This window comes from Maylandia zebra, unplaced genomic scaffold, assembly GCF_041146795.1.
Source record: "Maylandia zebra isolate NMK-2024a unplaced genomic scaffold, Mzebra_GT3a scaffold01, whole genome shotgun sequence".
Classification (NCBI taxonomy): domain Eukaryota; kingdom Metazoa; phylum Chordata; class Actinopteri; order Cichliformes; family Cichlidae; genus Maylandia; species Maylandia zebra.
In genome coordinates, this window is record NW_027490031.1 from 1209964 (window position 1) to 1281388 (window position 71425).

General features: G+C 43.2%; 4 protein-coding genes across 4 annotated transcripts in view; 2 read left to right on the forward strand and 2 right to left on the reverse strand.

Annotated features, from left to right (window-relative positions):
• Positions 1-17106: 17106 nt before the first annotated feature.
• Positions 17107-23645, reverse strand: LOC101475546 (7SK snRNA methylphosphate capping enzyme). Its single transcript, XM_004574052.6, has 8 exons — positions 23197-23645; positions 20890-21294; positions 20521-20789; positions 19730-20027; positions 19080-19647; positions 18796-19008; positions 18207-18315; positions 17107-17552 (listed from the first exon to the last, which is right to left on the reverse strand). Exons 2-8 carry the CDS (start codon positions 21264-21266, stop codon positions 17500-17502), a joined length of 1887 nt encoding a protein of 628 aa, XP_004574109.3. The 5' UTR covers positions 21267-21294; positions 23197-23645; the 3' UTR covers positions 17107-17499.
• A 6022-nt stretch (positions 23646-29667) lies between these two features.
• LOC101478765 (HLA class II histocompatibility antigen, DP alpha 1 chain) lies at positions 29668-33375 on the forward strand. The gene is made up of 4 exons (XM_024798980.2): positions 29668-29764; positions 30407-30652; positions 31769-32053; positions 33030-33375. Exons 1-4 carry the CDS (start codon positions 29701-29703, stop codon positions 33143-33145), a joined length of 711 nt encoding a protein of 236 aa, XP_024654748.1. The 5' UTR covers positions 29668-29700; the 3' UTR covers positions 33146-33375.
• Positions 33376-46206: 12831 nt separating this feature from the next.
• Positions 46207-53773, forward strand: LOC101475247 (H-2 class II histocompatibility antigen, E-S beta chain). Its single transcript, XM_004574051.3, has 8 exons — positions 46207-46286; positions 49491-49763; positions 50041-50254; positions 51858-51925; positions 52008-52115; positions 52434-52580; positions 52946-53051; positions 53248-53773. Exons 1-8 carry the CDS (start codon positions 46232-46234, stop codon positions 53267-53269), a joined length of 993 nt encoding a protein of 330 aa, XP_004574108.2. The 5' UTR covers positions 46207-46231; the 3' UTR covers positions 53270-53773.
• A 7089-nt stretch (positions 53774-60862) lies between these two features.
• LOC143415602 (ribonuclease inhibitor-like) overlaps positions 60863-71425 on the reverse strand; it is a 16645-nt gene continuing 6082 nt past the window's right edge. Inside the window, exons 3-6 of the mRNA XM_076880893.1 lie at positions 67157-67330; positions 65128-65301; positions 63180-63348; positions 60863-62615 (exon numbers count right to left, since the gene is read on the reverse strand). Coding sequence (XP_076737008.1) covers positions 62445-62615; positions 63180-63348; positions 65128-65301; positions 67157-67330 — 688 coding nt within the window. The 3' untranslated portion in view covers positions 60863-62444. The remainder of the gene's footprint in view (positions 62616-63179; positions 63349-65127; positions 65302-67156; positions 67331-71425) is intronic.

Sequence of the window (71425 nt, forward strand, 5' to 3'; positions counted from 1 at the left end):
TCGCGAACCAGCAATCTTCTGATCACAAGGCAAACTGCCAACTCTTGAGCCACGAACGGCCTAACCAGCAATGATAATAATACTTATGTGATGTAACACAAGCTTATAGGAATCATGTTATACACTTTCCCATAGCATTACATTTGAATTCAACAGTTCAATCTTTCAAATAACGGACAGATATTTGTGAGATCATGATACATTTGTGAATGTATTTTAACAATCTAAATATGCATATGTACAGACAGATACATTTAATACTCATGACAATTATGTTGTATTACATTACAGTGATTTAACGTTAATTTACATTCAAAATGTGAAGTCAAAGTCTATTTACGTAACTTTAATGATATTCTACAAGAACAGAACATTACTGTAAAATGCACAGTAAAGTACCTTCATATTAGGGTTTTTTCCTATGGTCGCAGCCATACCCGCGACCTTGTTGTTAGTTCACATTCATTGGCCGGTGCTTAGCATCATGTTATTTATATTTATTGCAATTCCTACCTCTACATTTCTTTTTCAAAATATGTAATTAGCACAGCGCGTCCGTGCAATGTTTTACATTGTGGCATGCAGAGAAAACTTAACAAGGAAGCTCACAGAGAGAGATTGAGCTTGTTATTTAACTCCAAGCTGGTAGGGGAGCTCTTCATTAAAACACTTGCCGGTGCTACTATGTGCCTCAAGGTTCAACAACAGAAATCACTCATGGTACAGCACTCTCTCTACGAAACAACAACTGTCAGTGACGCTGCACCACGGCGTAAACACAACATTCAAGATAACAGTTAAAAGTAACGTAACCATAAACAATAAAACAAGAACATCTAAACAGCAGCACATGTCCCAAGGCATGCTTTTTTCAGTTGAGGCAGCTCTCTAAAGTAAAACCTTTTATTTCTTTTTGTGACTTGGAGAGAGTGTTGCATGCATTTGTGACCACTCGCCTTGATTATTGTAATGGACTTTATATTGGCATTGATCAGGCTTCACTATCACGCTTGCAAATGGTCCAGAATGCTGCTGCTCGCCTGTTGACAGGGACACGCAAACATGAGCACATTACCCCTGTTCTTGCCTCCTTACACTGGTTGCCTGTCCATTTTAGAATTCATTTTAAAATTTTATTGCTTGCTTTTAAAGTCTTAAATGGCCTGGCTCCTTCTTACCTGTCAGACCTTTTACACCAATACACTCCACAAAGGTCTCTCAGATCATCTGACCAGTCACTCCTTGCTGTCCCCATGTTGAGACTGAAACACCGAGGGGACCGAGCTTTCGCTGTTGTGGCGCCCAAACTATGGAACAAACTGCCCCTCCATATTAGGCTGGCCCCAACACTTGAAATGTTTAAATCACTTTTAAAAACACACTTTTTTTCAAAGGCTTTCTAGGAGTATTATCAGAGTCAGTTTGTAGTCAGTTTTTAGTCAGCTCATTCTTAATCTTTTTACTTTGTTAATCTTATACATTGTATATCTTATTGTTTATTCTACTCATGTTGATTTATTTTTATCTTCTTTTTCAATTATATATTTATTTTGTTTATTGATTTCATTGTATGCTTAATGTATGGTTTTTAACTGCTACCTCTGTTTTATTATTGGAAAGCACTTTGGTCAACTTTGTTGTTTTTAAAAGTGCTATATAAATAAAGTTGGATTGGATTGGATGATGGGAGACATTTCTGGACGTATTTTTATGATCTAAATATGCATATGTACAACAAAATATATTTAACAAACAAGTAAATTGTGTTTTATTACATTTACAGTGATGTTATGTTATTTTACATTTGACGTGTCAGATCACAGTCTACTTATGTAAATGTAATGACATTCTAGAAAAACAGTACGCAACTGTAAAATACACAGTAAAATAATTTGACATTGCTATTTTTTGGAACAGTGTAGCCTAGACTGCAGCGTAACCAAGGTAACTGTAGTTGTGATTTGGCGCTGTATAAGGATCAGAGAGAAAGGATTGTGGACGACTCTACAAACTCACCCTCTGGATCAATTATCAGCTGGATGATGATGATGGTGTCAGCGTTCTCAATGGGAGTCTTTGACTGGTGCATTTCTGTATCGATGGCCAGACACTCATATATTCCACTCTCAGTCACATTCTGCAGAGCCGAGGACAAATTTCCATTGTTCATCCTTCTATCCATCAGATGCATGCGGCTCCTTGAAGGTGGATACTTGTTGGCTTGATGAGACGTCTTGCTCTGGTACAAAAGCACTTCTACTGGCTTCACGTCAATTCTCCTCCACACCACAGCCGCGATGGGATAATCTTTATGAACTTGACACGGCAGAACGACATCCTGTCCACGCACAGCTCTGATGATTGCCAGGTCTGCAGGAGAGGAGACAAAACAGGACAGAGAGTGTTGGTATCACTGAGACTGGGAATCATTGTTTCAAGTACCTGACAAACAGTCCCACACACACACATGCACAAACAAGCATTTATGTTCTGTTGTGAATAAAATATTGGCTCATGTGATTTGAAAGTCTTTCAGTTTTCATCTGCTGGGCCTTGGATTGTAAACTGCAGAGTGGATTGATCACTGATCAGTGTTTGTGCGTCTAAAGGTTGATACATAAATAGTGCAGTCAGTGTTTGACTGTCCACAGAGTCTCCAGTTCAGGTAATTTAAATAGCAGATGGAATCTGAAGTGGATTACTCATCCGCCCGGCGATGCATCAAGTAGGGTCTAAAAGCTCCTTTTGCTGCTGAGTGATGTCTCCCAGGAAAAAAGTTATATGTAGACCTTGTTGTTCGAGAAGATAAAAGGAAAAAAAAGTTTTTTTAAAAAAATTATAGTTATTATTATTATCATTTAAATCTTGTGTGACTGTTGTAGCAAGCACACTCATGGTCTGAATGCTTTGCTGTGCCAAACACAGGAGCCTTCAGCAGAGGAGACCTGCTCTACGCTCCTCTTGTGAAACTTTTTATTGTATTTTATGATTCACATCACTGTCACAGTGGGTAAAGGCCAAGTTAGTGAAAGACAGGAGGATGTCACATGATTAAATGTCAACAACTTGATTGGATCTCCAAGGGTGAGCAGGTATAAAAGTGAGGTGTAGAAGAGATTCGGGGTTCTTACATTTTGTCTTCTGACTTCCGGTGTTGCTGTCACTTGGTGTTTGCTCTCTTTGTGGTGGAGCATCACATCCTGTTCCTGTTACAACACACACAGTGGTAGTGAGGGCCAAATGAAACTTTCTGAAGCTCAAGTTGAAAAAGGGTTCATTACTCGAGGCTTTCCAACACCTTTTTGGTGACATCTGGTGGCCAAACTTATGAAAGGAGGATTGAATCTACAACTTCTTCATTATGACTGTCCACTTAACAGAGCCGAGCTGACAGCTTCTGTTTAACGTTATGTTAAAGTTCTGTCACTGTACATTTCAGACCCGGGGGCAGAATTGCTGATGGCCTGGTTGTTATTTAGCAACAAGCAGAGCGTCCTCTTTTCCTCGCTGGCTCCATGACGACTCTCATTACCACACACACTGGTTCACTATCGCTCGCACAGAGACACCAAAGCTGAAGCAGAACTTGATGACTGATCACTAACTCTGTTCAGATGAACCAAGCCTCGGCACAGTGTTCCTGAAGCATTGCATGAATTATTTTGACACGTGCTCGAGCTTCAGTGGTGCTTTTGTGTAGCTTGCCTGCGTAGCCAATTCAGTAAAAAACTTATAGGAAAACGTCTTATTTCATAGTGTAATCTTGACGTGCTTCATCTGGAGCACACTCTCTGTGTATTCACTTGCTAATTATTGTCAGTAATCACTTATTGTGTCTTGAGGGTTTTGCTAGCTTGGCTCTTAGCCGACTCGCTAGCAGCATGGCCTCTTCACCTGTCCCTCCTGCACTGTCCTGCTCATTGTGTCAGATGTTTAGTTACTCCTCAGCCTTCTTAAGCAGTAATGACACTTGAAATAAATGTAGCCTGTTAGCAGCTCACTGAATTGGAGACTCGGCTTCACACCATTGAAAAACCTGCAGCTAGACAGCCGGGCAAACAGGGTGACTGTGTGATGGTGAGGAAGAAGGATAGTCATAAACAGATGCCTCAGAACACCACCAACCTGTTCATGTGTCTGACCATTTCGCCCCTCTGCGACACCCCCTGGGGATCAAACTCTGGTAATTGGCAGTTCTTTTCTGAGACATGTAAATGGAGTCGTTCTTATATGCTGTTTTTCTACTCTGAGCACATTTAAGTTAGAAGCCGTAGTCAATTGTCTTCCAGGGGCCAGAGCAGGTGCCATTGTGCGTGGAACTTTGCCGAAACAATGTTGGACTCTGTCGTTTTCTCTGGTCCCCTCCCCAATCGTCCAGGAGTGACCCAAAAATCCCTGCAATGTCTCCAGAATTATGTAGTGGATTGAGGTGAAACACATGTAGTGTGGATGTCAAAGAAGAGGAGTCTGTTGAGAAATTCACCTCAGCTATCACAGATTATTTTTCTTAAATGTTTAACATGACATTATCACATTCCTTTAAAGTTTTCAAGTTGATTTTAAGTTTAAGTGTAAAGTTTGTCTTTAATTTCTCGAGAGTATGAAAGCTGGTTGAGATGACACTCAGCACAGGTGTAGAGCAGGTGGAGCAGAGGAAGAAAGTGTCACGTCGACTCTCAGGGATGATTTTTAATGATTTTTTAAATATGATCCAATCAGGCTGCTTGTATGTGTGCGCGCGCCCGTATGTTTGGTATGTGAACGCGCGTCCACGTTTGTGATCAGCGCAGGAGAAAAGGCGCTGCCGTAAAGCGGAGTGTAGACGCGCAAGAAGACTTGTGCGGCGGACGAGAGGCGGGTGTCTCCACCGCGGCTCACAATCACGGCTCACTGTCCCGCGGTCCCGTGAAGCCTGAAGAGACGATGAAGAATTAATGGGACTGGAACTAGTGTTCTAGTTTGTGTTTATCACGGACTCTTTAGGGCGCTGCACACTCGCTCTCTCAGCACATTCGCGCTCAGAAAGAAGCGCGAATCGTTAAAGCAGACTAACGTGGAAACAGGTGAAGAGACGAAGGTAAGCGGCTCGCTGACGTCACAGTGAAATCCAGCGTCATGGCTTTAACACTGAACAAATCCGGTCCGCGCAGGCTCAGAGACAGACTTCATCCTTTTACTTTAACCGTACATGAAAAATGAAGCTGAGACAGGAGCTCAGCGTCACGGCTGGAACAACATCAGCTGACATTAAAGAAAAGCAGACATTTGTTCCCTGATAGCAAAGATGGAGATGGAGAGCGTGAGGGAACTACAGAGAGGAGGACACGGGCTGCTCTGTGATTACACTCCACACAGTATCATTAACACTAATGAAAAGATAAAGTAATAAGTTACTGTAGCTCTCAGTTACAGCCTCATGTTTACTCCACATCCGTCTCTTTTCAGACATCAGCAGGAGGGAGGACGACCCCCCAGTGTGAGGACGACCCCCACCACATGAATGGGGGACAGGAGGCGCAGCTTCCAGCCCAGCCGGTAGGAAAGTCCTCCTCAACTTCTCTGTAACTATGGACTCTGCCTGTTGCCATGCGTGCAAGCGTTTCGGTCCACAGTGATGTCAGTCAGTGCTTTTTAAAGATGTGCAGGGTGTGAAATCTCCTGTTTGATTGTTAAATGTTCATTCACTTTGTTTGTGCTCCAAATAAATTCACTTCATAGATGAAACAGTTCAATGTTGCCTCTGGTTTTGGTTCTGTGCCCCCATGAAAAAACACCCAGAGCCCACCCTGGTAAATCTGGCGTGGAAACGCCACTGCTGTCAAAATGTGTCTTCATGTATCAAATATATTATATAAAAATGCTCTTTCCACTCATTTTCATGTCCTTTTTCTGCACACTGAAATCTCAGGCAATGCTTAAACAAGAATATATCCAAAACCATAAAGATGAGAGCCTCAAATCACTGCTTTTACTTCTCGCGCTTGAATCAGGATCTGTCATTTAGCACAGAGACTTCAAACAATCAAGCGGTCCTTCCAAATCTGATATTCGAGCACACGGTAATAAAAACACTTGACATGTGGAAGATAATTAGCGCCGATGTCTGAATCTTCACAGAAATGCAAAAATAAACACGTAGAATAGAAAAGAAAACAGCAGAATTTTGGTCACATAAGAGAAGAAAACGCTGTTTTCATTTTCTTTCCAACATCAGAAGAGTCTAAATGATGCACGCGTGTAGAAACAGACACATATACCTGTGCATGAACACTGCTGTGCAGACAAAACACAGGATTTCCATCTTTCTCATGCAAACACTCACCTACAGAAGTTGTAAACAGGCAGAGAAGAATCAAAGCCAGCAAAGCTTTAGTGGACATGTTTGTGTTCTCAGCAGTGGAGGTGACGCTGCTCAGAGCTCCTTCTTGCTCTTGGGAGCAGGACACAGGGGGTACAGACCTTTATATACTTGTGCATGTGTGTGTTGACAGCAGTCACATGCTCATGATGCATCTATCCATCACTGTCACACTCACTGTTCCCACCAGCACATCCACCCAGCTGAGCAGCTGCGTACCTGTATGTACATTCATACATGCAGCTGCTCAGAGTGACGTCAGGCTGCAGGTCAGTAACCATGGTTACAGGCGACGCTCTGAAACTTATGATCAAAGATGTCAGGTTATTGTTTCCATGCAGAATCAAGACTGAAGTCAAACAAATCCACTGTATGTCTAGATAGTGTGTTAGTGTCGTTTCCATAGTAACACTGACTATAAAAACAAAGGCGATCCATCAGTCCAGATCAATAATGTGAGCTCATTTAAGCGCACATGTATGTATTCAGAGAGGTTGATGTACTCGGTCCACCGATGGCTACTGACATCTAGTGGACATTTGATGACATTACATCAACAGTTTGTGTGAAATGAATAAAATGCAGATGTACTCTAGAAATAAAATACTGCAGAACTAAATAGAACACATTAATTCACACAAGGGGAAGTCATGTGACTGTGATGACAGATCAGCGCCATCAGAACACTGACTGATCTGCAGTCTGTGGCATGAAACAGTCATTCATCACTTAGCTCTCTGTAACCTGATGGAGTCAGTGTGTAAAACAAGGTGATGCAAAGATCTGGATGGAGCAGAAGAAGAGCAGACGCAGAGTTTCAAAGGCGCCATCATGGCTCAATAATATCAAAATAATACAAATAATAACAAGTGGCAGGTTAGCCTTCTTAGACTGAGATTTCCATCAGTAATGGGGGACGTCTACAACCTGACGTGTACCGTAAACCTACGCATATGGATCAGTATTTAAGGTTTGACTCTCATCATCCACTGGAGCACAAACGGGGTGTCATTAGGAGGCTACAACACAGAGAAGAAGAACAGCACATCATAAATCTGATTATGGAAATTTTGTGTGAAAACTCCAAGAAGTTTGAACTTTTCCATAGAAACGTTAGTAAATGAGGCCCACACAGGTGATGACTTCATGCCTGCTGATCGCTAATCTGGAAATAAAGAGGAAGAGTTAGACGGAGCCGTGGTGCAGCAGGGAGATGAGCGCTGTCATGAAGTGTGACTGCTTCCAGCCTGCAGTCAAACTCCACCTTCAGGATGTTTCAACAGACCCACACCTGTTGACCATCGCACCATGAAGCTGCCTCCATTTAGAGCAGTCACGTACTCTGAGCGCCTTCTCGTCGGGTCTCCTTCGCCTCATCGTGTTTCCCATAAAGGAGGAGGAGGCCTCTTTGTTGTTCTGGTTCTCTCCTTACATTTAACCTTGCACCATCCTCAGCGTCCTTGTCTCCTCCCTCCTCGTGTCTCAGGTGAAGCTGCCACAGAAACTTGCCGAGCTTGTGGGATTCATCTGAGCAGAGCCTTGAACTCAGACTCTCCTGTCTTCTTGTCACACAAGCCTAGTTAAATAAAGTTTTTTTTGTCCTCATGTGAACAAACTGAGTGTGTGTGTTGAAAGCAGCTGCTGTGTGTGTGTGTTTCACTTCTTGTTGCATACTAAAACACACACACTCTCTTTCAGTTCAGTTTAGTGTGTGCAGCCAAACATCACGGCAGACTGCCACAGAGTTCAGCTTCCTCATAGTTTCACACGTCATAAGCCTTCGCATCACTTCCTGTCCTCACAGGAAGCTAAACACAGACGGAGGAGACACTCTGTCTCTCACAGCAAGGAACGCAGCGTTTGTCAGAGCAACACATGCTCTTAAAAAAACAAAATCAGTGTTTCCAACTGTTTCTCAGTGTTTCACAATAAAAGCCTTGTTAGTACAAAAGTGTCCAGCAGCTATTAGGAGGGCCTTTAACTTGAAATGGATGGAAGAGGAAGCAGAAAAGGTCAGCCAGCTTCAGCGGTCCGAGGTCAAAGGTCATGTGAATGAAGAAATGTTGTTCATACTTATTTATATACTTATAGGTTATTTTTTTCTGTCTGAACTGGCAGGAAGTCCTCTGTGAGAAGCAGGAAGTCCCACTTTTGTTGTTTTTGGTGACTTTCAGAAATCTTCCAGCCGCTATAAAGTAAAGTGATGCAGGTAACATCGCTGTGGCAGATGGAGGGCTCCGCTTTCAAATTAACATGACATCAAATATGAAAAGACATCTGTGTAAAGAAGGATGTAAAACATGGACAAAGATCTGCAGGCACCTACTGTTTTGTGATTATTATTAAGAGGAGCTAATATGGGATAAAGGTCCTCTTTCCTTATAGTCCCTGTTAAAAATCTGTTGATAAAAATTAATAATCTTTTAAATGGTTGAATGTTTTCAATAAAATAAAAACTATGAATCAGTTAAACAGCTAAGAGAGGTGGGTGAAATAAAGGCTTTTAGTCTGAGGCAGCATGAAAGTGATTTATTAGAGAAAGTTTTAAATCATGATTAAAGCACTGATGGACGGGGAGCTTTGTGTGAGCACACCTGCAGGGACGAGGCTGCTGGCTGGAAGTTATTACTGAGGCTGGTCATAGAGATCAATCAGAGAGACGATCTGGATAAATATCAGCACTTATTCATTCAGTTTTATTAACATAGCATCAAATCACAGCAACAGTTGCCTTCATGCACTTTACATTGTAAAGACTCTACAATTACACTGTTACAGTTAAAGCTGCTGTATCTAACGATCTGTCTGAGTTGTTGCTTTTTTGTGATCAGCATGGAAACACGTCTATGGAGAGGAAATCCAGCTGCTGACGGTCACATCTGCATCATTTTAGCTACAGTGTATGTTTCAGTGTCAGAACTGAAGGTGGAGCTTTGTGTGCGTCAGGGTGAGGCTGCAGCAGCCGCCTCCAACCGAGTAAAGAGATTCAGACTCAGCAGCTCTGATCATTCATTGGAGTCAGCACAGAGTGTGGAGACATCTAGTGGTGGTGGAGAGAAGTGCAATCAAAGCTCTGCTGGCGAATGTAGTTACTGTAAGATCACTGATGGAGCTCTGTGATTGGTGGATTGTCCAAACTGAACTCAGTGGTAACGTTTCCTCGTCCTCTGATGAACAATGGAAGGACGGATCAGCAGATCAGCAGTCAGGATGTCGTGACACGAGTACTGGATCCAAATTTGATGTTCTTTTCTCTGACCAATGAAATCTGACCTGGAATTTGGAAAAAGTCTTGGAAAGTTGTTTTCTTGCATTAAGGATTCTGCTCACAGACTGGGTGACCTTTGACCTTTAACCCCTGAGCTTTGTATTGAGCTACAAAGTTCATACCCTGCTTCTTTTTCCAGTTGAAAATATTGCAAAAGTTAATTTCCACAGCAGAGCCTGACACAGCGCTCCACACCTTCACCTTCATCACATTTGTGCTTCCTGAAGTCTAACTGCTTCCTAAACTTCCAGACTTCTAACTCAAAGAGAGGAGATCACTCCACTGCACTGCAGACAGATTTCAGACCTTCATGAATTCCTTCTAAAGCCTGATGTGGCTTTGCTTCCTGCTACATGACACATTTATTCACACCTTATGAACCAATCAGGAGCCTCCTACCTGTTCCCACAGACGCCTCATTAATAAAAGGAAATCAGTGTTTCTATGAGCCGAGGAGCTGAACTCAGACTTTTCACTCATACCACGTCTTATTTCTTCCTTTTGTAACAAGTGTCACCTGGCAGTTTGTTGCTCTCTGCCAGGTGATTGGCTGAAGAGCTTTGAAAAGGTAGTAGGTGTGTGGGGTGAGGTCTGTGGAAAAAACCAGAGGCGATGAATTCACTCGAGTGCGAGTGGGTATATTGTGGTGTGACCACGAGTTTTAATAGAAGAATTGATCAAATCCTAGATCGACTGCAAATTGATCAGTATTGTAGGTATATTGACGGCTTGTTTTAGTTTTGTGATTTTGAATGGTTTAATAAAACTGATATTTTATTGGGTAACATTTCAATCGATAATGTTGTTTGTGTTTTTCAGCTGTCCTGTCTCTGCCTCTCAGTTTTCCGTTCTTTTGATTGATTTGTAACTTTGTGTTGGTTAGTCCGTCCAGCCGTAAGGGCGGTTGATGATTGAGTGAGTTGTGTAAGGGCGGACTAACCTCCCTTTTTGTTTTTTGCTTATTTGTTTGTGCCACTTCCCTTTATCTCCCAGATTGCAGGTCATGCATAGCGCTGATTCCCAGCTGTGCTGAGACTCAAATTGTTTGCAGTGCATACCCGCAGGTAAATCGATTGCAGTGTCTCTAAACAGGGTGTGACGGTTTGCAGTGTTGTGTTATTTTTCACCGTTTGTGTGGTAAGTGTCATGTGCAGCTGGGATATCAGCAGGATGTGTTGCAAGGCCTGTCTGGAAATAACTGGGAAATTGTATGTTTTACTAATGTAATAAATAAATGATCAATTTATTTCCTTGCCCCTCCTACCTCCTACCTTGTCCTCGGTTACACTTTATTGTATTTATTTATTTTACCTTCACACAGTTTATTCAGGTGTAACAGTGATTTTATTTCTTTATGTAGATATTTTATATTCTGTAACTGAAATTGTCCACGTTTGATCTTTACCTCAAAGTGACACATGGACTCTGTCTGTGTCCTCAGTTTCCCAGCATGCCTCAGCTGTGGAGCTGTATGAGGGAGAGTTGTTTGTCCTGCTGCCCTGTGAGTTTCCCACTTTTGAACTGGACAGCCCCACAGTGGTGTGGAGTCGCTCCGACCTCAGTCCTCCAACCGTCCACCAGCTTCAAGGAGACAAACTGAAAGATCCAAACCAGCGTTACAGCGGCCGAACATCCATGAAGACTGACGCTCTGGAAACTGGAGAGCTCAGCCTGAACCTGACCAACCTCCAACTGTCTGACAGCGCCACCTACACCTTCTCTGTCAGATCATTTAGACTGAGAATGGAGACTGAGAGATGTCCCACTGCAGGTCAAAGGTCAACATCAAACCAAAACTCTGCTGTAGACAATCACAAATTGAGAAATTGATCTATAATGTTGATGTAATGTTGGATCTAAGCTGGGTTTTCTGAGCTTTGGTTCCACAATGGCATGTTTAAAAACACTGGGAACACTCCAGTCTGAAGAAAAGCACTGAAAAGATTTACAACCCAAGGACCAATAGTGTCAAAGACTTTGCTACAAAGCTTTGAGGGGAGAATATCTGAGGGAACTGAAGACGGCTTCTTTTTATCTACCAGGGTCACCATATCATCAAATGTCACAGGTGTAAAAGTAGACCAGGAGTGAGATGCCAGAACAAGAAAGCTTTGGGGAGATTTGTCATTGATTGTTTTGATCTTATCAACAGAAAATCAGACTTTTGTTGCTGTCTGCTTTATAGGTGAGGCAGCTCGAGACACAACAGTCAAACAAAACTTTTCTGATATGAACTGTTAAATGGGTTCAAATATTGAGGGTGAGCACAAAAACAACAATTGGTCCAGAAGAGTTGGTCAAACAATGATTTAATGAATACACGCAGTGTGGGAGATGAACACTGTAAAACATTCAGCATCGATCTCGCCCCAAAATTACACATGCAACTGTCTTATAGCATCAGGGAATATTTTCTGACGCCTCCTCTTACGTCAAACAGATACAATACAGACGTAAGTTTCAAACCACAAATGTTCTGTTGACTTTTGACACATGGGAAAAGAACATTTTCTCCGTCTGTAGGCCAGGTGCATTCTGTTGACGTCTAACTTTTCGCTTATCTCCTGAAAACATGAAAAATTGTGTCTGCCACTCTTACCCAAAACATGAACTTAACTACTGTGTGTGTGTGTGTGTGTGTGTGTGTGTGTATCGACCTCACTCGAACTCTGACTTATGAAAAGAGAGGCCAATTCTCATGTGGATAATAACCGAACTGAAAGTATGTATGTAATAGGTTGACTGCACCTGTAATACAAGTTTTAACGTAAGGCCAACAGCTTCAATAAATGCTTTGATGAAATGATAATTAATGTAATGGTAATGATGATGGTTATGAAATCATCAGTAAAATATTTCCCTGATCTCCACACTCCCGCTTTTGACCTCTTGACCACAAGAGGTCACCATACGTTGCGCTGTGTCACTCCTCGACCCACTCAGCTGCCTCCATGTCCATCAATGGCATCATGGGCCCGGGTCACCGTTCCCAGGTCCACTGCCCTCGCTCTGACCCTCTCTACCCGTCCTCTGGCCGAGGGACTGAGACAACACCCTCTGAGACATGAGACAAAAACAAACACCTTTCCCTACTACGCCTCCCTCACTTATTATGTTCCTCAATTGGTCTCTTAATTATTCAAACTTGGTTCAAGCTATCATGTTTGGGACTCTCTAATCAAAAGCGAGCCTGACTTATGGCCTTGGCTCCCTATTTCGTCTGCCTTCAACAACGGTGGGAGTGAAGCTCCCGTGGAATGTGCTCTCTGTCTCCTCTACTATCAGACAACAAGGTCCTGACTCTCTGAAAACAGCATTTCTTATAACTCAGCAGTATAATGCATCATAAACAATATCATTCATACACAATAAATCAGCAGTCTAATGTAATGCAAATCAGTTTAACAAATGTAATCGTTATCACCTTCTTCTAAGTCAGGAGAATAATGCAAACTAAGACTACATAATAATTTCACAATCATTAATCAGGGGTATAACGTGGCATAAGATAATATAATAATCTCACAGAACCTAGAAAAATCAGAGCAGCCATTTTCACCATTTCATTTAAGGAGAGCATGAGATCTCTGAGAGAGCCTGTGCACTTCCACTTTAGTTTTCTTCCATAGTCATTCAGCTTTGTGACACATTCTCCTTAAGTTTAAAATAGACGCGTTTATCCAACGGCGTGTCCTCAAGTGAATTTCAAAAAAGGCGCAGTTATGGTCTCTCAAACGGACATCCTCCTCAGACACGTTGCTAATGCTGAAGCCCAAAGTAAAGAGCCGTGTGAGGCATGGCCGACTGTGGAGGCTCAGTCTGTCTGTTCTTCTGCTCTTCATCCAACACGTCTGCAGCACTTTACAGGACGCTGCAGACTAGTTACCAAAGAACGAGTCAGGAACACATCAGGAACAAACTGAGACACAATCTGACTGAGACTAGAAGACAATGAGGGGACAGGGAGGTCATGTGACCACCACAGCTGATGGATCATGGTGTCTTTTGTTGTCCTCTCAGTTTACAAGGTGGAGGTGGATTCAGGGGTGGAGTCTGTCCTGCTGCCTTGTAAAGCCACACTTCAGCTGCTTAAAGACGTTAGAGTGGAGTGGAAGGACATGAAAGACAGGAAGGTCCACGTGTATGAGAACAGCTCTGACAAGAATAAAGAACAGGATGAAGTTTACAGAAATCGAACGAAGATGAATGAAGACCCGCTGACAACTGGAGACCTCAGTCTGAGCCTGAAACACCTACACCTGCACCATTAGCAGGGAGGGAAACATCCTGCTGAAGAAACAAGTGCTGCTTACTGTCAGAGGTCAGTGCTGTAGATACAGGTTAAAGGTCAAACTCATTGTGACGGTAGGATCATTATCTCCATCCATTTAATCCATAGATCCTGTTTGATGTCTGTTTGTAATAATGACAAACTGGAAACAGAACTTTACGATTGTTTCTTTAACCGCCATGGACCTGGCGTCCACATGTTTGGACATCACATTTTGGGACGTCTAGACCAAAATACAAAAATTTGCTCCACGAGGGCCTGATATCCACTAACGAGGACATTATACTGCTGCTGTTCTATCAAAAATTTAAACGAATGTCCTCTCATGTGGATCTCATTTTTCTCAGAGACAAAAATCAGGTAAAAAAAAAAATCTGGAAATTCTCGGTTTTTGCATTCTTCAGGTCCCAATCAGCCCAAATAGCAAAGAGAATTTAAAAATGCATGCCATGTAGGAGTTCGGGTCTTAGGAGGTTAAATATAATATTTATTGGAGCATTAAGACAGTTATTTGGAGCACATTTGGCTGAATGATCATTTTTACATCCACGCAGCAGCTGACAGGAGAAACAATCCCATCAGACTGTGATCAGCTCAGCAGCTGCTTCTAATGTGCTGTGCTTTGTTACCTTCTGCTCTGCTTCAGCTTTCTCCGCAACTGTGACACCTGCTGCTGTTTGTACACCTCATGCTGTGTTTGCTGTTCTCTCAGAGTGTCGGGTGGAGGTGGAGGAGGGGGCGGAGTCTGTCCGGCTGCCCTTCAGAACCACAGCTCAGCTGCCTGAAGACACTCGGGTGGAGTGGTGGCACCGTCCTGAGAAGCCTGACAAACAGGAGCGGCATCACAGAGACCGAGTGAAAGAAAGACGAGCGTGTGAAAAGCGGACGGTTCAGCCCGACCCTTAAACGCCCCACAGAGAGCCAGATACAGCTGTGTGGCCTGGAGCCAGGAAACATCATCGGGGTCGTGCTGTTCACAGTTACAGGTGTTTGTTCACTGTCACTTGGTTCTCTCTGCTTTCACTTATTATTTTATGGTGTTTGTGTGAAGCTGCCTGCAGGGAGAGATCAGCACATCAGGAACAGAAGCAGCTCCGTTGACTCCTCTGATGGCTGAAGTTTGATCTGTGTGTTCTTTGGTTATTGATCAGTGATGTCAGAGTGGAGCCGGTGTGATGGTATCAATTATACTGGAAACACTTCATTTTCTCCTACTGATCAGTTTGTGTCGTTACTCTGTACTCATGTCCTGTTTAAAGCTTTGTGAGTGTCAGGTGAGCAGTGAGCATGAGTGGGAGCCGTGGACGCTGCTGCAGGAAGGCTGCGTGTCATTTATTTGTGTGAGTTTAATCCAGTAAAGCTAATAAAGAGCTACTCAGACGTTGTTTGTGAGTCTTTCAGGTGATTCAGTTTTCACCTGCAGCTCAGCTGTTATTACGGCAACAGCATGACGATGATGAAAGGAGGATTAGACATCAGTCTGTAGTTAGCTAACACAGCTAACACACAAACTCCTGCAGCTTCCTCACCGGCTGGTACCAACGAGTCTCACCTGTGAGGTGGACCGTTACCTCCTCCTGGACCTCAGGGACACAGCAGGACTCCCCTCAGTTACTACGTTCACTCATGAAAACGTCTTTAGCTGATTCTACATTAGAAAATGATTTTAAGAATAAATGCAGTCGTGAGTATGTGTTTAAACCAGCTGGTAGACAAACAGCTTTTTGCAGCTACAGTATAATTACCTGTGTGGGTCCAGTGACAGGACATCCTCACCTGGAGGTGCGTGACAGAAACCACAGCAGAGACCTCTGTGTTTAAGAAGTGGACGGTTGGATATTTTGTGGCTTCCTCTCACTGAATGTGCCAAAAACTAAAGACAGGATTATGGATTTTAGGAAGTCTTCTTATAAGTCATCACCTACAATTATTAAAGCTGCTGGTCTCCAGTTGAAAGTTGAATGTGTTGTGTCTTTCTGCATCGCTGCCTTGTTTGGCAACACGACTGAAGAACAGCTTTTGGATTGCCAGCAAACTCTCAGGGTGATGGCAAGACAGACTTTTAGCCATTTATACCAAACATGCTGAGGAAGGCTCGTGTTAATTTCTTTAACCATCCACTTCACAGTCAGTTTGACTGAAACCTTTACACGTGCCTGCACAGCACACCTAAATATAGGAGGTCATTAGCCAGACTGACGGCATGCTTAGGTGGAAACCCCGGAGTCAAACACATGTAATTAAATGTAAGTGTTCAGAATACTGCGCTTCTATTGCACCATGTTCATTCACCCATCATGACTCTAATGGCTGAACTACCACTTCAACATGCAGTCAGTCCTTCTAATGACCTCATTTCAGGACGCCGACCCTCGAGTGCTGGAGTGACGAGTGGACACAGCAGAGTGAGACGTTCACTCTGAGGCTGTCAGCAGTCTAACACGGTGCACTACTTCCCTCTTGTGGCAAAGTTGCACAATTACACCTCCATTAAATATCTAAAAGCACCACTCTGTGTGGTGACTGAAAATCTTCTCATGAATGGATCTGTCTTTTGTTCAGAACTACAGCTCCCAGCATGCTTTTCTGCCCCTGTCATCTTAGTGTAACAGCTAACAATCCCAAAACTGACTGAATTTAAAGAGAAGCTGCTGAGATCCTGAAGCTGTTTCAGGCTGTGAGCGGCGCGTGAAGCAGGTTGAGGAGGAGCTCCCACAGGAACATCAAGTCTGCTGTGTTTGTAGTCCTGGTTCACGTCTGATCACCCGACCATCACTGGACACCTCATGTCTTCTTTGTGCACTGATTAGATCCGAGTTTCCTGATGTCTTCTTTAGATAAACCTGCTTGCTGCAGACCTCACATGGTGTCATGTTGGACTCTACACTGATTCTGTTCCTCTTCCTCTGAAGGATGTGTGCCATCCTTCTTAGAGTTGGAATGGGGAGCTTGATCCTTCAGGAAGGACCTGGAGTAGAGATGGTACTCCTCCTTGTTATGTTGTTACAGCTTTCCACAGATCCTCTGAATTTCCAGGTCTCCATCTAACTGCTTATTAGCAGAGAGCATGAGAGAGACAATCTGAGGCAGGTTTAACAAATTTAATGCCAATTCAGGTCATATTGTGAGGAGTTCACAATATGTTGTACTTTTACACAGAAAACCTGAAAGACAAATGAGCAGCCTTAATTCAGGGATTTGGAGTCAGTAGCTTTATTTTGACAGGAAAAAAAAGCAGTGGAAGAAATATGAAAAACCACTTCCTGTTGGTATCCAGCGGCCAATAGAAACGCAGTTATTTCTTTGTGCTTTACTGTCTTATTGATCTGATCAACAACCAGTATAATCCCAGCATCAGACACATGATATCACGTCTGTGTGGGGAAATCTCATTGAATGGAAAAATCATGTTACTGGTTTAGGTGGACATGGACACCTGTACTCAACCAATCACATCCACAGGAGTACTGCCATCCAATCAGGTTCCAGTTCTCTCTCTTCTGCTGTGCGACATCATCAGTTTGTTCAGTCACAGTTTTAATGCCGTTTCCATAGAAACAGAAGGACGCCGAAGGCGTGAGCTCACTTCTTCTGCGCAGAGCCTTTATGGAACAGGTAGATGGGCCGCTGGTTACCTGGAAACACAAGCAGACAGCTCAGATCACACACACCTGTGCAGTCTAACAGTCTTCAGGTAAACGTCTGCAGTTATTCACCTGGCCTGCTGCTGTTAACTAACAAGGCATCACCGAGGTGTGAGCGGCAGGTGTGCTCAGTGAAACTGCAGGATTTTACTGGGATATCAATCATTAGCAGTAATGCTAACATACAGTCTATGGATACAGCTAGGCTGGGTAGCATTAGCTGGCTCACATACTTCAGCATCTGTGTCACTGTATTTACAGGTGTGGTCATCCATCCACTCACACAGGCACAAGTGTCCGGCTAATGTTTAACTTTTCTTTTTTCTGGGTTAGTGTACGGCAAACATGTTTAATGGTTTATTGTTTAACAGCAAGATGATTAAACTTTGAACACAACTCAGTGTTCCAACAAGACAATGATCACAAACACATCAGACCTGGTTTTGGGAGGGATAAAGCAGGCTAAAATTAAACGCCTGGAACGGCATTCCCAAAGCTCAGACCAACTTTATGAAAATTTTTGGAGAAGTCCATTCCCGGAAACTAACAAATTTAACTAACTCTACCGATCCTGCCAAGACGAGTGGTCAAATATGAGCCAGAATACACCGGAGCCCTGATGGGTGCATATGTGCATGTTGTCACCTGCGTGTGTGATGAGTCTGTAGGAGCTGAAGCCCACGCTGTCCGTCAGGTAGGAGGTGAACTGTTCAGGCCTGAGCCTCAAACTCCTGCAGTGACTGAACGTTGTTTTCTGGAAAACCACAGAAATGAACTTTTTACTGGATACACGTGCTGCTGAATGTTCTTAGATGTATATACACAGAAGCACAGATATTTACAGACGCTCCCTGCATGCGTGTTTAGTGAACCAGTACCCATGAATAAATTCATTCTTCTGCCAAAATGCTCAAAGTGTTGCAAAAGAATACACAAGAACACTTTTACTAACAAAGTTAATGCAAAATATCAGATCATAGTTACTCCATAGTTACTCATACCCTTTGATCTTTTAGGAAACCATTACGACTCTAAAGGACCGGACTGTGATAGACACACAGTGTTGAGCACCGTCACTTCCTGTTGCTGTTATCTCTACATGTAAAATCTGGTCTTTATACGTGTGAATACTTCCTGCTGTCATCGATCACATTGTGTCAGAAGGATGAGCAAAGGACAGATGCTGTTTCTCTCTCACACTGCATATGATTATATTCATGTTGCTAGGCGTTACCGAGGCTCTCTTGCTGTGGCAGTAGCTGCTCCATGGTTGTGGCTCCAGGATAAATATTCCACCTGGCGACAGGCTCTGATAGGCTCGTTTGAATAGTCTACCCACACCTGCGTCACCCGACTGCAGCTGCACCCACTTGGTTACGTTGAGACACATGATGACATCATAATGGCCCCGCCCAGGCCAAGCTTCACGGTCTGAGACGTAGTCACCCTGTGGGAGGAGTCACAGTGGTGAGCGGTGGCTGGACACCAGCGAGGGGTCTGATGGAGAGTGAGACTCACCTGGATGAAGGTGATGTTACTGGGGAACCTGGAGGAGGAAGAGGATGAAGGAGAGAGAAGGGGAGGAGCTGAGAGAGGGCCCCGACTCACCCTGAAGGACAGAGGGAAGGAGAGGAGGGAGAGAGCCTGTTGGAACTCCTTCATCAACTCCTCCTGCCCCTCCTCCCCTTCCTGTTCGGGAGGAGGCGGGGCTACCGTGTCTTTCCTCTTCCCTCTGTCCTCCACCACCAGGTCATGTGACAGGAAGTGTCTAATGTTCTGTATGGCAGCACGGACGAGCTGCTTGTCTAGCTCCACCCCCAAGATGTGGGTGGGGTTAAATCTTCGGGCAACAGCCAGTGTCATGTGACCAGTGCCGCAGCCTACGTCCAGAACCGTCTTGTCTCTGAACCAATCAGCTTCAAAGACCCGGAGCCTTGGGTCTTCCTCTGGCCCAACCCGCCCCTCCCACTTGTCTCCATAAAAACCTTGGTAGCCATAGCAACGGCTGTGGTTCCCGTACTGGTAGCGGTGTTTGTCCTTCTTCTTCTCTCTGGGGTTAGTGGAACCAGTCTGAGGTCCTCCACACCTGCAGGAGGTGGTACAGATGTCATGTGATAACGACACCCAATCAGATCACAGTGATTACTCAGTTTAGATGACACACTCACCTGGCAGCTTTAGCCCCTCCCACTAACGGTGTCTGGAATTTGCTTGGCTGAGCTACAGTCGTTGTGACAATGGTGCTTCCAGCACCATCTGCCAACCTTGTCGAGGTGGTGCGTCGCCGCTTTCGTTGCCGCCCGTCACCCTGGCTCCCAGGCTTGTGGGGGGGGCCAGGTGGAGGGTGGGTGTGCCTCCTGGGCAGGATGGGGGACGGGGCCACGTCGTCTCGGCAGGTGATGGCAGTGTTGAGCTCACAGGGGAGAGGAGATGGAGGAACGCTGCCCCCTTTGTTCAACAACGGTACTGCAGGCGACAAAACAGACGTCCATGCACAGACTTCACTCAGGTGGACTCTGCAGGTAGAACAGCTGCAGCCAGGTACGAGCGAGTGTAAGGACACAGGCCCACCGGTTGTTTTCTCAGTTTATGTGTACACACATGTGTAAGTTCAGAGCCGTTGTTACGGTTCATGTCTGATTTAAAGCTACAGACTCAAATCAGACATTCACAGGAAGGAGTACAAAAACGATCAGTGCGCCATGCAGATCAATTATTACAGTTATACAGAGGAGCCTCGGACTGCGAGGGACTACAGACGGGGCACATAACCCGCAAAACAAGCAAAAAACTGAAAAAAAGTAACTATTAACCTGCTGCATCGCATTATTGCATTAAATATGAGAGCGCCTCCCTGATATCTTGATGAATATCTGAAAAACACCTGTAGATTTACTGTGTGAGCTGCTGCAGTTTCCTGCTCGTCCACCGGGTGTCAGTAAAGCTGCAGGTGTCTCACCTCTGAATCCACCTGTGTGGGGAAACAGCGGCGCTGCTGCCACCTCCTTGTCTCCTTCGCCGTCCCCTCCTCCTACTTTGTGGTGTCGGGTCCTGTGCTTCCTCTTGGACTTCAGTGGGGACAGCAGGACCCCTCGTCCATCCTCACCCCCCTTTCCCCCTCCCTTCAGGTTCAGAGGATCAGTGATGTCACGAGGCACCAGGATCTCTACGGGGTCTTCGCCCCGTGACGGCAGGGGTGAGCACTTTGGTGTCTCCTGATTGGTTGTTCTGAAGAAAAGGGGAAGAGCATAAAGGTGGTGTCAGTGTTAAATCCTGCAGCAGTGACGTTATATTGATCTCTGAATGAATCCACCAATAACCTCCTCACCTGTTTACTTCCTCGTCCAACAGCGAGTTCAGGTTCAGCGGGTCAAAGATGTTCCCGCCCAACAGGAAGTGACTCGGTAACACAGACTCTGACAGACTGTCGCTGTTGGCGCGGCGTCGGCGCTTGGTCAGCCCCTTGAAGCCCACGCCCATGGAGTAACGCCTATTCCCGATTCGCTGAGTCGATGGAGGAGGAGGTGGCGCCGGAAGGGCCGGCTGGCTGTCATCAGGCGGCTGGAGGCCATTTTTAGCCCGGATGATGGGGAGGGGTTTAGCCAGCTGCGGCTGCTCTGATAGGCTGATGGCAGCGGGGAAGACGGGGCTGAGTCTGATGGGCGACTCATGGGTGAGGACCGCCTCTTTGTCCACTGACATCATCTTCTGCCGTCTAGCCAATCACAGTGACCTGCAAAAGAAGAAGGGGGTGGAGTCAGATTCAGCTACTTAAGATAAACCACGAGACATAAATGTATAATAATTACTGAATTATTGATCGTAACCTCATTAATGAAGCTCTATTAGAAGAGTGAATACAAACAGAAAAAACCCAGCTGAACCTGAACTCAGCACCAAAAGTTTTATTATCCGTTAATTGTGTTTTCATCCTCACTCAGGGTTTTATTTCTTTATCCGTTTCGTTTTTTGCTTTTCCCATTTTCAGATTCTTCTTTATTATTGAGGAAAAATTTTCATGTAAAGCTAAAAGAAAATTTAAAATGTACCCTTTTCAGATAGACTTCGCAGGGGAAACCCGACAACCCTTGAGTTTAAAAACAGCAGCTGAGCAGATTATTGCAAAAACGTAAAAATCAAAATAAATTATGTTCTTGTGTAAAAGTGATGAATGTTATCAGTTACTATGAACACGCTGCACTGTAACAGAGAGTGTTTGATAGCTCAGCAAACTAACCACTCTGCTGCCCGCTTAGCTAACAGTGTTTGTCCCAGGTTTGCTCCTGTCAAACAAAGCGAACTTGTCTCTCTCCCTCCTAAAGTGGGATTCATTTTCATGGTTAAATCTGCGCTGTAGGCACATCGTAACATGACCTCCACCTCTAACTACACATCGACATCGACACAGCCTGGAACAACCGCGATTAGTCTGTTTGGGACCATCATTTCCCCCTGCACATTCCTGGATCAGCTGGAAGGGAGAAAGCCAAACTGCAGGGATAAACATTCACACACGTGTGAATGCTGGCAGCACCGCCCGTCAAACACCATCTGCAAACAGACCTTAAGCTCATTCTGCATTAACCTGAGCTCCACTCCTGAGGATCCACGGGATCAGATATTTACCCTGAAACAACGGAGGGACGTCTAAACTCAAAAAGGTTTTCTAAAAAACTCATTTTAAAATGATCCCCAGTGCCAGAATAACACATAGAAGGAGCCCAAACTTCATCCCTAAAAGGACTTTAAGTATAAGTGCCATAAGGAAGAGCATCTTTCAATGAAAGCAGTTTTGAGGGAAATCTGAGCTGAAACTGGGATGAAGGACCCTCAGCACCGACTTAAGCTTGAACTTTCTTTTATAACCTGCCTCCATCACACAGCCAATCAGACATCCTGCCACCTCTCCTTTGCATCCTGATGGTTTCCAGAAATTTGTATGTAACCTGACAACTTTAGTTTTCTTTGGGCTGGCATCCTCCCAATCAGACTGTGATGTGTGCTAACATTAAAAGACTGAGCACCACACAGGAATCTCGGATCTGTATGACGATAAAAACTCATCGAGCATCTTCTATTTCCCCTGAGGCTGTAATCAGTGAACAATATTGATCAATGAATGACTTGTGAAATATGTATACAATCCCACACACTGAGGGGACGAGTTCACGCTCCCTCTGAGGGAAACAAACATTAAATTCAAACGTCTCTTGCTGAAACCTTATTAGATGGGTGTGTGTTAATGCCCCTCAACAGGCTTCCGGAGGGCAGCCAAACAGGGACAAAGTTGTCATATTATGGAGGGCGCTGAACAAGGCTTTAGTGATAAATGAGCAGAATAAGTAAACTTCAGAGGGGTGAACGAGATAAAAACTGTAACTGTGACCTCCTGAAGGAAGTTCAACATCCTGATGTTTCAAAGTAAAAGCACCTACATGAGTTCTTTCTGATTAGTGCGTCAAAGTGTCACTTTTATTTGTGACTCTTACTTTGAAGAATAATCGAAATAAAAATTCTTACAAATATCGTTAAAGCAACATTGATTTATTCTGATTACTTCAAAGTTCTTCACTCAAACAAATCAGGCAAACGTCGTCGATCAATAATCAATCACTGACTGATCGATTGTACTCACAGTGTCCTGCAGAGATCACCGTCCGCCGTCCAGACTTCACCCTCCGAGTCTTAGAAATATCCGATTTATGTTTTTGTCAGAGCGTGTGCGTGCGTGCGCCCCCAAAATCCCGAGGAAACCCCGTCCTAGCCCCGCCCCCGTCGCTCACTCCGCCAATCCCTGCGAGCCCTCATGAATAATTCAATTGCACTACAAGAAACAAACACAGTTAGCTTCTGCAGCTAGCCGCCTAGCACGGAGCAAAAACACACGCCCCTCAAAGATAAACAAGTCCCGAAACACCACCGGAAACCCGCTGTGTGCATGAACACAAGCCCGCACCCAGCTCCCCGTGCATGTGCCTGTCAGTGTGCGTGTGCTCTGTAACGGCCCGTGACTTCAACTATAACAGTAGACTTCTGCTACGACTAGCTACTAACTACTAGCTGCCTTCATCGTGCTCAGATACTCGAGCTCGCGCTCTTATACGCGACGGCAGGGACCTCGCGCTCGACCGCAAAAGTGTCCAATCGGGTGCGAAGTTGAGGCCCAGCCATCACGGGATCTGCGATGTTGATTGGGCGCTATTCGGGGAGGGCGGGCGAATGGAGCGAGGAGAGAGGTGTTCTGAGCAGTGCCTGACTAGAAAGGCGAGCACAGCAGAAAACAAACGGCGTAACGGTGAAAATTAACGGTTCACCGGGCGGTGTCCGGCAGCTGCATGTGTTAACACAGATAGTTAATGAGTCTAATAAAGTTTCAGTAAGAGACGTTTGAATTGAACGCTTGTTTCCCTCAGAGGGAGCGTGAACTCGTCCCCTTAGTATATGGGATTTTATACCCTCAGTTTTGCTCTGAAGGAAATATAAACTCCCTATATCCGATCATATCCTCCAGGATGACAGATAAATCCAAATAAATCATTTAGGTGAATAGTGGGAAAGTTTTAGGATCAGTAGAGATGTGACGTTTGTTGGCCAATCAGAGCAGAAGAGATCCTGAGAGTTGAAACGAGATCAGTGGTGGCTCACATGTTTTCTCCCACATACATGTGGTTTTCATCATGTTATCACTGAGTTCAGACACCAGAAACAGTACTCTGCAAGAGCAGGTTGTCAGGTGTTATCGTGGTGCAGATCCATCAGAGGTTCTGTGCTTTTAAACTTTTAACTTTAAGTGCTTTTAAAGTTTCTCATCTCAAAGCTGAAGCTGACGTTCTCTGATGTTTGAGGCTTCTCCTAATTTGCAGTCAATTTTTTTTTTCTGTTATGACCATTTGTCTTTTTGATTGCGATTATTTTTTTTATTCTTTTAAGTTTTATTTCCTTCTTCTCTTGATTGCTGAATGAATCTGCCCTGCTTCAGGCTAGCATGGGGATAGGAGCAGAACAATAACACCACACAACATCTTTCACGGATTAATTTTGGATGCACAGTTTGATTTATTGAGTAAATGAAGTACATCTTTAATGCTGGGTCTCAGTTTTTCTTCACTATAAAGTAAAGCTGGTGTAGTAAATCACAGGAGCAGTATGCGATTTGATTGTTTGTCTTTAACTCTGTGTGTTGCAGACCAAAAGCGACGGCTTTATTGGTCAGAAAATTGAAACCTGTTGAAAATAAATTGAAAAGTTCAGATCCGTGCCCCCGTTCCCGGTCATGTTATCTAAACCGACCGAGTGGGCCACATTGGCCTGTTTGGCCGGTCAGTTCTGGCCCATGTGCCATATGTTTGACACCTCTGCCTTTGTGAGGTGAACCATCATGGAGGCCACACTCCCTGAGGCTTCATATTTGCAGGTTTGTCTTTAACAGCGGAAGATTTTTATGGTGCTTCATGTTTCCCTGTTTCAGAAAGAGAAGCTGCCTGCACGTGATTGAGTTTACATTCATCTGTTTTATCCAGATTAAGACAGAGCAACAGACCCACTCATCCACTCATAAACATTTCACAGCACTGTGAGTCTGCAGCTGCACCACCTCACATTTTAGATTTTAGATTCAAGGACATGAAAAAGTTAAGATGTAATACATGTTCCACTAAGGCCAGAGTTTACTACAGTTTAGACAGACTGATAAGTACTTTTACTTTGAGTACAGTTTTGAGGTACTTTTACTATTGATGCTTTACATGAAAATTTAAATATATATGCTTGAATATTTCCATTTTATGTCTAAAAAAAAAAGAGAAATCTACTTTAAAAAAATCTTTTTAAGAAGCTTTATTCTCACTGCTGGTTTCCTTTCCTCAGTTTGTGTTTCCTTGTCTACTTCTGCCCACTGACGCTGTGCCAGACTCCATAATGAAGGAGGTCGAGCTCCTAAAATGCACCAGGAGGACCAAAGAGAGGAGGTACAGAAGAAAGGCAGCCACTGCAGGTAAATAACTACTAATTACTTTAGAAGTATGATTGAATAAAACTACTTTATGAGAATAAACATTTAAACTAAAAACGTTTTAAATCACAAGGATGAAGCTTCAAATAGCTGAACTCCTGGGATCAATAACTCATTGAAAAATTGATCACAACACCTAATCACATCAGAAAAGGTTAAAAAAAACCCAAACAAGCAGATTTTAATTGAAACCATCAGAAAAACATAAAATGTGTCATCAGCAGGGGTCAAAGTTCATGTGCAGTGATGCAGAGGAGGGATAAATAATAATTTGTAAATATCAATAATCTCTTTTGTGAGATACTTTAGTTTAAGGCTGTGATCAGCTGAAATGCTGCTGCTCTGTGTGGGTTAAACTGAGGTCGGTAAGATCAAAGCAGGTGCTACCTGACCTCCCATACGGGGCTTATTATAACTGTCAGTATAAAGCTAGTGTAAAGGTGTCATCTGTGAATGCTGAGTGAAAATGAGACTCACCATCATCACTGTAAAATTTAAATGCCGTCCTTCATGTGACCATGAACAGCACAGCTGCTCAGCACTGTGTGCACACCTCTTTCAATTCAGCACAATAACCTGAATCCAAGAATGAACTGATTAGAGTTTAAAGGTCAAAGGTCACTGCGGCCTATCATTTCTTAAGGACACATCATCACATGAAGAGCAGCTCCGTGGTTGCGGAGCTGCTCTTCACGCACTAATGAAGCTGTTATTGGACGCGTGTAGAAAAAAGGAGGATGGGAGCAGAGGCACAGCTGCTACAGATTACTCATTACTTTTAAAAAAGTAATCATTAGACTCGTCCTGTTAGCCCACAGCCGGTCACATGAAGAAATGTTAGGCTGTACTGACACAAACCCGGGTCAGCAGGTGACTAAAGAGAGGAAGGAAATAAAAATCAAAGACTCACCCTCAATGTTCCCTCTAATTTTTCATGTGTCTGAACACACAAACTCCCTGAGCGTCCCTTGGACCACTGTGAGCGACAGCAGACGTGTGCACTGTGGTCACGCCAGCATCGAATCCATCCAAGTTACATGTTTTATTAAAATAATCAAATTACAGCATTTACATTTATGTTAGACTATCTTTAATTAACTGCTTTAGCCCACTTACAATGTTCATGACCTGTGTAGTATGTTAACACTATTGGAAGTAAAAATAACCTGGACTCCAATTTTGAAAACACAACTTTATTTATTTATTCATTTATTTTTTGCTCTGACTTGTATTATGAGTCTGTGGTCTGGGAGAGAGTCCTGTAACTCTCTGTCTGCAAAATACAGTAAATAATGACCAATTCTGGGCAATTAATTATATAGTTATGTCTTAAAAAAACAGTTACTAAGTTTTGCAAACAACAAAGTTTTTTGCAGCTGTTTACCTAAAAATGCAGAGTGCTTTCCAGCGTTTTCCTTATAAAACAGTGTTTTACAGTTTCTTCCGCAGTAAAAATAATCAATAGGAAAAAAACAAACATTGCATACCGGTATATTTTTATCATAACTCTGGTTTTACGTGGCCTATCAACACAATTTAAAAACTAGTATAAACTACACAATTTTGCCGTCAGTTGTTCTGTCTGTCCTGCTCACATCTCCAATGGTTGTACACGTTGTCATTAACATGGCTTCACTCCACATCAGCAACGTCGCTTTGCTAGCTAAAACACGCTGTCATAGCCTGTCAACGACGTTGATTAGCTGCATATATACGAATGTGAATAGCGTGATTGGCTGGACTATGGGATAAGGTGGCATCGTTCTAATCCCATACGGGAGCAGCCAGTCACTTACTGACTAACACTGCAAAACAGAATCGTTAAAATTTTAATTTTAATTTCAATTCAGGTTAGAATTTTTTTGTGCACAACATAGATTTCCTGTGTGCAGAGACCGTGCCAGCAGTGCGCAATTGCGCATGCACGCAACTTACAGGGAACATTGCTCACCCTCAACCTTTTCCTGTTTCTTCCTCCTTTATGAATCAACTGCACCTAAACTTCCAAAAAGGACGTCACAGTGTTTGAATTAAAGAAATAACTTTTAAAAATGCACGAATCAAGAGTGACACCATCTAAGAGAGTTGAGCCAAAAGAGCTGAATCTGAGAAACGAGCTGGACCTCCTTCACTAGCTGCTGGAGAACACCTGAGATCAGCTTTCACTCAGGTCAAACAATGTAGTGCTCAACAAATTTACCAGTTAAAAAATAAATATAGTTCTAAAAAACCTAACCATGTAAATAAAATACACTTTACATAAAAAACATTTACATAATCAGCTGATGTTAGATAAACGTGTGGTTTCAATAAATATTCTGCAGAAATTAAAACAACAACATAAAGATCAAGAAAACGAAGTTGTCTGCAGTTATAAAACACTAGGGTGAACTAAAACTCCGTAACTGTGTGATTCTGATGGCTTTCAGTGTGAAACTGAAACTGCTTCAGACACATGTGCTCTAACTCCACCCTCACAAACACCCGTCCACAGTCACAGGCCGACCCTCCGCCTACATGTTCCTGTTTCTTTCAAATTCCAACACGAGTAATAAAAGGAAACTTTTCACACATGATCTGTTTTACACGACCTGCATAAAACAACAGCATTAAAACACTGGAGTGAAGTGACATGAACATTTTGTAGTCCGCCTTCTGCAGATTGTAGTTTCTATTGTGTTACCAGTGTGACGCTGTAATGGAGTCTGAGTGTAGGTGCAGTTGGACCCTCAGTGCACGGCTTATCTCTTGTTCTAAGTCCTTATTGGTCCTCCTTCACACCTGTCCTTCACCTCGTACCATTTTCCACCAAGAACAAGGAAAAGTGGTTCGGAAAAGCAGATAAGAGTTCATTTTTTTGGACTCTTCAAACACAAAGCAGATTTATTTAGGAAACATCTTGTTGTCTGTTAGTGTTCATCATGTTCCTAATAATATGTCTTAACATCTGTAACAGGCATGAATGATCCTTAGAGATAGCAGTGTCTTCAGAGGAAGCTCTGAGTGAGAATTATGGTTTAAACACAGCCCCAATAAAGATGGCGCTGAAAGGGCTCATAAAGCTCTGTGAGACTTTTATTGGTCAGACTCTAAATGAAAGTGCTTTAGGTATCACCAGATAGTACCCAGAGTTGACTATATTGGGACAGCAGGGACATTGGTTAGACAGTCTGAATAAATGAGATGTTACTAATGTTGTTTCCCACAGGTGAGAGGAGAGAGGAAAGGAAGAGAGGAAGTCTTATTCTGAAAGTCTTGACTGTACTTTGTGGTTTGGTGACAGAGCAGGCCTAGAGCTGGTTCATACGGTGGCCCTGAGAGGCCAAACGGACTGCAACTTCAGAAAACACTTGCAAAAAGAAAAATGCTGCAAAAAGGAAAATGCTGCAAAAAGAAAGACGCTGCAAAAAGAAAAGCGCTGCAAAAAGAAAAGCGCTGCAAAAGCACACAAAGCACAACGGAAATAGGAAAAAAGACAACGGAAATGTTCCTGGGGAGACTCTCCTCCACTTCTTTGAAGCGTTTCCCAGTCCTAGCGCACTGGTAAATGTGTTGTAATCTCATGATTCTAATAATACTACAGATATCTGGAATATACATTCAAAGGTAATTCTAACAAAGATAATGTTTAATGTAGCCTTAGAAATGAAGCTTTCCGTTGTCTTTTTTCCTATTTCCGTTGTGCTTTGTGTGCTTTTGCAGCGCTTTTCTTTTTGCAGCGTTTTTCTTTTTGTAGCATTTTTCTTGAAGTTGCAGTGCAGCGTTTTTCTTTTTGCAGCGTTTTCCTTTTTGCAGCATTTTTCTTTTTGCAAATGTTTTCTGAAGTTGCAGTCCGTTTGGCCTCTCAGGGCCACCGTAGGGTTCAGCCTCTCAGAGCCTGATGATGTTTCAAACTCCTCCTGGAATTACAGAGATGTCGCCAGATCACTTCTGCAGTTCTCCATCCATCCACCAGGTGTCCCCAGTGTACCAGCAGTCCTGTGTGCGTTTGTATGAGTGTGTGTCTGCTGCTTGTGTGTGCCTGGTCACTGATGACATCATGTGGTCCCTGCTCTGCGATTGGCTGCTGTATGTGTTCGAGCTCACAGAGCTTCAGAACGTGTGAGAGTCACAGAGCTGCTGCTGCTGATGAAGATGAAGGTGTGGGTGCTGCTCCTCGTCCTGTCCTCAGTCCTCTGTGTCTCTGCTGATTGTGAGTCTCTGATTCACTCATGAACTCTTGTATTTTAGCCCTTTTATGCATGGTGAACTGATTTACTGATGTGAGACTGGTTAAGTATTCTCACAGTAGTTTATCTTTGGCAGCACAGAACAGATCGGACACCAGTAACCACACGTGTGGCACTGCTTTAGTTACTAACAGCATGAAAGCTGGGGTGGGTTGTAAAGGGGCTTGCTGTGTTTGTCTGATGTTACCCAAGTTGCCAGATGGTCTGTGTGTGATGTGTCCAGCGCTGGGCAGCCTGAGTAAAGAGCAAGACTTAAAAATCTGAAATAAATAAATAAAAGCTGTGCGACAGGAAGTTACAAACTTTGGTCAAATATGTAACATGTTCTCATGACACATTGTAAAAAGCCAAACAGCGTCACTTTTCAGCAACATTTAAACATATGTTTGTTGTAGACTCATAAATCAAAGGCAATGATATTCAGCACTGAAGGGTGTCAGCAAAATACCAAGGTGTGCTGGTTTAAATGAAACAATTGTGCTTCTGGTTGAAGTTTGATGAACTGTCCTGCATGAAAGGATTTAAGCTCTGATAGGTGACTGGCTCCTATGAACCTGATGGACACTGACTCCACCCTCTGTTTCTCTCCTCCTAACACCATGAAGCTCTGCATGGGGACAACTGGATCAGCGGCTGTTCAGATACTGATGGCGAGGCTGTGATGATACTTGATGATGAGGCGGTCTGGTACGCCGACTTTAACAAACAGACAGGAATCTATCCTCTGCCCCCCTTTGTAGATCCCATTACCTTCCCAGGTCAATATGAACAAGCTGTGGCTGATCAACAGGTCTGCAGGCAAAACCTGAAGACGATTCGTCAGGCTATGAAGGACGTCCCCAAAGAACTGGGTAAACACGAATCACCAGTCCACATGTAAAGAGCAGAAACATTCAGAGAGTGGAGTTCAATGAAACATGCTGAAACATGAAGCATCAGTTTTATGCCAGATAAATGAAGATTTCAGAGGCTGATAGATTAGATCATTAAAGACACTTTAGGTAAACTGCAGTCAACATCAGACTTTTGATTTGTCGATTGTTTGAATTTCAGGATCAAATTCAACCATTTTAAGCTAGCAGTCATGATTGGCTTCATCATGTTCTCATACGTTTTGTTGTCATCATACCGACAGTGGACAACATACAGTAATGGTCTTAATTCTTTAAAAGCAGAGAAGCTTCAATATTCACCAGATTTACAGCTTTCAAATAAAATCACACAAAGATGATCTGAGCAGAAACATTTTCATCACATCTTTGGCAAACTAACAAACGCTGTGACCTTTATTGTCACTAAATTCCAAGTTTGTATTCATATCAGTACTTCTCTTTATTCAGTGTCCAGAATCTACCAGCACAAATCTGCAAATATTTTTCAGAAATGTTTAAATATCAGGAAACACTATCCAGCACCTGATCTCATCAAGATCATGCACACACACGGTGCTGCAGTCAGTGTTTAATAAATCTACTCAGGAAACAACAGGTTTTATCCTCAGTGACAACAACATCCATGAAGACCAGAACATCTGAACTCTAAGAGGTGAAACACACATACAGAACTTCAGCTCCATGTTACGAGCTGCTGAATCAACGACACAACAATAGAGACTAAAAACCTCAGACACACAGGAGTGAAACAGGAAACGCAGAGACCAAACTTCCTCTTTATCACATGACTCTGGGGATCTTCAAACATTCAGTTCTCTGTTTGTTTAAGTGAAAACACATCTAACTTTAGCAGACGCTCAGGTCCTCCCAGTGTTTCTGTGCTTTCTCTTCGTGTTTTTAGCTCATAACAGCAATCGAACACTGCTCAAAGTCTTTAATCCTATGAGTTAAATTCATTTTAGAGAAAAAAACAACAACAACAGAGTCGGTGCAGGTCCTGTACATACTGACTCTTTGCTGCAATGCTGTTGCATATTCAGTGCAGTGGTGTAACCTGTACATGTTTGTGCACAGATCCTCCTTCGAGCATGATCATCTACACAGTACTAAATTTGGAGCTCAGAGTCCAAAACACTCTGATCTGTCACGTGACTGGTTTCTATCCTGCTCCTGTCAACATCACCTGGACCAAGAACGAGCAGAAGGTGACAGAAGGAGCGAGCACCAGTGTTCCCTTCCCCAACAAAGATGGTTCCTTCAAACAGACGTCCAGACTGGACTTCATCCCAAAGCAGGGAGACGTCTACAGCTGCACCGTGGAACATGTGGCCCTGATGCAACCAATGACCAAATTCTACGGTGAGAAAATTCTAATCAGTTTGTTTTACATTGTACAGTTTGACAAAAACAGTAATCTCAAGTTGCTTTATATTCTAAGGTAAATCAACAATATCAGAGAGAAAACCTTTAACAAAAACGAAAGTTTTAAGACTGATCTTAATCTACTAGTACTACTATTTGATATTCTACTTTTAAATACTCTAGGAACAACAAGTAGGCCTGCAGAGCGAGAGCAAAGTGCTCTAATAGGGTGATATGGTACTACAAGGTCATTAAGATAAGATGGGGCCTGATTATTTAAGACCTTGTATGTGAGGAGCAGGACTTTGAATTCTGGATTTAACAGGAAGTCAATGAAGGGAAGCCAAAACAGGAGAAATATGCTCTCTCTTTCTAGTCCCTGTCACGACTCTTGCTGCAGCATCTTGGATTAGCTGAAGGCTTTTCAGCGAGTTTTTAGGACATCCTGATAATAATGAATTACAGTCGTCCAGCCTGGAAGTAATAAATGCATGAACTAGTTTTTCAGCGTCACTCTGAGACAGGATATTTCTAATTTTAGAGATGTTGCTCAAATGGAAGAAAGCAGTCTTACATATTTGTTTAATATGTGCGTTGAAGGACATGTCCTGGTCAAAAATGACTCCAAGGTTCCTCACAGTGTTACTGGAGGCCAAGGTAATGCCATACAGAGTAAGAATCTGCTTAGATACCATATTTCTAAGATTTTCAGGGCCGAGTACAATAACCTCAGTTTTATCTGAATTAAGAAGCAGATCCAGGTCTTTATGTCTTTAAGATATTCCTGTTGTCTTGTCTTCTTTCACAGATAAATATAACTGAGCATCAGCTGCATAGTAACGAAAATGATGCAGTGTTTTCTAACAATATTGCCTGAAATAAAAAGTATAGTTTCCAGCACTGAACCCTGTGGGACTCCATGACTGTTTTCAGATGTGAAGGTTCACATTACTCTCTGTGTTTCTGTCTGCAGCTGTGGAGAACTCTGATCTCATTCTTGGACCTGCCATGTTTTGTGGAGTGGGTCTGACTGTCGGTGTCCTCGGTGTGGCAGCAGGAATCTTCTTACTCATCAGAGGAACCGAGTGACAATGAATGGCCGGGGCTGACGTTTGAATAAATCTGAGCAGTTTGTAATCTGATTACACAGATCCTGAAGTTTTACCTCTGCCAGCAGAGAGCATCTTCAGATTAACTGCTGCTCTTTATTGAATTTGTTTTACATCCCGATATTTTATATGCTTTATTACATATTAAACATCAGAGAACAGTGATGTGAACCAGAAGGCTTTTCTTTTCATTAAAGATTTATTGACAAAGATTTGAGTTCATCTCAGTTCCTTTCATTTTGTTATTGTCACGGGTCTGGGTCCGTTGGACCCAGTATGTGGAGTTTCATGTTTTTGTTATTCCATGTTTGAGGTTATTATGTTTTGGTTTTAGTTTGCATCAGGGATTGTTTTCTTGTTCTCTTGTTGTGTTTATGATGATGATTATGATGTTTATTATTTGAGTTTCATGTTTAAGGATTTGTTCTCGGTTGTATCTCACGTTTAGTTTAGTTCAGGTTCCATGTGTCACTCTGTCTGTCTCTCAGTGTCAGGTCTGCGTCTTGGTGTGGTGTTCTCACTTCCTGTTTTATTGTGAAGGTCTGGGTCTCATGTGAGTGTGTTCAGTTTTACCTAGGGATGGGTATCGAAAACCGGTTCTTGTTGAGAACCGGTTCCCACTGTTTCAATTCCTTGGAATCGTTTGCCATTTTTGCAAACGATTCCCTTATCGATTCCAGTCTCCCCGAATGACGTCACCACGTTGCGGAGCGTCATTTACCTGGCAGGAAACATGGCGGCTCAAACGCTAAAAAGTTTGGTTATACTTTACAAGAACGGATGACAACAGGGCAACTTGCAATACTTGCAAAGTAGATACTTCATTTAAGGGAGGAAACACTACGAATATGCAAAAGCATTTGCTCACAAAACACGCGATGACCTTAAATGAATGTCGTGTTTTTAATCCGCTCCGGACTCGTGAATCTCAACCCAGCAGCAGCGGTAACGTTTGCACGTCCTCTCCCGTTAATGCGGCAGGTAAATAATCAACTAACAGTGCATATTATGTTAGCGCGATTTGCCTTATCTGCCATTACTGCGCGTTTAGATGGCCATGATGAGAGAGACAGAGTCTGGCTGGCGCTCGCTGGCAGTTCTCGCTGCAGTCTACCGGTAGCGTCTCCTTTCAGGCCAGGATAGACTAATGTTACCGAGCAGTGACTAAGTTTGTGGTAAAAGGCTTGCACCCATTTGCCACAGCAGATGCCCCGATTTTCGGTAAGTGAATGTGTTTAATTGTAGGCAAGGACATTACTGGATATTCTTGTGTAATTGCTACAGAATAATTTATGTTATACTTTGTTATTGCTACAGAAGAATATTTATTTTATTATTTTACATTTACAATTTTTTTCCCCGGGGTCCCCGTGACACCCCATTGAAGAGCCATAGGCTGGATCTCTTAAGATCTCACTGCTGGGTTTGTAAGGCCATGTTACTCCTAAATTTCTATCTTGTTCAAAGAGAAGATATAAAACAAAGTTCTAAGCTAATCGACCTTAGTGTTCTCCTTTTTTAAAAAGAATCGATAAGAGAATCGATAAAGAATTGAATCGTTAAACAGAATCGAAAATGGAATCGGAATCGTGAAAATCTTATCAATACCCATCCCTAGTTTTACCTCTGTCTCGTCTTGTTGATCATTCCCAGCTGTGTCCACCACCTGTGTGTAATTCCCCTGTGTTTCTCTGGGTGTATTTAAGTCATGTCCTCCGTTATTGTAGTTGCTGGTCCGTCTGTGTATTCCACCCTGCCTCATCTGCGTTTCTACCATGTCTCACCCGTGTGTTCTCCCTGCTGTCCGCCGTTAGTCTCTTCTGGTCGTTCTCGTTAAGGTTTGTGCTCTGTAGTTTAGTTGATCCCAGTATAGTTTAGTTCTAGCTCCATTTGCCGTTTGTATTTACTTTCATGTTCAATAAACCACCTTTACACCTTCACGACTGCCTGCATTTGGATCCTCCTTCATTTCCTCCACACGGCTCACCTCACTCGCCGTGACAGTACGGACCAGCCAGATATGGATCCAGCGACATTCACCCCACCCACGGAGCTTCGGGACTTCATCACGGACTCCGCTTCAAAAATAATCAACCTGTGGCTAGAGCATGAGGGAGAAGCATTTCTCCACGTTCTGGAAGCCAGACTGCAACAGCTGCTCACGGATTATCCCTGGCTATTGGACTCACTACACCCACTCATGCAAGACTTCATCCTTCACGAACTTCACCTACACCCACCAGCCGCTACCGCTTCCCAACCCAGCCGGACGCCGGAGGTTTTGCCCGGCTCGCCGGAGGTTTTGCCCGACCCGCCGGAGGTTTTGCCCGGCCCGCCGGAGGTTTTGCCCGGGAGGAAGCGACGATCGCGCCGTCAGCGCGTCGCCCCACAGCCGGAGATTAGGACTTCGGAACTGCCGGCTGTGGTGAGTGGAAAAGACGCTCCGTCTGTTTCACCAGTTCATATGACTGTTTATACCGGGGCTGTGTTCGTTGAGTCAGCTGCTCAGCCGGTAGCTCGGTTAGCTGCCCAGCAGTCGCTAACTCAGTCAGCCGCTCAATCATCACCTCCATTACAGTCACAGTCAGACCCAGTAGACACCATGTTACAGTCCATAGCCCAGTCAATAGCTCAGTTGGCAAGAGATTCATCAGCCTTATTATCAGTTCAGCCAGCCACTCCACCACCTGTTACTACTTCGCTACCTGTAGCTCAGTTGCCACCAGTCCAGCAGCCTGTCCACTCATTTACCCAGCCTTTATCCTCACAGCCTCATTACAAGCAGGGAACACACTCCACACAAACTTTTGCTGGTTCATTTAAGCTGGCCATCTCAGAGACAGTTGCTCCCTCTAGGGCCTCCCCAGAGGCTGGGTGTCAGTCACCAGCCAACTCTGGACCCCTAGAGGTCAAGACGCCAGCACCAGCAGCCTCACCGGAGAACTCACCAGAACAGTCTCGGCTCTCAGCACCCCCTGAGAGTTCAAGTGAGTTCACCCGTCCGCCTCAGTCCTCTGCTGAGTGTATTGGGGAACACTTTCAGCCCTCTGAGGACTGTATCCCACTGTTGCTGCCTGAGTCTAGCCACTGTGCTGCTCAGTCCCAGCCAGTGTCCACACTGGCAGAGGTCTCCGTACCTGCTGCTTCAGAGACTGGTTCCACTGGAGGGCCTGAGGAGCCCGTCCAGTCTCAAGTCATGTTAGCTGGGGGTTCAGGTGAACCCAGCCAGCGTCCTGCCTCGTCGGCTGGAGGGCCTGAGGAGCCCGTCCAGTCTCACGTCATGTTAGCTGGGGGTTCAGGTGAACCCAGCCAGCCTCAAGTGTCGTCTGCTGGGGGTTTAGGAGAACCCAGCCAGCCTCAAGTGTCGTCTGCTGGGGGGCCCGAGGAGCCCGTCCAGCCGCAAGCCACGTCCGCTGGAGGGCCCGAGGAGCCCGTCCAGCCGCAAGCCACGTCCGCTGGAGGGCCCGAGGAGCCCGTCCAGCCTCAAGCCACGTCCGCTGGAGGGTCCGAGGAGCCCACCCAACACCACGCCTCGTTAGCTGAGGGTCCTGGGGGACCCAGCCAGCACATCCTCACACCTGCTGATGGTCCGGGGAAAGTGGTTCAGCCGTCACCTGTTGAATCGTCCCCCGCGACTTTTACATCATCACCTGCAGCATTCACGCCACCGCCTGCTGCATTCACGCCACCGCCTACAGCATTCACATCATCGCCATTCGCAGCACCGCCTGCAGCGTCGCTGCCGTCAGGTTCCGCAGCCGTCCCGCTGCCGTCAGGTTCCGCAGCCGTCCCGCTGCCGTTAGGTTCCGCAGCCGTCCCGCTGCCGTCATCCACGCCTGGTCCGGCCTCAGCTCCGCCCACGCCGCCGTCTGGTCCAGCCTCCGCTTCAGCCTCAGCTTCGTCTGGTCCAGCCTCCGCTTCAGTCTCGTCTGGTCTAGCCTCCGCTTCAGTCTCATCTAGTCCAGCCTCCGCTTCAGCCTCGGCTTCGTCTGGTCCAGCCTCTGCGCCTTCATCCACGCCTGGTCCAGCCTCTGCGCCTTCATCCACGCCTGGTCCAGCCTCCGTGCCTTCATCCACGCCTGGTCCAGCCTCGGCTCCGCCTTCGTCTGGTCCCGCCTCGTCTGGTCCCGCCTCGTCTGGTCCCGCCTCGTCTGGTCCTGCGGTTGCCACACCGCCGTCGGAGCCAGCTCGACCCGTTCCGCCTCGCCTCTGCGGCCGTTTTCCGGGCCTCTAAGATGGCATCATGGCCTTCGGGGACGGCCTCCGGAAAAAGTTCGTCGCCGCCGCTGGCACCGCGGCCGTCCTCCGGACCTGTTCAGTGGCCACCACTACCTTCCAAGAGGTCGGCCTCCAGAACTGTTTGCCCGTCGCCGCCGTTGCCGTGTGCACGGTCGGTCCCCGGAACTGTTTGCCCGTCGCCGCCGTTGCTGTGCGCATGGTCGGCCCCCTGACTGTGTTATGGACTGGTGTACAGTCGTGTTTTGGTTCTGGACTCTCGTGCTCCTGGTTTTTTGTGTTTCAGGCCCTCCTTCCTGGGCCCCCTCCGCCCGCCCTGGCTTGGTGCTTGTGCTTTTTGTTTGGGGCTGTCGGGAGCCAGCCCTTTGAGGGGGGGGTACTGTCACGGGTCTGGGTCCGTTGGACCCAGTATGTGGAGTTTAATGTTTTTGTTATTCCATGTTTGAGGTTATTATGTTTTGGTTTTAGTTTGCATCAGGGATTGTTTTCTTGTTCTCTTGTTGTGTTTATGATGATGATTATGATGTTTATTATTTGAGTTTCATGTTTAAGGATTTGTTCTCTGTTGTATCTCACGTTTAGTTTAGTTCAGGTTCCATGTGTCACTCTGTCTGTCTCTCAGTGTCAGGTCTGCGTCTTGGTGTGGTGTTCTCACTTCCTGTTTTATTGTGAAAGTCTGGGTCTCATGTGAGTGTGTTCAATTTTACCTCTGTCTCGTCTTGTTGATCATTCCCAGCTGTGTCCACCACCTGTGTGTAATTCCCCTGTGTTTCTCTGGGTGTATTTAAGTCATGTCCTCCGTTATTGTAGTTGCTGGTCCGTCTGTGTATTCCACCCTGCCTCATCTGCGTTTCTACCATGTCTCACCCATGTGTTCTCCCTGCTGTCCGCCGTTAGTCTCTTCTGGTCGTTCTCGTTAAGGTTTGTGCTCTGTAGTTTAGTTGATCCCAGTATAGTTTAGTTCTAGCTCCATTTGCCGTTTGTATTTACTTTCATGTTCAATAAAACACCTTTACACCTTCACGACTGCCTGCATTTGGATCCTCCTTCATTTCCTCCACACGGCTCACCTCACCCGCCGTGACAGTTATCATGTTTTTATTTATTGTTGTAATTGTTAGGTTTTGTATTGTTGATTGTTATTTATGCTTAGAAATATTTAACCATATATGCTTAGAGGTGTATAATCAATTGTGTAGTGATAGGATGTGTGATCTTTAGCAGGCTGCAAAGGCTTGGTGTGTATTCCACACTGGAATGCACACCTACATCCTGGGAGCATGGGAAGAGGTTGTTGTTTTATTGTTTTATGACAGGATAAACGTGGCTGTGTCTGTTTTAGGCTAAGTGCCTTTTGTTTAGATGAACTGTTGGACTTCCAAACCAGCAGGTTTAGGGAAGTCATTTATGGGGACACACACACACACACACACACACACACACACAGAGAGAGAGAGAGAGAGTCTGACAGGGGTCAAGTGATGGAACGACACTTGACTCCAGGCAGCTCCACAGACATACATTAAACCTGCCTAATAACACAAACACACATGCAATGAAATTAGCTTGTTATCTTTCATCAGTGTTAAAATAGTGTCAATTTAGCAGACACTTGTTATCAAATACTGAATTTATCCAATGCAAAAAATTGACTCTCTAGGTTGCAGGACAACAGTTTAACTTTCGTGGGAAAAAGATTCTGGTTTGACCAACCAGTGATCAGACAATAAATTTAGTCGTTGATATAGTAACCTGGGAGATGCTTCCTGCTTGATTGATGCAGCACAAGTAATTTACTGTATGAGGGAAATTCTATTTTTGTGATAACATTTTGAACATGCATTTCTGTTGTCCTGTCATCTTAGTGGGTTAATAGCTGATATGCAAATTAGTTGATCGTTCTTAGATTAATGAAAGGTGACTGAATTCTAGCACGAGTGAATGGGAGTTGGAGTTTGTTGTGTGTTGAGTGGAGACTCTAAAACACTGAGTTTCCTGTTTTGATGTGCGAGTGAATCCTGCACCTAGATACACAACTCTGAGTACGTCAGAACAAACTTCTTTTGTGAAGTTCATGACAACATGTCACATGTTTTATGATGAAGGGAAAAAGGAAAACTGAATAAAATCTGTGCCCTAAATGAGTGAAGAGCACAGACCTGGTGACTAAACTCATAGCTAATAAGACATTAGGGTTATGTTGTGTGTTGTGCAGCTGATGGTTGGTTTGGAGTTAATCTAGCTGATGATTTTTCTTCTGTTGTGAAGTTGAGCCTGCCAATTAGTATGATGGTATGATAAACCATGCTAATGGTATGATTTACCCTCCTGAGATGAGGAGTTTGTGTCATGACTTAACAAGGCCTTTTTATTTTGATACTTTCACAGTGCACTGAAAGTTTTGTTCAATAATCTTGTTTGAGCAGATCTGCACGATTAGAACAGAAAGCGCTGTACGACACGTCGTCGAGGAAATTGTTACAAGTGAGTTTCTCCACATTAAAATGGGCTCTGGAGAAAGCCACTTATTTGGGACAATTAAAAAGAAGGTCCCTGCCTAAAAAGGATTCAGCGATGTAATCAGATCTAAAGTTCTTCTTTTTCTTTTTGAAATGACGTCATTTTGCTGAGAGTGGAAACGTAATGCGACAATCGATTCCACTATCAGCAAAGAAAGAAAGAATGAATGTATGAATAAATGAGTGAAAGAAAAAAAAAACTGACTGACTGGTAAAAGCTGACAAAAGCTGACAAGACTTTACTGATGTAACACTACTGTGTGAAGTTAACCCCCACCTGAAAAAGGTGCAGATGAATCTATGTGTGTTTCCTTTTACAGGAGCAGAAAGATGACAGCAACATTCGAGGTTGCATGACGATTTGACCTTTTAAATGCCACTTTCTGTGTCTGTGCATCTACCAGGGGTGTTATTCACTACCTTGTGTTGCTCACAGAGATCACTGTGAGAAAGTGTGTACACACCTGCGCAGCGCTAACATTTACATTTCTTTTCTACAGCATTACAGTTCTTCATGTGAATTGATGGTGCGATTTATACCAGGACAGCTGGTTGATGTTTTTTCCTACTACAGGATTTCTGGGTTTATGTGTGAAGAAAACTATGTTTACAGGTTATGAGTTGGTGATGCTGTTACACTGTGTTTTTGGGAAAATGTGAAGGTTACTTTGACAATGTGAATAACATGTGAGAAATTTCCTGTGTTGCAAACTAGTGTCACTTCTTTCCACAGCTATGGATGGTTGACTTTATGGTGTTTTTATGGCACCTCTGGAACCTGTCGACTTGCGTCTGACCACCGTCTGACCACCGTCTGACCACCGTCTGACCACCGTCTGACCACCGTCTGACCACGATCAATGTGTATTGCTAATGTTTGTTTTTCTAAGAGTACATGTAGAGGATTCGGCAGAAGCGGACAAGTGACATGAGAAAAACAAATAAGAGATACGGTGTTTATGGAATAGTTTAAAATGGAGCTCATTAGCTGGCCACTTTTGAGCCCATAGTAATATATGAGTGGAGTGACATTACTTGAGGAAAATCACCGATTACATTAATGTTGACTGAGTACATGGGATGATCCATGTCTGGGGCTGATTGTGGTAATAATTGTAGTTTACTGATTTGAGAAAACCTGCACATGACACTTGTCTTGCTGATGTTGAGTGCTTATTACTCTTATGATACAATTGTTTACAAGTGTGAAGTTTGATTTTACTTCCAGATCTTGTTTTCCAGGCCATGATGGTGTGTATGCAGGCTCCTGGCAGAGCCAGGTGTTAAGCAACCTTAATATGCAAAACACGCTGACATCTTTTATTGCAGGGTTACGGAGCTACTCCGGAGGAGATGCCCTGATGTTGCCTGGGACATGATCTAGCTAACCTTTTTCTTTAAGACAGGAATCCAGGTTTGATGAGTTGACTCATGGGAGTGTCCATGCGTCAAGAGGAGGGATCCAGGATTAACATGAAACACAATGTTTTCTATGATTGTTGCAGTGATTTTTGTGATTAACAGTTCATTTACAGGTATTAAACCTATGCAAATGGTGCATCCATGGTCAGATGAGGATTTGATGGCCTATAAGTGAAGTTCACTGAACTAAAGAATGTGGTTTGATGATTGTTGACATGCTCTCCAAATAGAAGTTTTTCCTCCTAGCAAGGAAATAAAGATGCAGCAGTCTGCTGAAAGGGATCTCCTGAGAAATCTTCAGAGGCCCAGTGAGAAGCGAGAACCATTCCAGGCATAGCTGACAGCCCAGGCAGTGGTTGAGGTCAAAGGTCGAGCTGGAGGCCTATCTCCACCCACCACCACTTCCCCTGCCGGTGGCGGACTCCCTCAGGTGTCGGTGCGTTGGTGGTTCTTTGTGTCTGGGGGTGGGCGCCCAGGTACACACCGGCTCACTCCTTGGCGGCCGCTTATCGGGGCCTGGAACCTGGGGCTCGCTCGGACCACTTCGGAGGTGGGGTGCCCCCGGCCTCTCGGCCTGGGGCTCGGTCACTCAGGCACAGCTGGCTGCCGGCGGAGCTCACGGGCGCGTCACTGCAACTCCCCCTGGCTTCTGCTCCGTGGCTGCTGAGTGAACCCTCATCTGGGACTCTCCTCAGCTCTTGCTGGGACAGTGGCGCGGCTGCCCCTCTGTTGGTTTTCCATGGTCTCTTGTGTTCTGGGGGCCTCTGGATGTCTGGAGTTTTGATCTCCTCCATACCTGCTTCATACCCTGGAGGACGGGGCTGTGGCCCCCCCCCCCCCCACTCCCTAGCAGATCGTTACATGGAGAAACCTTTGGAATACAAGCACGCTGATCCACACAGGTATGCACACGGGTGTTCACTGCTCGTAGACTTAAATTACACCTTTCTTGGCTACTACTTCGAAGCACATCTGTCCTGCGTGCTGCACAACAACATTGAATATTTAGTATATACTGCTGTTTACACTTAGCTAGATTAATGCGATGGTGTTGTGTTTAGTATGTTGCTTTGTTTTTTTTTGTCTTCTATTCTTCTCTCAACAGGTGATCCAGGAGATTTTTATTTTTTTTCTCCCCCCCTTTCTCACTGTCCCTCTCCCCTTCTGTTTTTCCTTTCCTTCCTCTTTCTTTCTCCCTTTCCTATCCCTCACTCATGTCTGTCCCGTCTGTAACATCTGAAAATAAAATATAATAAATAATAAAAACAAAGATCGACCAAATGGACCAATACGGCAATGCCACGAAGATCCATTTGGCAAAGTAAATCCATTGGGTATCCTTGTTGGTCTTCAGACAACAATTCTGATGGCTAAAGAACCAAATGGGACAGGCAAAAAAAAAACAAAAAAAACAAAAAAAAACAAAGGTCGAGCTGGTTGGGGCCCATCATGAGATCAGACTTTGGAGCCACAGCAAGGACCATGAAGCTGCGTTGGAATGAGAGCTGTGCCAAAGGGGCTTTCCAGAGGCCAACAGAGGAGATTGTGGACAACAGACGGGCACCTGAAGGATGAGGGGAGCGTGCCAAGCTCCATCGACAGCGCAGAGGGAGTCTGAGGATGGCATCATGATTCTGTGAAAGCACAGGAACCAGAAGCTATGGTGGTGATGACAGCAGTTTCCTATGACCATCACCTAATGCTGTGCCACTATACTGTGCATACGATGACATTCTGAAGGCTGCTGGGATCACAACAGCAGTAAGATAACTGGATCCAGCACCCTTTCCACAGAGGGGTTTTACTGCAGAGCGTGGACAATGGAGGAGTCATAAGTATCCCCCTCACAGGACGAAGGCCTGAAGTGAGGTGATGGGGGTTGGTAGAGGCCATAAAACTAGAGTGCTGAGAGGTCTGCAGCTTTGGAGATAGCTGAGACCCATGTTGACAAACAACAAAACCAACTGGTATGTTTTAATGTCTATTCTACATACATTTGGACTCTGGTCCTATGGACAGTGATGGAAACAACTGGAAGAAACATTCATGACGCCCTGCCGAACTAAAACCACTCTGCACAGATGATGGGTGATCACCGCAGAGCTGGGATGTTTTTGAAAATGTTACTTTCTTATTTTAACTATTAAATTAACAATTCATTTGTTTGCTCGTATGATGCAGTTTGCCATTGGATGAAATCAATGAGGAATGGGATAACTGCTAATACATTTGTTAAACTGTGTACTTTTACAGTAATTTAGGGTGATTTGACATATGCTGTGTATAAAAATGTTTGCATTGAAACTGTCAGACATGAGGTGATCATAACTGGGAACTTTTCTAGCATAAAGGTCAAAAAGGGGGGAATGTTAGGTTTTGTATTGTTGATTGTCATTTATGCTTAGAAACATTTAACCATATATGCTTAGAGGTGTATAATCAATTGTGTAGTGATAGGATGTGTGATCTTTAGCAGGCTGCAAAGGCTTGGTGTGTATTCCACACTGGAATGCACACCTACATCCTGGGAGCATGGGAAGAGGTCGTTGTTTTATTGTTTTATGGTAGGATAAACGTGGCTGTGTCTGTTTTAGGCTAAGTGCCTTTTGTTTAGATGAACTGTTGGACTTCCAAACCAGCAGGTTTAGGGAAGTCATTTATGGGGTCACACTCTGACCCCCCCCCCCCCCCCCCCCCACACACACACACACAGTATTCTTTGTTCACATGTATACCTATGTAAGATGTTATATGTTAATGACCCTATGCATATTCATGTCACCACAATAAAAGGAGTGCTATGGGGAACCTGGCTGAGAGTCTGACAGGGGTCAAGTGATGGAACGACACTTGACTCCAGGCAGGTCTCCCCTCATGCATGAGTAACAAGAAGAACTTTGCCTACTTGGTGTTCAATGCTTTTGCTGTGTAATTATATTGTCTTCAACGTTCCAGCGAATAGGTTCAAGCTACAAACCTATCATTAATTATTGATGATAAAATGTGATTGCACTATAAGATGTTCTTCTACAACAACCAGCCAGAGTGCAAAGATTCCCCGATTCAGTGTTGTGTCATTGAATGCTGGAACAGAAGGCAGTTTGGTCTGTCTGAGCTCAGATGAAGGAAATACTGAAAAGCCCTGTTTTTGAATTCTCACTGAGAGCTCAGAATAAGTTTTCTGCCTTCAAACTACACTTTATTTAACTGTGATCAATAATTATTGATTTATTTATTGATTTATAAATCCACCTTGTTAAAAAAGCCAAAAACAGATTCTGAGTGATTCATTTAAATACAAAATGAAACATTCGGGCTGACTGAAGATACATTTGAGCTCTGCTGGTGCTGGTGGATGTTTGAGTGCAGAGTTCATTTCACGTGTAAGTTACTGGTTGGGGAGTCTGGTGGAAGGTAATCCATTCGCCTTCTTTCTTTCTTTCAGACCAGTTTTATAAGATGTTCCTTAAAGGTGTGATATGTAGAGAGCTCCTTTATTGTCATTGGTGAACTAGTCCAGTGTTATTGGGGTCTAACAACCCAAGGTTGGATCATGTGCAATGGTGGAGATGAGAAAACAGTCACTTAGAGATGAGTCAAATAAAAACCTGCATTTTGAGCTCCAGTAGATTTTTCTTCTTTATCAGCTGATCGGCAGATTAAACTGAATACAACAAGGCATAAGCTGATGCTTCACAAGTTACCCGACCAATTTTCAACCACTAGACTCTATAAAGCTAGCGCTGAAGGTCAAATTCAGTGAGAGAATTTACTCAGCATCATTACATCAAATATAAATATCTGCTGCCCTTCATGTAGCATCACACTGACCATGAACACCACAGCTGCTCTGTACCAGTCCAACATAGTTGATCACTGTAAACTTTACCAAATCACAGCAATTAAACCAATTAAAACTCTCAGTAATCACAATAATTTGAAATAGTTTCACACATTTAGGAGTTTCTGATTTATAACTAACAACATCTATCCATTCTCTTCAGCTTATCCAATTAGCATCGCAGAGTAGCTAGAGCCTATTTAAAGGCAGGGCACATCCTGAACTGTCAAAACAATATAACAAAATATTGTTTTTGGTTTTTTGCATAATTTGATAAAAACCTAATGTAGGAATGTTTAGCTTATTTTAGAGTTTAGGAATGTGTTAGATAGGACATAGAATTGTGAGACACTGACACTGCCCTGGATATAAATAAAGGCCTGACTGTGTCATGAACTTAGGAGTAGATTGTTTGAGACCCTCCCCCAGTTGAACTGTAAAAGTAAGACAAAGAGGAGTTAATGCTGAGTGGAAATTCCCCAGAGGATACCTGGGTGGGGGTCTCAACATTTGTAACTGGATAATTGTGGTCTGGAAGGGAGATGGACTTTTATGACCGGCAGGGAGTCACGTGCACTCACACATACACACAGGTACGCGCATACACTCAGTCACTCACGTGCACTCACATAGGCATACGGATACGCGCACACATGTGCTCGTGCATACACACAGACACAGAGTTTGCAGCACACCATGGGGGTTTGATGATGGGGTCGCTTCTATAAAGCTGGCTGTAACTAACAAAGGGGTGAAGATTTTGCAGATGGACATCGGCCTCGTCTTCCCTTCTAGAAGTGCATGCTTAAATGAAGATGAATAAAGATGAATAAAGGTTTTGTGAAATAACTACTGAGTTCCGGTGCCGTCTCTGGAAGCTTCGAGGAATAAAAGAACCGGGGTGAAACTGATTTCACAACACTAATAAAATATTTGAGCAATTTCTTCCTGGTAACAGCTGATGCTGTGGTCACGTGACCCTGCACTCTGATTTTTACAGCAGCTCTCAGTCAGACTGTGTCAGAGCTTGCCAGGAGAACTCAGGAACATGGCTTCAATGTTTTTATGCTTCACGCTTCTCTTCATCAACATCTGCACAGCAGGTAAGATCAATACACTAATCAAACACATGATCAGTCACAGTTACAGAGTGTTCGCTGATTAAAGGAAAGTGAAGGATGAGATGTGATTTTTATTGTGGTTGATGCACAGCAGCATTTTTGTTTGTAACCATCACCTGTGATGATCCCCGTTTGCCTCTCAGGGCTGAAGTTCACTGTTTCAGCTATCATTAAGCTTTACAGCATCACAGCTGGATTAATGAATTCATCCATCAGTCTACTTATTAAACTGCTGAATAAAACAAATAATTTCAGAAAGACCATTTTGCTGCTTCATTTTACTTTGCTCGTATTAAATCAATTATAAAAGTAACGGTTAGACTCAGTCATGCATGCCATGTATTTAACATTTAAGCCTTTATTTATCTCACTGAGATTAAAATCTCATTTGTAAGAGAGGCCTGGAATCATGGTGGCAAAAGTAAAAACATATACAACACATAACAACAATTTAAAACACATACAATATTCTATACAAACAGGTGAAACTTTAACAATAGCACATCATTAAGAGTGACAATTGAAACCAGTCACACTGACTAAAAGAGTTATTCTCTTGTTCCTTTAAAACTGACTTAAACTCCTGCAGGGTAACCATTTCTCACAATTTCAGCTCCTTCTGCAGATTATTCCAGGAAACAAGGGCATCCTACAATTAGGAAAAAGACATTTTTCCCTAATTCTACTCTTATTTTCAGGACAATTAATTGTATGATTTTCGAGAACAAAGGCTGTATTGGTTGTGGTTCTTACCCATATACACATGCACAGATAAGAGGGAACCAGCCCAAGGAGAGATTTATAGATAAAAAAAACAACCAATGTGAAAGTCTGCAGATATACAGAAGTGGACATTTATCAGCAGCATACAGAGAAAAGTGATGTAGTCAAGTTCCACAACCATTAATAAAATGTCAAACACAATTGTAAACAGTCTCCAACCTCTTCAAGTACTAAGCAGGTGCATTTGTAAAAGCAGAATCCAATAAAGGGAAAAAAGTTACAGAAATCAAGTTTTTCCTCACTTATAGAAAGAACGAAAAAAGAATGCCCAAAAAAGAAACAAGCCCTTGAACGTGAGTTTTAAATGACAAATTCTGATCTATAATGATACTTAGATACTTATTAGATGTAACCATTTTAATTTCAGTCCCTTGAATGGTTTTAATCTTATGAAACATAGCTAACAGTCTTTGCACTTTGAAAACAACATGAGCTTGTATTTGTCTGCATTTAACTCCAACTTACACCATAAAAAATGCTGGGTTAAAAATGACCAAATCTGTAACCCCACACTGGGTCAAATGTGGAGCTTCATTTCCTCAGCCTCATTTCAAATAATAACTTCAAAAGATAATATCAAGCATTTTTAAGTAGAAATAACTTTCTTCATCCCAAGCTAGCTGGTGTTATCTGTTAAAATACCTTTAATGAGTAGGTAAAGTTCTAAAATAAACCAATAAATTGCATTATCAAAAATAACCCTATGATTTTCAAACTGTTATAATTCACTTTTTACTTACCATATTTTATTTCATAGTAGTGGAGAAGTAGTCCAGTGATATGTGATCAAGTCACAGGCAGTTTGTGAAGACCTCTGAGGCTTACCTTCAACCCCAACAATTGGGTGAAATGTTGACCCAATATTTTATCAAAGCTGCCGAACCTATGACCCAACAGAATTAGTCAAGCTGTGGAGGGAATTGAAGAACCCAGCACATCACCAACCTAACTCCTGAGTCATGACTTTTGAACCAACATTTGGTCACAATAACCCAACTTATGAACCTACGGCTTTTACCCAGAAGTGGAGTTATGAAAATAACCCAGCATTTTTTAGGGTGTATGGAGAGAAAAATGGGAGTGAACAACATCAAAGGCAGCTTAAGGAAATTAAAGAGTTTCTATTAATGAAGTATCTAAACAATAGATAATTGTGTTATCTGCACAAAGATGGAATATAGCATTTGATAAATTTTCAAAAAGGTTATTTTTGTGGAGAGAAAAAAAGCAATGGTCCTAATATGGAACACTGAGTACATGTAGTTTATACAATGAGAGGGGAAGTAAAAATAAAGACAAGGCACTAGAACAAATGACTCATGAAATAAAGTGAGAAGTGGTTAACATCTCTTCTTCTTAACTGTACTTACACAAACAGTGAGACTACACAGTTCTCTGTTTTTTAACTGTACATCTGATTTTTAACTGTACATCCTACACGAATGAAGGTAAATGTCAGTTTATATGCAGAAGATCTGTGTCCTTATTCTACATATTCCTATTCAGGGTCTCATTACAAACACTCTTTAATATTCAGTCACACAGAGACTTTTCTGCAACATTGCATTTACACATTAGACCATCACGCGTTACTAACTAACCAAAATACATTGTTTTGAAATGTTGCTGCAACACACAGGTATGTATTAAAGACATAAACACGTGGATGTGTTGTCCTTTATTCAGACAAACTGAGGTCGTCATATTTGGACCTCACAAAAACTTCTGAAACATGGTGTCTAACGAAATACTGGACAGGGTTTTTCTCCAGTAACACTTCAAGGACTCTTGACATTTTTATATATCCTTCAATGCACACATTAATATTTATGTAACCCATACTGGTTTCTCCAAATTTAAAATGCTTCTCCTTGCATACATATTTGAATAATCAGGCCCACTATTGAGAATATTCTTAGCACTTTCCTTTTTGCTAAAGTAAAAATTTGGGCTGGACCCTAGTGACCCTGAATCCTCCCTTAGTTATACTGCAATAGAACTTAGGCTACTGGGGGATTCCCATTTCTTTCACTTGTGCATTAAACTATCTCCTGTAGTTTGTGTTTTGTCTCATCTGTCTTGGTTCTCCTTTTTTGTTCTTCTTTACCATAACCAGCCATGGCAGTGCTTCTTCCTGATCCTGGTTCTGTTGGTTGTTTCTCTCTCTTCCACTGTTTCCAACTTTGCACATCTTAAGATTGCTGGGGTTACCTCTCTAATATTATAGGATCTTGGTGTTTTTGTGAATCATTTTTATGTATATGAAATTGAATTGATACTCTGTTGGTAAGCTTAATGATCTAACTAAGGTGAAGATATGATGATGATATCATTTCAACAACCTGCTCTTAAAGGTTTCCCAGACTACTACAGGAGAGTGATTCTCTAATCTTTGTGTTTCAGATGGATATGAGTGTTACTCTTCAACTCGCTGCCTGTTTAACTCCACTGAGCTGCAGGACATCGAGTTCATCAGATCTTACTATTACAACAAGATAGAGCATGTCAGGTTCAGCAGCGATGTGGGGAGGTTTGTTGGATACACTGAGTTTGGTATAAAGGAGGCAGAATACTGGAACAAAGATCAGGCAATACTCGCTCAAATGAGAGCTCAGAAGGAGACGTACTGCCAACACAACACTGACCTCTGGTACGCAAATGTTCTTTCTAAATCAGGTGAGTCTGTATTTCTGTGACATCATCAGATTGTCATATAAACCTCATCACATGATGCCATCATTGACAACACAACTCCTGACTGAACTCTCTGCACATAGTTTAAAGTTAACACTGCTGAAGGTTTAATCTGATACATTCAGTTAAAACTACATAATCTCTGTAGTTCTGTAGCCATTTCAGGCTTGTTATATTTATAAAGTCACTTCAGCTTTATTGTGTTGCAGTTTTAACTTTGAATGAAATAAAAACATTCCTCCTCCTCCTGATGTTCCAGTGAAACCATCAGCCAGACTTCACTCCACGATGGCTCCTGGTTGTCACCATCCTGCCATGTTGGTCTGCAGCGTCTATGACTTCTACCCTAAACTGATCAAAGTGAGCTGGTTGAGAAATGGACAGGAAACAACCTCTGATATCACTTCCACTGAAGAGTTTGCAAATGGTGATTGGCTCTACCAGGTCCACTCCCACTTGGAGTACATGCCCAGGTGAGTCCAGGTCAAACCTGGGACCAGGACTCTTTGTTTGCCTGGACAGTCTGACCACGTGTGCCCTCTCCTGGATAATTCCACTGTCAGCACCAAACTCCTTCAATGGTGATGTTTGAAGGGTCTGATCCTTCAGCTCAGGCTGTTAACTCTGATCTTTGTCCAAGTTTTCTTCTGTGGCTCCAGCTCACTGACTTTAGTTTGAATAACCACAACATCCCATATTCACAGCTCAGCCTGTGAAAGCTGTTCCCTCTTCTTCTTCCTCATTCCTGCTAAAACTGAACCCATCCAAGGTTCCAGTTTCTGCAGAGCCGAGTGTTTCATCAGGAACTGTCTGAAAATTGAGATCGAAAACAGGAAGTCCCCAAGATTGTGTTTAATATTGTTGAAAGTTTAAAACAGGACGATTGCTGATTCAGTTATGTGAACATTTCCATAACTTCTCTTTTCCACACCTTTGTGAGTATGGATGGGTATCGTTTAGGTTTTATCCGATACCGGTGCCAAACCGGTACTTTTGAAACGGTGCCGGTGCTTAAACAGTGCTCGAACCGGTGCTTAAAGAATGGAGAACACACAATTGGTCCAAAAACCTCTCATGTTTAGCTGTTTTTTTTTTTGTAAAAAGATAACAATGTTAGCCTTTTCTGCAGCTAGAGGGCATATATGGTATCACTCTTGGCTGGAAGCAGTGCTTAAACAATGGAAAAAACACAAACATCGTCCAAAAACCTCTCATGTTTAACTGTTTTCCACTTTTTCTTTTGTCATTTTAGCCTTTTTGGCCAGGATGAAGGGAGTATCTGCCATCAAACAGCTGCATGTAACTACGACGGTGTTTGCTAGTTCACCTTACATGCATTAATGTAATAACGTGGTTAGCCTACTCAACGTAAATTACACACGGCCAACATTAAACTACTCACGCAGAGAAGAACGGCTGCTGCTGCATCATCATCCATCATCATTTCTGCTACACTGGCAGGGCTAGGGGCCAGGACTCTCCTCTTCGGGTTTTTGGGGGATGTTGCTAACTCCGGGACCGATAACAGGCAGCCCACCCCGCAGTAGATGTGCTCGGTGTGAGGTCTCACAGCAAGCTATCAAATACGGCGCATTTTTCGGCTTTTAAAAAAACGCTATGCGTCGCCAGGTGTTTCATCAGATTTGAGGTGTTACCTCCTTTGCACAGTATCAGCTTAAAGCACTTGTTGCAGGCTGCTGAGTTTGCATATTTTGCTGTGAAGTACAGCCAGACTTTTGACCGCTTCGCCTTGGGCATTTTTAATCTGTAGCTCTGCTCTAAAAGAACGTACGTACCTGGACCCGCCTACTATCCTCAGAAACGTAAAATGATTGGCTAGAATTCAAAGTGTATGACATCTCAGGAAAAAAAAGCACCGAAATGTGTGCTGCTTTTCGGTCTGGTTGCTACCGTTTATGTCAGAACCGGTGCCATCATGGCACTGGATACCAGTACCCATCCCTATTTGTGAGTCATGTCCATGATATAAAATGTGTTACAGGTGATCAGGTAACCATCAGCTGATCACACAAATCAGATAAATATCAGTGATGTTGGTTTGTGTTTGTGTTGAAGGTCTGGCGAGAAGATCTCCTGTATGGTGGAGCACGCCAGCCTGGATGAACCACTGATTATTAACTGGGGTAAATACCTGTCTGTATCGACACACCTGTACACTGCCTGTGTGTCCGTTCACCTGTGTGACTCTCACCTGTGTGTCTTCAGTCCCGCCCATGCCTGAAACAGAGAGACTGATCATAGTTGGAGCCATAGGACTGATCCTGGGCCTGATCTTGTTTGTGGCTGGAGTCATCTACAGGAGGAAGAGTGGAGGTCAGACCAGCACTCACTGAAACACCAGTTTAAACCAGACTAAAACCAGTTTATCCCAGGCGAAAACCAGGTTAGATCAGACTAAAATTAATTAACACCAGACTATAGTTGCAACAAAGAAAAGAGAAGCTGTGACTTCCAGAAGCTAATGGAGCTCCTGAAGGGCTTCAGTTAGTCCAAAGTAAGGATAACTTGGACTGATTGGATCAGTTGGATTGTTGGGTTTAAGTTTTAGGCAAAAAAACATTAGAACTGTGACGTGTCAGTTCAGCCTGAGCCATCACCTTTGACCTTTGACCCTCGTTCTCTGTGTTGCAGATACATCTTTGGCTCACAGGTTCGGTGAGAAACAGGCAGAGGACTGGAACAAAGATCCTGCAGCTCTGAGCTTGTGGAGACCTCAGAAGGAGATGTTCTTCAAACCCGACTCTGAGCTCTGCTTCACAAATGTTCTGCCTAAGTCAGGTGACTCACTGTTTGCTGCTGATGGTTTCATCTTTATGTAAAACTAGTGTCGTCTGCAGTTCTGCTCCTTTCACAGTAAAACCGGGTGTCTCACACACAGTCCACTGGAAAAAAATATTCATAATTCAACTTCATCAGTGAGACATTAAAACTGTGTGAGGGTACCAGGTGTTTCTAGATCTGAGTGAGATTTGGTCTCATGGAGAACAACGTGTTCGGGTGTACATGTGGAGGTTTTATAAAAGCACTTTTAGTGAAGACGTCTCAGCTTCTTCTTCATGTGTTCAGCTGCCAACAGCTGGCAGTTTATTATGTGTCAAAGTTTCCCTTCTGTGTTCAGACTGTTTTTATTTTTTATGTTCCAGTGATGCCATTGGCCAGGCTTCACTCCATGACGCCCCCTGGTGGTCGTCATCCTGTCTTGGCACTCTGCAGAGTCTACGACTTCTTCCCCAATCAGTCCAAAACCAGGTGTTGCTCCAGGCTGCTTTGATTTATCCTCATGATTCATTTGAATAGATCATAAAAGATTTCTAGTCTTTGTGCCGGCACATCTGCTGCTACACACCAGCAGACTGTGGGGACCAGTTTGGAGCTGTTGGTTAAAGCAATACAGGTCCTGTTCTCATGATGAGCCGTCTCCTTGTTTTCTCTCTCTGTGCCCCAGGACTGATGCTGGTTCCCAGTAGTGGATCCTGATTGTAGACCTGGAGCTGGTTCTGCTTCTGTCTGATAGCTGGAAGCAAAAGCAGCAGCAGTTGGCAGCTCTGTGTTTGATCCAGGCTGTTTGAGTCAGGCTGAAACTGGACTGTGGTGGATCTACTGGAGCCTCAGTGGTGGAGTCATCATGTAGTGTGTGCAGAGTGTTCTCAGAGTCTTTACAGCTGTCTGACAGGAGGAACTGCTCAGGTGAGCTTCCTCCAGGATGGACCTGGTCTGTGCAGGCCGGAGGACAGCGAGGTGTGTGCTGGGAAACTGAGTGTCTGATTGCTTTGTTTGGATGTAAGGCTGGAGGGGGCGGAGCTCTGTGGGTGTTTGTGTGTGTGACTTTCCAGTGTCATCACACACACACACACACACACACACACACACACACAGATGGATGCAAAGATGAAACCACACTCTGAGCTGTCAGCTGTTTGTTGTATTTTCACTTCCTGATCCTTTCCTCAATAAAGCAGATTCCACAGTCATGTGATCGCTGTCTTCTTTCAAACACTGTAAAAGACGTAGGAAAGTAGTTTTCACTCTTCGTTGTGTGTCTGTGTTTAGTTAAGCTGCTCAAAAAGAGGCACAATGTGTATCCTCTTGACGGTGTTGCTCCTGGATCATCAAACTGATGCCGGTCCAAGTGACCAACCACATTGTGGTGATATTACAGTTTTGCAGCGTGTAAACACCATCACACAACACATCAAACTCTAATCCCAAAACCGTACTACAGCTCTGTAACCATAATAACGATCACATCCTAACCCCCAACCCTGACTATAAATCCCCCTTTTCCTGAGTGGACATCAGCAAGTTTTTTTCTTAATTGTGAAATATGACTATTTTTTTTAGTCATGATTAGTTACTTGCAATGCTGAACATAGACCAGCTTTAAGTAATTATGATGATCCAAAAAAAACCCAGTGTGGTACTTATGCTACATAGTCTTTGTGAAAGGTTAAAAATGTAGTTTTAAGACATAAATATGGATTAAAATAATAGTTAAAAAGTCAAGAGATATAAAAATGGTGCATAAGTTCTGGGGATTACAGTTCAGTTCATGTTTTAACGCAAGTTAAAAAAATGGACACCACAGTAATATTTTTTGTTCAGATTCAGTTTTTATCTAATTACTCTTGAAGTTTTATCAAACTGGATTCCCTAAAGATGCCACAATGCTCTCAGGAAGAAGCCTTATAGGGAAGCCTGCAGAATAAATCCTGTAGTTGACGCTTTAAACAAAGTATGATCCGTGCCTCTTTATTTTATTACCCAGGTGGAGTAATTGTCCTCAAAATGACTCCTATGTAAAACAGTAACAATGATAAGATTGTTGTAAACATGTTAAAGTAAAGCATAACTTTGGAAACTGATTAGAAGTAATCAAAGTTGGTAGCTACCCTTGTTGGTAGCAGGTAAAGTGAGCTTCAAGTACAGTAGCTTTGCTAATGATGCACAAATGGTATTTGGTTTTTTTTTTTTTTTTTTTTTTTTTTCTTTTTTAAATGACATCAGAAACAGCAGCATGCGACATCACGTGATGGCGGAGCTTCAGTTCATCCTTTGTCATCTTTTTTTTTTTTTTTTTTTTTTTAATAGGACAGGGGGAATGAATGAAAGAGGGGGAGAGAAAGAAAGAAAACCAAAGGGGAGAAGAGACGGTGAGAAGGGGGGGGGGAAGAGAGAAAAAAAAAACAAACAACAAAAAAAACTCCTGGGTCACCTGTATGGAGAAAACAAACAAAAAAACAAACAGAGGAGACAGCAAACAACAAAGAGCAACATAATAATAGAAAAAAAAGCACCATCACAATAAACTAGCTAGTCATAGATATCAATAGTTACTAAATAATAGACGATATTGTTCAGCACGCAAGATAGACAGCGCACAGTGTGCTTTGAGGCAGCAGCCAAGAAAGCTTTAGTCCGCGTCTGTGAATACCCATGTGTACACCTGTGTGCATACCTGTGTGGATCAGCATGCTTGCATTCCAAAGGTTTCTCCATGTAATGATCTGCTAGGGAGTGTGGGGAGCCACAGCCCTGTCCTTTATGGTATCAAGCGGGGGGTATGGAGGAGATCAAAACTCCAGACATCCAGAGGCCCCCAGAACACAAGAGACCAAGGAAGACCCACAGAGGGGCAGCCGCGCCACTGTCCCAGTAAGAGCTAAGGAGAGTCCCAGATGAGGGCTCATTCAGCAGCCGCGGAGCAGAAGCCAGGGGGAGTTGCAGTGATGCGCCCGTGGGCTCCGCCGGCAGCCAGCTGTGCCTGAGTGACCGAGCCCCAGGCTGAGAGGCCGGGGGCACCTCACCTCCGAAATGGCCCGAGCGAGCCCCAATAAGCGGCCGCCAAGGAGTGAGCCGGTGTGTACCCGGACGCCCACCCCCAGATACAAAGAACCACCAACGCACCGACACCTGAGGGAGTCCGCCACCGGCAGGAGAAGTGGTGGTGGGTGGAGATAGGCCTCCAAACCTTGGAAGGCCCGAGATGTCCCCAGAGAGGTGGCGTCTGATACCCAACCTGACATATAAATACAAACATACAGGCACACACAGACACAAACATCCATTCCCACCCTCATGCTCTCATATGCACTTCACACTCAACCGACGTGGAGACAAATATAAAGAGACACTGTATACGCGATCACACTCCCCAAGCGTACTCTACAAACCGGGTCTAGGTACCCCTGCCCCTGGAGGGGGAAACTGCACCCAGACCCAGGTGGTGTTACCCTTTTCCCTGCGGTGGTATTTGTAACAGTGAGGTTAATCAGGCTCATATATCTTTTCAATTTATGTTTTTTATGTGTGTTTTGAGGTGAGACGCAATTAAAATTACCAATGTACACATTGTTTAATAATGGCTTTATATGAACAGTTATTTACAAGTTACTTGATATGAGTTCGAGTTTATTGTATTCAGTGATAAAAGTGATATGTTTAAAGTAACCTGAGCAAATACTGGTTTACCATAATCAGTGTGAGCAAATGTTCAGATTAGAGTGATTACTTTAGTTCTCATGTAATCTAATAAGAACTACTTTTGTCTTATTAACAAACAATAATAAATATTCAAAACAGAATGAACTGTTCATTTGTTTCTATTTTTAATATTGCAGTTTTTAAAATTTAACTCCATACAACATTTGTCAAAAACAAACAAACAACTAAAACATTTTCTTGTTTATGTTTAAGTTTAACTTTTTAAAGAAAACATTTTCTTAAATGCAAAAATATATAAATAATCTCAAGTCAAAGGCCAAAGTCAAGTAAAAATACAGTGGGGCAAAAAAGTATTTAGTCAGCCACCGATTGTGCAAGTTCCCCCACTTAAAATGATGACAGAGGTCAGTAATTTGCACCAGAGGTACACTTCAACTGTGAGAGACAGAATGTGAAAAAAAATCCATGAATTCACATGGTAGGATTTGTAAAGAATTTATTCGTAAATCAGGGTGGAAAATAAGTATTTGGTCACCTCAAACATGGAAAATCTCTGGCTCTCACAGACCTGTAACGTCTTCTGTAAGACGCTTTTCTGTCCCCCACTCGTTACCTGTATGAATGGCACCTGTTTGAACTCATCATCTGTATAAATGACACCTGTCCACAGCCTCAAACAGTCAGACTCCAAACTCCGCCATGGCCAAGACCAAAGAGCTTTCGAAGGACACCAGGAAAAGTATTGTAGACCTGCACCAGACTGGGAAGAGTGAATCTACAATAGGCAAGCAGCTTGGTGTGAAAAAATCAACTGTGGGAGCAATCATCAGAAAATGGAAGACATACAAGACCACTGATAATCTCCCTCGATCTGGGGCTCCACGCAAGATCTCATCTCGTGGGGTCAAAATGATCATGAGAACGGTGAGCAAAGATCCCAGAACCACACGGGGGGACCTGGTGAATGACCTGCAGAGAGCTGGGACCAAAGTAACAAAGGTCACCATCAGTAACACACTACAACGGCAGGGAATCAAATCCCGCAGTGCCAGACGTGTTCCGCTGCTGAAGCCAGTGCATGTCCAGGCCCGTCTGAAGTTTGCCAGAGAGCACATGGATGATACAGCAGAGGATTGGGAGAATGTCATGTGGTCAGATGAAACCAAAGTAGAACTTTTTGGTATAAACTCAACTCGTCGTGTTTGGAGGACGAAGAATACTGAGTTGCATCCCAAGAACACCATACCTACTGTGAAGCATGGGGGTGGAAACATCATGCTATGGGGCTGTTTTTCTGCCAAGGGGACAGGACGACTGATCCGTGTTAAGGACAGAATGAATGGGGCCATGTATCGTGAGATTTTGAGCCAAAACCTCCTTCCATCAGTGAGAACTTTGAAGATGAAACGAGGCTGGGTCTTCCAACATGACAATGATCCAAAACACACCGCCCGGGCAACAAAGGAGTGGCTCCGTAAGAAGCATTTGAAAGTCCTGGAGTGGCCTAGCCAGTCTCCAGACCTCAACCCCATAGAAAATCTGTGGCGGGAGTTGAAAGTCCGTGTTGCTCGGCGACAGCCCCAAAACATCACTGCTCTCGAGAAGATCTGCATGGAGGAATGGGCCAAAATACCAGCTACTGTGTGTGCAAACCTGGTAAAGACCTATAGTAAACGTTTGACCTCTGTTATTGCCAACAAAGGTTATGTTACAAAGTATTGAGTTGTATTTTTGTTATTGACCAAATACTTATTTTCCACCCTGATTTACGAATAAATTCTTTACAAATCCTACCATGTGAATTCATGGATTTTTTTTTTCACATTCTGTCTCTCACAGTTGAAGTGTACCTCTGGTGCAAATTACTGACCTCTGTCATCATTTTAGGTGGGGGAACTTGCACAATCGGTGGCTGACTAAATACTTTTTTGCCCCACTATAAACACAATCACCCCAACAAACAAGGAAATACTTTTTAGAAATTAGAATAAAACTTCCTGTTCCTGCTTGCTGGACAGTCCACAGTGAGGTGCTTTGTGTCTTTTTTCCATGAACAAGTCATAAGCCATACATACACTGTGTCTTTGTGTCAGAGGGAAATTTGTATCTTAATATTGAAATGCTGAGTACAAAGAGAGAGTGTGTTAGTACAGATGGTTATTTACTGCACAGCTGTCTGCATGAACACCAGAGAAGAACCAGATGTAAGTTTCAAACCTGCAGGCTCATTTCATGTTTGTGTACAGAGGTGCTGTGTGGACCACATTTGAACTGTTGCTTTTTTCTTCTTGGACAATTTTAAACAGATAATCATTTATTAAGAACAATCATATATTTCTTACAGCAGTGTGTGACAAACTAGATATCTGTGTTTAATATAAAGTGCTGCGTGTCCATCAAACACTGAAGAGCTGCTGGATTCATTGTTTCCTCCAAATGACAGAAAAGTCATTTTCATGTGACAGAGCGATGATGCAGTGGAGTCTGTTTCTGCTTCTGCTGATGGGTGAGTGATCATTTTACCAGGGCTCCTGATTGTTTCCACCTGAAATCCTTTAGTTTGATCAGGACTCATTAAACAAATGAACTCTTACTGAGAAAATCAAGGATTGACCTGTAAACTGGACAGTTTGATGGGAACATGAGTTTCCTGCTTGTATCAGCAGATATTCAACAGTATTTCTTCTGTTTCAGGTCAGTGTGTCTTCATCACATGTCACCTGTATGAGTACCACTTTATTAAAGAAGAGATGAGCTGGGATGAAGCACGGGCATACTGCAGAGAGAAGTACACAGACCTGGCCAAAGTGTTTGACCTGACAGACATGAGAAGACTTCAAGACTCTGCACAGAATCAAACAGAAGCCTGGATTGGACTGTACAGCAAGCCAGGAGACAACAGGACGTGGCACTGGTCTCTGCCGGGGGAGGAATACACTGAAAATAAGACCTGTTGGGGAGATAAAGAGCCAAATGACAAAGCATACCCTGAGAACTGTGTGAAGGCAGTAGACAAGTGGGCAGATGTTCAATGTACTCACACATTGCAGTTCATCTGCTATGACGGTGAGAATATGTGGACAGTAATATGATAATACAATATTTAATAATGTTATAATCTAGTTTATAATCTGAGTTATATCACATGTTCCTGAAAGAGGCAGTTTTAAGAATGAGACAAATTAGCTGATAAAGATGTTCAGAGACAGCTGGAGGTGGTCAGATGGGAGTAATTTCTCTTTCAGATACTGGGACATGGACTCATTTAATGATGGACTAAACAACAGGACATGTGCTACGACTCTGTTAGAGAGATCAGGAAGATGGAGCTCTGCTGGATGTGACCACAGAAAGCCTTTCTTCTGCTATGATGGTGAGTTTACACAGATTTATCTCAGCTGTTTGTCCAACAGATGAACTGCTGGAGTCTCTGAGAGGATTTAGGTCAGTGTGTTTCTTCAGCCACTTATTTCTGCAGGTGAAGATGTTTAGCTGATGGTTGGAACAGAGATTTCTCTGTAGAGCGACTGATTCATCTGAAGAATCACCGAAATGTTTTTTCTTTGTTCTTTGCCTAAAACTGGACCTACCATACCGTATCATAGTCCTGGGTCTTTGTCCGGGTTTTGTGTTTATTATGGTTTTATGACTTGTTCTTTTGGATTTCGGGGATTTGCATATTCTAGCTTTGTATAAGTTCTTTAAATTGCTTTTGAGATTCCAGTATTTACATTTTTAGTACTATATTTCTTGTTTTTCATGTTTGTTCCCACCATTTCCAGTCGGTCCAATAACCTACCCAATGATTCTTTCAGTCCCTTTCTGTTCTCTTTGTGTTCTGTCTCTGTGGCTGTTTACGCTTTTAGTCCCATCCCTGTGTTTTCTGCCTGTGCTGACTTCAGTTTTGCTTCCTTTATCCACGGGGCCTGCCATCTTGCTTTGTATATCTGTTTTACCTTGGATCTTTCAAGTTTCCTAGTTTTTCCTTTGTTTGTTTAGTATTTTGTTTGACATATTTTGTTCCAACAAATAAAGCTGTTTCTTTCGAAGCTGCCACAGAGTGCACAATGGCATTCAGCTTTAACTCATTTTCATGTTTTCTGTGATTTTATGGCAGATAAGCTGATTCTGATCAGGGAAAACAAAACCTGGGAGAAAGCCTTGAATTACTGCAGACAGAAACACAATGACCTGGTTACAATCAGCAACCCTGAGGAGCAGCGATGGGTCCAGGAAAGAGCCAAAAACGCCTCGACTCCTTTCGTGTGGCTGGGACTGCAGTACAGCTGTGCTGCACGTTTGTGGCTTTGGGTCACTGATTATGTAGTGTGCTATGAGAGGTGGGCTTCAGGGGGAAGGACTGAAGCCTGTGGCATGTCTGCAGCCATGACCACAGGAGGGCAGCACGAGTGGGTCAGTCAGAGGAGAAATGAGACATTTAATTTTATTTGTATAAAACACTAAAGTTTAAACCTAAAGTCACTTCTTAGCTGCACATGTAGATTTTCTGGGGTGAACTCTGTGTTTCTGCTCAGTGTTTACAGTCTCTGGGTTTGAAAATGACCAACAGATTGTTACCTGCAGCTTAGACATTTGCAGAGAGCAGTCTGTGTTTCATGTCCTCTCCTTTACCAGAGTCAGGAGCATCTTGGTTTCTTCCTTCATTGTTGCTGGATTGGTTCATTATTAAACTGTAGCAGGATGTTTGTTGTATTTAGTTCAGATAAGGTGATGGTTTTAATGTTTCTGCTTCATGTGCTGTAAATCTTTGTATCACACCATTGTATCCTCAGCTTGAATTACAAAGCCTGTCACTAAAAGCAGGTAAAACCATGTTTGTGTCATGACTCCATATGAGCTCTATAATCTGATCATGTGTTCATGAAGACAAATAAACCTTCATTTAACCAAGTCTGTCACTGTTACAGCTTTCACATTAGCTAATGCAAACAGCGCCTCTTAATGATAAGACCAGTTAAGAGCAAAGTCAACATGATGCATTTTTACAGCTGGTTCCAAGCCAGTAAAAGCAAATGTACATCCAACACATGCAACACCACAACTACCTGGATTTACAGGTACAAACCACATACATCATAGTATGTTATATTAACTGCAGCTAATGCTTTCCATGTGGCATTACATAGTTAATGTAATGATGAAATGTATCTTCTGTGTTGAGCACAGGGGGCGTGTCCAAATGAAGCCTGTGTTGAGGCCCAAAGAGACCCATAGACCAAAGACAAATGAGGCCTTGTTTCTTTGAAATGATGTCACCTGTATGTGGGCTCCTGGGCTAAAACAAAAGTGAGCGGCTACTCAGTGGATGTGGAGCAGAAACGTCTCCAGCTTCTCATAGACAGTTTGTAAAACATGAACATCCACAAAGACTGTTGAGGAGTTTATCAGAAATACTCAACAACAAGAACAGTGGTAGATGCATGATATTGTGGAAAATTTAAAGGAATTGTTGAACATGAATTGTTTTAGGCATTATGATTTTATACTGCCTAATATGCATGCATGAAATATACATTTTTTCATATCCTGAACACAATGATAATGAGCATGGTTTATGTGCATGGTGGGTGTTAAAGCAAACTTTTTTTTCTCGCTCTGTGTCTCTCTTTCTCTGTAATTCTTATTACTGGGTCCAGCAATCAGAATCAGTGTATTGAAGGCTGGTTAGCCTCTCTGAGACAACATCATGCTCAGCACTGGAAAAATCGTCTCCAGGAACTAAAAGACAATGACTGCTTTTCTGGATGTTTTTTGGACAAGCAGCTCATATTGTTTACGTGTCTGAATGGCATTGGGTTATGTGACCATGCTTATATTCTTTTAATCAGTCATTGTGTGTGTGCATGTGTGTTGATTTTGGCATCACTGTTTGTTGAATAGGCATGAAGCCAAATCAAAACTCTCAAAAAGCCATCAATGGCTCCATTTATACAGATTCCAAAAGGCTTCAGTTTGTTATAGGAGTCAACATGCTGCATGGAATTTGGTCCAGGACTTACATACGTGTGTTGCATTAGGTGATTTTTGCTTCGTTGCTGAAGCTCGTAAGGGTCAAAATATTTCAGAAAATTTTGGATGAGATTATGGTCGTGACAGACGGCGAGCCAACCACTTTGCGGAAATTCACCACAAAAAAGATACACACATCAGTCTGCAGCACTGACAATCATCTGCACTTCTTTACATTCCTCTGTTAGTCACTGCTGGATGAAGCTTTCCTCTCCTCTCCACCTCACAGTAACATGGCCCAGTCAGAGTGTCTCTGCACTGCTGCTTCAACCTCAATAGATCACCAGGACACAGCTCCTCCTCTCTCAGCACACACACCATCCTGTTTACCATGACCTCCACCTGCAGAGAGAAGAAGGAAGAGCAGAGGATATAAACAAGTGTTTAAGTTCATGAAAAGGTTTTTCACTCCTAGTCTTAGTTTGGACTTTCATTCATTAGAATAACCTCGGTCTGTCCACTCTGAGCTCTTTAGGAAACCCCCAAACAATCCCAACAATCCAGATGTAATGGTTCCTGCTATTCACTGAAGGAATTCCGTCCAAACAACTGGTCTAACTAAATTCTTCCTCACCTACACATTGTGTTCGTCACTGCTTTAAACTTGGAAATGAATGCAGTCATTGGTCTGCATGCTGCTTTTTTCAGAGAGCTGATTGGCTGTTGACAGTGTTTGATCAGAGCATGTGAGCCGTTACTATAAAGTGACCATAGAGGTAGGAAGGTCAGGCAGAAACAGGAAGTGTTTGTGTCCAATCCTGAAGCTTGTCACCATTTTCCTCTCACAGCTTCACTGAGAAGCTGCAGCTTTACAGGAAACACTGGATCTTTGTTTCATGCTGACTGTTTAGTACAATACTGCAGAAGCACCACAAACTCAATTCAACACTCTACTGACCACAGCACCTCCAGTCTGCAGTCTGGACTCTCCTTAAGCTCACACAGCTGCTTCACATCTGGTTCCTGCAGGTTGTAGTTTCCACTCATGTCCAGCTCTCTCAGATGGGAAGAGTTGGACTTCAGCGCTGCTACCAGATAACCACAGCTGATCTCTGACAAACCACAGTCCTTCAATCTGTATAAAGAATGAAAGATGTACGCTTATTAGACAAAGTGCGTTCTTGGAATGATTCAATGTTTCATAATCTGTTTAGAGCTGAAGAACGTTCAGAATGTAGAAGCTTAGAAAATGGAAATTGCAAACAGCTGAAGCCAACAGGAAGCAGCTTCAAATAAATCATGAGAAAAAACTCGTAATTTTTCACATTCAAGTTGTGCATTTATCATAAAAAGACTTAAAAACAAGTAGTGTTTTTTATTCAAGGAATCACATGGCTTCGCTTTTAAAAGTTGTAAAGTTGGCTGAGAGTCCTCCGGAAGCACATCATGGCAGACAGGGAGAGGCTTTACAGAGTAGTCAAGACACCACAGAAGACCATTGGCTGTTCTCTTTCCTCCCTGTTGGACATCTATTCCTCCCACTTCCTCAGCAGAGCTACAAACATCATCTAGGAAAGCTCCCAACCTGGTTCTGACCTGTTCAACCTGGCTACAGATGCATGAGCACATAGACAGATTCAAAAATAGTTTCTTCCCAAAAGCCACAACCACTCTGAACTCTCACATGCACTCCATTAACAGACTACACAACACCACCACCACGGTGCAATACCTAATTTTATTCTATTATTTATTCTATTCTAAATTGTTGTGTGCCATGACTTTTGACCTGCTTAAGAGAGTAAACTGCGGAATATTCATTGTTGTGTCTGATACTTAGAACTGTGAGGAAGAACAGTACCCAGTTAACCCTTTAAGACCTACCATAGAACCAAGTCCGCCAGAGCTTACTTTATATTTTTACATGCTGTAGTGCCATTTTTGGGAGCATTCCAAGTTGCTATACATCAATACAACTGTTATAGCCCATATTTTAATAATATGTATGCATTAAGTCCATAGTAACTACATTAATTGCAAAAAAGTGCAATAAACTACAAAATAATTGAAAATCGTTTTTGGTGTTTTTACATATATTTCTACTTGGAGAAATTTAAGAGGCTTATCCCTCAAAACTTTAAATACAAAAAAGTTGCAAAAAATAGTTTACAACAACAGGAAATTTTTTTTTGAGTGTCTTCATAGTTTTATTTTTAAGATACACCATTTTTATATACTGCAGGAAAAACGAAAAACAATCCTATGATGCTAATTTGCAAAGAAAACAGCAAATAAACTATTTCCAGCAGTGCAATTCGAGTTCTAAGCATCCCAGATACTATTCAGAAAAGCATAAAGTCAAACATGACTTCTAAAAACACCAGTATATGCTCTTGAGGCCTACAAGTAAAAAACTACATTTTCCGCGAAAATGACGTCACTTCCGGTTTTGGGCAGGAAATGGTGGACATGCGATCGTTCGCGCTTGTTTTTGTTCCTGCAAGCACTTTATATGCAATTTTTGCAAAGCTTTATGTGGAAGGAAACCGTGACTTAGGACAAGCTGATGGCATAAGATGTAAGTACAACTCCTCCGGTTTCATATGCAAAAAAAAATGATTGCGCTAGCTTGTGCGGTTGCAGTGCTACTGGGATTTAAAAATAGTTACACAAAAAAGAGCGTGCCCACTCGGTAGCCCAGTTGGGACCTTGTAGAGGTCCGCGGGCCATACATTGAGTATCACTGCTTGGAATGTGAACATGCTTCTGCTACAGTCAATGGACTAACCCAAAGAAGTAGAAAGCAGAAAAGAAGATCCTCATTGTGAATCAATATAATGTCAGCCTTATGTCTGCAGTCAGCAAAACTTTTATGTCATATTCATCTCAGAACAACTAAAACATGGTGACTGACCTCAGAGTTCCAAGTCCACATTCTAGACTCTCCAGAAAACCACACAGCTTCTTCACTCCTGAATCCTGCATGCTGTTGTTACTCAGGTCCAGCTCTCTCAGATAGGAGGGGTTGGACTTCAGCGATGCTGCCAGATAATCACAGCTGATCTCTGACAAACCACAGCGCCACAATCTGTATAAAGAATTAAAGATACCCATTTATTAGACAAGTGTGCTTGAAATCGTTCAGTGTTTCATAATCTGTTCAGAGCTGAGAAGGTTCAGAATGTAGAAGTTTAGAAAATGGAAACTCCAAAGAGCTGAAGCCAACATGAAGCCGGTTCAAACGGGAAACTGCAGAATTTTCAGAGTAACTACATGCCCTGATGCAGCGAGTTTTATTTTGGAGATCTTAATCTCTGTTCTGTGACTAAGTCCTTGAATCATTTCTTCCAGTTTGTTCAACATGACAAACTAAGTATTGGATGTGTTGTGGCTCCGTTAGTGGAGCTTTTAAATGTGATGGCCCCTCTGGATCTATCAGATCACAGTACTGAAGAGAGCTCAAACTGAGCACACGGGAAAAATGAGGATTACTTTGAAAACAGGAACAGTTTTCCCCAGTGACTAGTAAAGCACTCAAACATGTTCTCAGTCAGAAGAAGCTTTCTTGTTATGAGGGAGATAAGAAAAAGACTGAGACATATAAACTTGTTCAAAGAGAGATAAAGTAAGCAGAGGAGGAGCTTATTAAAGGACACTCGAGGCTGGTTTGGAAAGGAGTGAAGTCCATGATGGGGATGTAGAACAAGGACAAAAGATGAATGTGATGGTGGCAGATGTGTGGTGAGTGTGAGAGGGGAACCAGACGCTGGCTTGGATGTGAGCGAGCTTTATTTACACTCTGGTGGCACAAACAGAAATACAGCAAGTAAAACAAAACCTAAAGGTGACCTAAACTCGGAATGACTAACAAAGCGAACCTGAACGGAAGACTCCGGTAGAAAGTGCAGGGAAGAAACACAGACGGACTAGTGACAAACATGAGAGAACACACACTAAAAATACACTGATGGGAACGAGGAAATGACACACAGGAGGGAGGCACAGCTGATTCTGATTGACAAGACGAGACAGAGGAAACGCAAACTGAACACCTTGACATAAGACACAGACTTTCACAATAAAACAGGAAACTCAAAACATACGTGAAGACGCAATCTCAGAGACGCTGACTTTACACAGAGACCTGACTACACTAGAAAGGATACACAGGCAAGGAAGACACAGAACAGAGGGAGCACAGAATTTACACTCAGAAACCAAATAACAAAACCTAAAAATCTGAACTCAGGAAGTACCACAAAACTAGGGAGCTAGAAAAACTAGGAAAGAAACCAAAACACAATAGTCACAATCCATGATGAAATCAAAAGTAAAAGTACAAAAAACAAAAACACTGGGTCACCGACCCAGGACCATAACACCTAGGAATTTCAAAGAAAGAAAAAAGAAGGCTGTAGGTTGGGAAAATGATCTCTGTCCACTTTTGTCCACTCATTCATTCATATAAGCTATCTAATGCAGCTTTGTTCTTCATAGTTTGGTTTATGAAAGTCATTCTAACCCTGAATATCAGAGTGTTACTCCTTTCCTTTACCCATGATTCATGCTGGCAGTGTTGGAGATTTGGATGTCGGACTGTGTTTTGTATGATGTGTGTATGTTTTATGTTGGACTGCTGTTTGTAAAGCAAATGGCCATTTTGGTTTTTATTTCAGTGTCAGTGCCATTCCACCAAATATTAAGGTGGAATGGAGAGTAGTAGAGTTTTACAGCTAATTATCCAGTGGAAAAATTTTCTTCTTCTTTTAAGGGTTGTAATGTGAACATTTTTCTGCTACAGTCAATGGACTAAACCAGAGAAGTCTTTACCATGAAGATCCTCAGTGTGAATCAGTATAATATCAGCCTTATGTCTGCAGTTCAGTGTCAGCACAACTTTCACATCATATTCATCTTACCACAACTAAAACATGGAGACTGACCTCAGAGTTTCAAGTCCACATCCTGGACTCTCCAGAAAACTACAAAGCTGTTCCACTCCTGAATCTTGCAGGCTGTTGTTACTCAGGTCCAGCTCTCTCAGATGGGAGGGGTTGGACTTCAGTGCTGCTGCCAGATAATCACAGCTGATATTTGACAAACCACAACTCCCCAATCTGTATAAAGAATGAAGGCTGTAAGTTAATTAGAAAAAGTGATTGGAATCATTCAGTGTTTCATAATTCAGTTTATTCAATCGTATTTATTAAGTGCCACATCACAAAAACAGTCAGCTTAAAACACTTTATATTGTAAGGTAGACCCTAAAATAATACATAAACAGAAAAACAGTCGTATGACTATTCTTATTGTACTATTCTTAGTTAGTGTATTGTCTGTCTTGTCTTAATGTTGGTTTAAAATGGAGCACTGTAACAAAAAATAATTTCCCCCAGGGATCAATAAAGTATTCTGATTCTGATTCTGATTCTGATGACCCCCTATGAGCAAGTACTTTGATGCCAGCAAGAAGGAAAAACTCCCTTTTAACAGCTAGAAATCTCCAGCAGAACCAGGCTCAGGGAGGGGCGGCCATCTACTGTGACCAGCTGGTGTAAAAGAAGGAAGACAGGACAAAATACATGTGGTTGAAGAGAGCCACAGAAATAATAACAAGTGTGATTCCCTGCAGAGAGGTCTATTAACAAATTGTGAGAGAGAAAGGTGACTGAAGACGAAACAGCGCATCATGGGAATCTCCCAGCAGCCCACACCTAGTGCAGCATAACTAAGGGAAGATTAAGGGTCACCTAATCCAACCCTAATTTAAATGCTTTTGCAAAATGCCTAATCTTAAAAGTAGATATAATGTCCGTCTCCTGTATCAAACTGGAAGCTGATTCAATAGATGAGAGCTCTGAAAACTGGAGGCTCTGCCTCCCATTCTACTTTTACTCTAGGAAAAATAAGTAATAATAAGTGATTTGTTTATGCTATGATTCAGCACAGGAGGGAGGGGGTGAGTAGCTAAAATGTGCTGTGAGCATGTTAGCAGAGAAAGCAGCTATTGTCTTGATGTATGCACAGGGTTTTTTCTTCCAGTTCAGGGCAGAAATGTTTTTGTTAAAAAACTGGCTGTTGGTATTTTCCCCACAATTTTAATTATAAGGTAGATATATTTCTACTAATGGAATTAGTTTGCTAACAGCAACAGGGATGAGTCAGTGAGTCAGTTGGGCTTGTCAATCATGATTCATGAGTCAGTAAAGTGATTCTCGAGCAGTGAACGATTCGTTCATGATTTGTGCATCACTATGTCACTCTGAGACAGGATATTTTGAATTTCAGAGATATTGTGCAAATGGAAGAAAGCAGTCTTACATATGTGTTTAATATGTGCATTGAAGGACATATCCTGTATAAAGATGACTCCAAGGTTCCTCACAATGTTACTAGAACACTTAGAACACAGCCCTGAGTAGGGATGGGTATTGATAAGATTTTAACGATTCCGATTCCATTTTCGATTCTGTTTAACGATTCGATTCTTTATCGATTCTCTTATCGATTCTTTTTTTTTTTTTTAAAAAAGGAGAACACTAAGGTCGATTAGCTCAGAGCTTTGTTTTATATCTTCTCTTTGAACAAGATAGAAATTTAGGAGTAACATGGCCTTACAAACCCAACAGTGAGATCTTGAGAGATCCAGCCTACGGCTCTTCAATGGGGTGTCACAGGGTCCCCAGGAAAAAAAAAAATTGTAAATGTAAAATAATAAAATAAATATTCTTGTGAGACATATCACATATTGACGGGGTCGGGTTATGTTAAAAAGTATAAATTGTTATACTTTGTTCATTGGTTCAAAGGTACCCCACACTTCTTTTTTTGTTTGCTTGTTTGTTCTGGTGTATTTTTCATTTGAACTGTTACTCTGCCAGAGTACTCATATTTACAAGATGGCATTGAACGCCCCATTGGTGTATCAGGAAAACTATTTTGTACGTATGTTCCTTGAAGGGGATTGAAGTCGTTCTTTTTTCCACCGCAGCGAAGGGCTAGGAGTAGGAGAGGAGCTGCTGTATGTTTTTGTTATCGAATCGATCTGATTGTGAAATAAAGCATATGCAGTGAGAAAGCAACTCCAGGAGTCATCCCTGCCTTAAAGCTGCAACATTCTTCTGTAGCAATAACAAAGTATAACATAAATTGTTCTGTGGCAATTACACAAGAATATCCAGTAATGTCCCTGCCTACAATTAAACACATTCACTTATCAAAAATCGGGGGCATCTGCTGTGGCAAATGGGTGCAAGCCTTTGACCACAAACTTAGACACTGCTCGGTGACATTAGTCTATCCTGGCCTGAAAGGAGACGCTACCGGTAGACTGCAGCGAGAACTGCCAGCGAGCGCCAGCCAGACTCTGTCTGTCTCTCTCATCATGGTCACCTACATGTACAGTAATGGCAGGTCTTGTAATAAGGCAGATTGCGCTAACATAATATGCACTGTTAGTTGATTATTTACCTGCCGTATTAACGGGAGAGGACGTGCAAACGTTAGCGCTGCTGCTGGGTTGAGAGTCACGAGTCCGGAGCGGAATTAAAAACGCGTGTCATCGCGTGTTTTGTGAGCAAATGCTTTTGCATATTCGTAGTGTTTCCTCCCTTAAATGAAATATCTACTTTGCAAGTTGCCCTGTTGTCATCGGTTCTCATAAAGTATAATCAAACTTTTGAGCGTTTGAGCCGCTTAGGCGCCATGTTTCCTGCCAGGTAAATGACGCTCCGCAACGTGGTGACGTCATTCGGGGCGACTGGAATCGATAAGGGAATCGTTTGCAAAAATGGCAAACGATTCCAAGGAATTGAAACAGTGGGAACCGGTTCTCAACAAGAACCGGTTTTCGATACCCATCCCTAGCCCTGAGGCACTCCAGTGCTGAGTGAGATGGAGACTTGTTTTCCCACCTTCACTGATTGGGGTCTGTCTGTGAGGAAGTTGAGGATCCACTGACACAGTGATGAGCTGAGTCCTAGATCCGTCAACTTGGTGAAAAGCTTAGAGGGAATTATTGTGTTGAATGCTGAACTGTAGTCCACGAACAGCATCCTAACATATTTCCCTCTTCCAGTGTCCAGGTGACTCAGGGGTGTGTGGAGCAGGTGAGATATGGCATCGTCTGTGGAACGATTAGTCCGGTAAGCAAACTGAAGTGAGTCGAAGTGATGTGATCTCTCATCAGTCTTTCAAAACACTTCATTACAATTGAAGTCAGTGCTACTGGACGGTAGTCATTGTGGCAAGCGGGCTGTTGTTTCTTTGGAACAATAATGGACTGTTTGAAGCACGTGGGAACCACAGCTTGGGCCAGGGACAGGTTGAAGATCTCCGTGAACACCGGTGCTAGCTGGTCAGTGCAGGCTCTCAGGACCCGGCCAGGGATTGAATCAGGTCCTGCTGCCTTCCTGGTGTTCACCCTCCTGAAGGTGTTCCTCATGGCATGCTCTGTGATGACGAATGCATTTTCTTCACTGGTGTACTCCGAGCGCGTGCAGCTGTTTGTAGTTTTAATTGCTGCCGCGTCAAAGCGAGCATAAAACGTGTTCAACTCATCAGCCAGTGAAGCGTCAGCATTCATCATTGAAGAAGCTGGTCGTTTATAGTCCGTTATTGTCCGCAGTCCTTTCCACAGGCTCCTAGAGTCACACTGACATAGCTGTGACTCTAGTTTTTCCCCGTAGCTCCGCTTTGCTGACTGCACTGCGCACGTTGTAAGACTCAGCCTTGTATAGGTCCATATTACTGGAGACGAGCCCTTCATTGTAGGCAGCGGTGCGTGATCTCAGAGCGTCGCGGATGTTTTTATCCACCCACGGCTTCTGGTTGGGAAAAGTTCTGATGATAGATCTTTCTGGTGGTTTCCCGATGAATCCCATAACCGCTTCTGTAAACATGTTGATGTCATCAGAGCTGCGCCGAAACATGTCCCAGTCTGCGTCATCCAGTGCGTCCTGCAGCGCGGACACTGATTGGTCCGTCCAGCGAGCGACCTCCCTCATGATTGGTGGTTGCTGCTTTAACCTTTGTTTGTAAGCAGGCATGAGGAAGATGGCGGCATGGTCAGATTTTCCAAATGCCGGCAGGGGCTGAGCCTTGTAACAGTTCTTGAATGGGGTGCAGTGGTCTAATGTCCTAGTGCTCCGGGTGAGGCAGTTGATGTGCTGGTGAAGGTTGTGAAATGTCCGTTTGAGATTTAATCTGTTAAA

Coding starts and splice junctions, on each gene's coding strand:
- LOC101475247 (XM_004574051.3), top strand. CDS start 46,232: ATGGCTTCAATGTTTTTATGCTTCACGCTTCTCTTCATCAACATCTGC. Junction 51,926..52,007: donor ACCACTGATTATTAACTGGG/GTAAATACCTGT, acceptor GTGTGTCTTCAG/TCCCGCCCATGCCTGAAACA. Junction 53,052..53,247: donor CCCAATCAGTCCAAAACCAG/GTGTTGCTCCAG, acceptor TCTGTGCCCCAG/GACTGATGCTGGTTCCCAGT.
- LOC101478765 (XM_024798980.2), top strand. CDS start 29,701: ATGAAGATGAAGGTGTGGGTGCTGCTCCTCGTCCTGTCCTCAGTCCTC. Junction 29,765..30,406: donor CCTCTGTGTCTCTGCTGATT/GTGAGTCTCTGA, acceptor AACACCATGAAG/CTCTGCATGGGGACAACTGG. Junction 32,054..33,029: donor ACCAATGACCAAATTCTACG/GTGAGAAAATTC, acceptor TTCTGTCTGCAG/CTGTGGAGAACTCTGATCTC.
- LOC101475546 (XM_004574052.6), bottom strand. CDS start 21,266: ATGATGTCAGTGGACAAAGAGGCGGTCCTCACCCATGAGTCGCCCATC. Junction 20,790..20,889: donor TTGGACGAGGAAGTAAACAG/GTGAGGAGGTTA, acceptor CCTTTTCTTCAG/AACAACCAATCAGGAGACAC. Junction 17,553..18,206: donor CAGACTCATCACACACGCAG/GTGACAACATGC, acceptor TTGTGTTTCCAG/GTAACCAGCGGCCCATCTAC.